The 72,089-nt window shown below is 43.9% G+C and overlaps 2 protein-coding genes across 3 annotated transcripts; both read right to left on the bottom strand.

Moving 5' to 3' along the window:
- Window positions 1-20,068: 20,068 nt before the first annotated feature.
- C3H5orf15 (chromosome 3 C5orf15 homolog) lies at window positions 20,069-32,018 on the bottom strand. The gene is made up of 3 exons (XM_036848406.1): window positions 31,856-32,018; window positions 22,427-22,953; window positions 20,069-20,571 (listed from the first exon to the last, which is right to left on the bottom strand). The coding sequence occupies exons 1-3, from the start codon at window positions 31,992-31,994 to the stop codon at window positions 20,440-20,442; spliced, it is 798 nt and encodes a 265-aa protein (XP_036704301.1). The 5' UTR covers window positions 31,995-32,018; the 3' UTR covers window positions 20,069-20,439.
- A 3,240-nt stretch (window positions 32,019-35,258) lies between these two features.
- VDAC1 (voltage dependent anion channel 1) lies at window positions 35,259-60,251 on the bottom strand. 2 transcript variants are annotated; one of them, XM_036847159.1, is made up of 9 exons: window positions 60,099-60,251; window positions 49,939-50,011; window positions 49,187-49,236; window positions 48,361-48,513; window positions 48,214-48,266; window positions 42,774-43,001; window positions 38,893-39,043; window positions 37,157-37,214; window positions 35,259-36,212 (listed from the first exon to the last, which is right to left on the bottom strand). In XM_036847159.1, the coding sequence occupies exons 2-9, from the start codon at window positions 50,003-50,005 to the stop codon at window positions 36,121-36,123; spliced, it is 852 nt and encodes a 283-aa protein (XP_036703054.1). In that variant the 5' UTR covers window positions 50,006-50,011; window positions 60,099-60,251; the 3' UTR covers window positions 35,259-36,120. The 2 variants fall into 2 exon arrangements, with proteins under 2 accessions (XP_036703054.1, XP_036703055.1); XM_036847160.1 differs by having other exon boundaries at window positions 49,939-50,008; window positions 60,099-60,193.
- Between the last annotated feature and the right edge of the window lie 11,838 nt (window positions 60,252-72,089).

The following is a 72,089-nucleotide window of genomic DNA, read 5'->3' on the forward strand; positions in this document are numbered from 1 at the left end:
AGCCTAGACATTTGCCCACTGAAACCACTGCCTCACGGGGCCAAGTGGTCTCCCAAAAGCGGTACCATCCATTAATGTGTATAACACATCTGGGGATCTGCGCTCCCCCAATCTCTAGTTCCTACCAAGTGGCTGTCTGATTTGGGAACCATCTGTGTATCCCTAAGGAAGCAAGGTGCCAAGTACCTGCCATGGAATCAGCGCTGTCGACTGAGGCCAAAGCCATTTCTCCAAGTTCGTGCCTGCCCTCTGTTCTCCATGAAGTCAGTAGAGCCAGGGATTGAACATAGAATGACTTGATGTTGGGACTGATGGACCCCAAGTGCCCAAGGCTGGGGGGAGCAAGGGGTGACCGTTGTGCAGCCTTTTACCCTCACTGTCTGTTGGAGCCTTTGGACCCACTGTGAAAGCCAGAAGCACTCTTCCAGGATCCACAGAAACTCTGAAGCTTCACTCTTCCTGAGAACGCAGGCAAAGGAGGGTCCCCTTTATGGTGTAGTCACACTACCCCCTGCTGGACAGAAGGCAGCATGACAATGAGGCCTGCCATGGCCAGCATTTGGAGACATTTGCCAAGAGTCCACTGCGGGCAAGGCACCAGGTATACAGTATGCACTCAGTACATGTTAGTCATTGTTACTGTGGCTGTTTAGTTGCTGTCATTGTTGCCAGTGTTGTCATACAGGGAGCACCTTGGGAGGTCAGTGTGGGCTGAGAGGGGTAGGGAAGAAGGGGTCCAGAAAGGGCTTCAGATGAGTGGAACTTAGAAAAGCAGAAGGGGGACCATGAGCCAGAGCAGAGCTGGGACACATCAGGAGAGGCAGTGGGATGTGCTCCACTTCCCGACCTTGCCTTGGCTGTCTCAGTCACCGGACTGAGAGCTTCTGCAAGTGTGAGCCTGCATGCAGACCTTTCCTCAAGGTTAGAGAAGAAGCCGCACGCGCCTGCGGACACCATCACTTGCAACAGCACATCCCACTTCCAGGGACAGCCCAGCCCTAACCGCCAGAATAAGCACCTGTGGGTGCAGAGCCCCCTCAGCACCATTCCACTAGCAGACCCTCTGCAAACTCGGTTCACCGCACTGCAAACATTTGCTGAGCTGATCCAGCTCAATTTTAGCTGTAGCAGACCAAAACCTCAAGTGAGCTAACATGACCTTGCTATTTTCATTTCCATCAAGATAAGAAAATGCTAAGATAAGTAATTGTCAGAGTTAATAATTTAACAATGCAATAGAGCTTGTAATTAAAAATAAGCTGAAGGAGGCCACAAAGTGATTGTAGTAATGTTTCAAGGGCCAATTATAGAAAAGCCGCCTCTCGCTGTGCGGGGAGAGCGAGAAGGGAGGAATCAAACCCATTAAGGCTCAGAGCAGTTCATGCACCATGAAAACCCGGTCCTTGAAGTCTGGTCTATCGGAAAGCTTTGGATCCATTTGGCCAATACCACTCTCAGCTCCATATATTTTCCCTATTCATTTATTTATCTATTTGTTGTTTTTGTTTTTGTTTTGCTTGAGTCAAAATTGTGAACTCCCCCTTGTCTCCCTGCCCCCAACCCTCCTCCCCTTCAGGTACATTCCTGGAGAGTCCAAAGCACCGTTTCTAAGCCTTGGTCCCATTACACCCTGGTGACCTTGGTTAGTGTTACCAAACAGCTTACTTGCTTTGTACAATAGAGCAGGTTGTAGAACAGTGTCCCCTTTCTTGTCTAGCATTCATACCTACTCTCCAGAGAGAGGAGAACAAGCCGGTGTTAGATCCATCACCCAGGAATGTGGCAGCTGTGGCTTCTGTCGCCCCCTAGTGGTGGTGCTGACTAGCTTCCCTCTGCGCAGAAGGGCAGGCTCCAGCCTCCTAAGTCAACCCCATTCCAACCACAAACAGAGCATACCACATAGTCCACATATTTCCACCTAGAGAACCTCATCTAAGCTATCTTTTCCAGACCTAATTGTTTTATTTTTAAATCAATAAATTTCCACCACAATTAATTCTTATCACAATATCATAGACTTTTTCTCCCTCACACACAAAAAAATCTGTGTTTCCTCAAAAATCTAAGCCTTTCCATGGAGGGGCACGGTGTATGTGAGCAGCACCATCGTGCCCATGACAGTGGGCAAAAGGGAAAAAGGGCTGTGCAACCTGGTGGGAGGGGAAGAGAGAGAAGATGGGAAACCAGGACAAGGAATGGTAAGGGCAATTGTCCAGGCATACGGCCCTGGGCAAGCATCTGACCCCAAACTGGAAGCTTCATCCACCAGTGTTGGCCAAGAGAACCTCAAAAACTACACCCAGCAGGCAAGAAACCCCTGCCTGCCTTCCCTTATTCTATGGCTCCAGGCCCCTTAAGCCAGAGGGCCCACAAGAACGTGACTGAGAAAGAAGGCAGGAGATGTATTTGTAAAACTAACAAAAGGAAGGCCCAGAAATCATCTTTGGAAACCTAGGAAGTCTCTGGAGTCTTAGTACCATTAGATCCCGCAGAAACCTCCCTTCAACAGAAACTGAATTTACAGAGAAAATGCCAAGACTTTTTTTGAGGGTGGTAGATTCACTTATTCAAAGAACACACAGACCCACAAATGTTCACCCTGGCCAGCAGCCTCCTTGCTCCAGAGTGAGGCTCATGGCACCTAAAATAGAAATTCCCCTTTTCTACCTACCAGAAACCCACCTACAGACTGAGGGTGCCAGGAGGTCAAGAAGAGAGGGTCCAGTCCCAGGAGTAACCCAGGGATGGAGTCCAAAGTTCCACAGCTAATCCTACCTGTGGAGTGGGCCACCTAAAGCTCAGACAGTTATTTCTTGGAGAAGAGAGGAAGAGGAGTGAGATCAGAAAGAGTCCTCAACGCCTCCAGAAGAGGCCAGAGCTCATTCATGCCTTCACAGCTCTGGAAACACAACTAGGTATTGGCTCTAGAGAGGGCCTATTCTAAGAGTGTGTGGGTGAGTTAGAGAAGGCCAGAGGTCCCCCTCAAAGCAGTGTCCCCAGCCTCCAAAAATGAAATCTCGGATCCCTTTCTAGAAAATAAATTCAGTTTGTATGTTCTTCTATTCAAATAGCAATATGGAAAGACGAGTTGATTGCAATTTTTCCCTCATTTTCTTTGGAACCAAGATTGACCCCAGGAGCCAATTCAGCATCAGATCCTTGATGAATCTTCCCTTACTCTGTATCCCTGGAACCAACCCAGGGCCTGGCTCATACAGGCAGTCATCAAATGTCTATTGAATGAATGAGCTGCCTGTGGGCTCCTGGAGCAGGGTGAGACGCCAAACTTTACATTCCTTTATAGGTGTAGCATGTCTCAGAGTAACTCCTCTGTTTTGGTGTTTGACTTGGCAGTGTCTCCTTCCTAATGCTCTGAAAGACATCCCTTGTGTGTCCTCCTCTGCTGGAACATGGTTTACCACATGGCTTTCAGCCTGCAGGCCCAAGGCCTAGAGTCTGGTCCACATGCTAATGACTTACAGCAGCAAAGAAGCCAAATAGACTTTGAAGGTGTTGTGCTCCCATCCACCCTCCACCAGGCAACAGAGCAACATTAACCTCCTTGCTGCAAAAGAGCAGGCTAATGCAGGCAGAACTGAGTTTTTAATGGAAAATGAACACACTCTTTATTTGTTGGCAACAATAAAGTGAATGACTTCCAGGGTCCAAGAGAATCTTGCCATCGACGCTCATATAGTAGAAGTCCCTTCACTTGAAGTACACTAAGGACGGAGGGGGACACAAAACATCATATCTATTCACTTGCAGAGCCTAACAAGTGATGGTCCTATTGCTCAGAGAGACCTGACAAACACAGGGCATCAGAGAGAGTAGCTAGTTCTGCCTGACATCTTTGCCAACACATAATCCATTTCATCCAGAAAGAGGGAAACTGCTGCCTCTAACTATGATGGAGTAGCTATACAGTTTAGCGCTTCCATCATAAACAATAATAAAACTGGAATATTTATTTGTTTGTTTTTTGTTCGTTCATTTATTTCCCAATCATGTTTCAAAGAGCTGGAGTCCAAATAGAGCATGACAGTACTACCTACTGAGCTGAAGAGGCAGAGATCAGAGTTTAGAGCAGCTAAAGCAGCTATAATCTGAGAGGTAGGTCATTGAAAAAAAGCGAGATGTGCAGGTAAGGAGCCCAAGAGGTCAATGTAGGGGGTCCCTTGTAAATCTGTGGCTGATGGCTAGGCTATACATGTGTAGAAAGAGACCGCCTAAGGCTTGGCAGATAGTAGCTGCTATTGGGTTGAGAGAAAGCGTGCTGAGGGAAACTGATGTTACGACCCTGCCTGAGTGAAGAAAATCTCATTACACAGGATAACACCACGTTAACGACTCCTGACAACTCAGCTGAGATATCCAGAAATTATTGAGCTAAAAGGGACAATAACCGAAATTCACTAGAGGGGTTCAACAGCATATTTGGACAGGCAGAAATAAAATCAGCAAACTTGAAGATAGGACCACTGAAATTATCAAGTCTAAAGAGCGGAAAGAGAAAAGTGAAATGAACAGAGTCTAGAGACCTGTGGTACACCATCAAGCAGACCAACGTACGGACTGTGGGAATCCCAGAAGGAGGAGAGAGAAAAGGGCAGAAAGAATATTTGAAGAAAGTGATAGCCAAAAACTTCCCAAATGTGACAGGAACATGAATCTACAAATCCAAAATCCAAGAAGCTCAACTCCAAGCAGGAATAAACTCAAAGTGATCCACACTGATACACATTATAGTCAAACTGTCGAAAAACAGAGAGAATCTTGAAAGCGGTAAGAGAGAAGCAACTCATCTCGTACAAGAGACCCTCAATAAAAGAGTACAATCAATTTCCTCATCAGAGACCAAGGAAGCCAGATGACAGTGGGATGACATGTTTAAAGGGTTGAAAGAAAAAAACTGTCAACCATAATTCTAAGTCCAGCAAAACTGTCCCTCAAAAAAAATGAGAGATAATTAAGACATTCCCAGACCTGTTAAAGCTGAGGGAGGGGGCTTCCCTGGTGGCGCAGTGGTTGAGAATCTGCCTGCTAATGCAGGGGACATGGGTTCGAGCCCTGGTCTGGGAAGATCCCACATGCCGCGGAGCAACTAGGTCCGTGAGCCACAACTACTGAGCCTTCGCATCTGCAGCCTGTGCTCCGCAACAAGAGAGGCTGCGATAGTGAGAGCCCACGCACCGCGATGAAGAGTGGCCCCCGCTTGCCACAGCTAGAGAAAGCCCTCGCACAGAAACGAAGACCCAACACAGCCAAAAAATAAATAAACAAATGTGGGGTTTAAAAAAAAAAAAAACCATCAGTGGCCAAATTCTTTAAAAAAAAAAAAAAAAAAAGCTGAGGGAGTTCAGTACTATCCAACCTGCCCTACAGAAATGTCAAAGGGAGTTCCTCAGATTGAAATGAAAGGACTCTAGACAGTAACACAAAGCCACATGAAGAAATAAAGATCTCTGATAAGATAAAGACATGGGCAAATATAAAAACAAGTATTATATTTTTGGCTTATAACTCCACTTTTTATCTCCTACAGGATTTCAAAGATAAATACATAAAAAATAATTATAAATCTATGTTACTAGGCACACAGTGAAAAAAGATGTGTGTGACAACAACTTAAAGGGGGGAGGATGGAACTGTTTAAGAGCAGAGTTTTAAAATGGATTGTTATAAATGTAGAATGTTAAATGTAAAACCCATAGTAATCACAAAGAAAATATCTATAGAATATATACAAAAGGAAATGGGAACAGAATCAAAGTGGTTCACTATAAAAAATTAACTAAACACAAAATAAGGCAGTAACAGAGGAATGAGGGACCCAAAAAAAAAGTATAAGACATACAGAAAATGGGAGGAGATCAAGATGGCAAAGTAGGAGGATGTGGAGCTCAGCTTCCCACATGAACACATCAAAAATATATCCACAGTTCAGACATTTTGAGCATAGCTGCCCATAATTCTCGCTGGGCCCTGCAATCAACAAATGCTGTACTTCCCTTCACCAAAAAAAAAAAGTCTACATATGGAGCAATTCTCACTGAAAAACAAACTGGAGACTGGCAGAAAGACTCTTATACAACCAAGACTGTAAGAAAGATCTACACGGAATCAGATAGGAAGGGAAGAGAAGCAAGCAGTTCAGGATCTGCACCCCTGGGAGGGGACACAGAAGAGAAAGGAGGTTACATGGGCTCAGAGATCCTCCCTGGGGAGTAAGCAGTTCCAACTACATATTGGGCACCTCAGTTCTGGGGTTCAACACTGGGAGGATGAGTTCCCCCTAGCTGATTTGAAAACCAGTGGGAATGACAGTGGGGCTGTAAGAAATCTAGACTCCACTCATGAAAAGTGCACACACTTGCTTACCCTCAAAACAAGGCAGAAGAAACTGCCCTGGACTCTGGCTGATGTCCTGCAATCACCTAAGTGTGCACCCCAGCCCAAGCTAAGCACCTATTCCAGCCCACTTGCTCCAAGGCACAGCTCCACACTAAGGTGAAGGCTACCACAGCCAAAGGAAGTGAGCAGCTGTAGAGGACAGAGCCAGCTCAGACCCAACACAGCATCTGAACAGGGTGAGGGCAGCCATTGCTGGTGTTCATGGAGGCAGCCAATCAGGAGTGGCCTGGAACTCTGACTGACGATGGGACCACCCCAGCCTGCACCCCAACCCATACCAAATACCCACTCCAGCCCCTCTTGCTCCAGCACTGCTCCTCTCTGGGGCAAAGCTATCAATGCTGGGGGTGGGGGGGAAGCACACATTTAGAGGGGACCAAGACAGCATGGACCTGAGCCTCAGGGCTGCCACTCCAGAAACTTGGGACCAACCCCACCCCCAATAGGGTGGTGATGGTCAGTGGGCAGAGGAGAAGCCCTGCCTCACACCTGGCTGGCTCTAGCCCCTCCATCTCCAGCCCCACCTCAGTGATAGCTGCCAGCACACCCTAGGGGAAAACATGACTCATACTCATGTCAGACCCACTCTCCCAGCAAAGCCACTGGGCACATACAGACTGTATAGGGACATTCCCACACAAGGACACCCTTCAAGACCAGGATAGGTAACTGTTTCACCTAATTTAATAGATACAGAGAAAGTTAAGCAAAATGACAAGACAGAGGAATTTGTTTCAAATAAAAGAACATGAAAGAACATGAAAAAAGAACCCTGAAAAAAAAAATAATGAAACAAAGATAAATAATTTACTAGATAAATAGTTCAAAGAATTAGTAATAAGAGTGTTAACTGAATTAGGAAAGATAAGAGATAAACACAGTGAGAATTTTAACGAGGAACTAAAAAAAATTTTTTAAAAGACAATCAGAACCGAAAAATACAATAACAGAAATGAAAAACACACTAAAAGGAATTAACAGTAGACTAGGTGATACAAAAGAATGCATAAATGATCTGGAAGATAGAATAGTGGAAATCACCCTATCAGAACAGCAAAAGGAAACAAATTTTTAAAATGATAACAGTTTAAGGGACCTCTGTGGACAACATCAAGTGTACCAACATCTCATTATAAGGGGTCCAGAAGGAAAAAAGGGGTCAAAAATGTATTTGATGAAATATGGCTGAAAACCTTCCAAACCTGAAAAGGAAATAGATATCCAGGTTACAGGAAGAACAGAGGATCTCAAACACGATTAATCCAAATAGATCCACACCAAGACATATCATAACTAAAATTACATACAGAAAACAATAGTAAATGGCAGAATTAAGTCCTTCCTTATCAGTATTATTTTAAATGTAATGGATTAACATCTTCAAGTGAAAAGGCAGAGATTAGTAGAATGGATTTAACAGCATGATCCAACACATGTTATATACACAAGAGATTCACTTTTTTAAAATATTTATTATTTATTTGGCTGTGCTGGGTCTTAGTGCGGCATTGTGGGATCTTTCGTCACGGCATGGGGGAATCTTTAGTTGCAGCATGAGGGATTTTTATTAGTTGCGGCATGTGGGCTCTTAGTTGTGGCATGAGGATCTAGTTCCCTGACCAGGGATCGAACCCTGGCCACCTGCATTGGGAGCGTGGAGTCTTAACCACTGGACCACCAGGGAAGTCCCGAGATTCACGTTAGATCCAAGAGAGATACCAATGTGTTGAAAGTGAAAAGACAGAAAAGAAAGATTCCATACAAAGTGTAACCAAAAGAGAGTTGGGATGTCTATAGTAAATCAGACAAAATAGACTTTAAACCAAAAATTTTTGAAAGAGACCAAAAAAAAAGACATTATATATTGAGAAAAAGGCCATCAAGAAGATATAACAATTATAAACATATATAAACCAAACAACAGAGCCTCAAAATATATAAAGCAGACATAAACAGAATTGAAGGAAGAACTAGACAGTTCTATAATAATAGCTAGAGACTTCAATACACCACTTCTGATAATGGGTAGGCAATCAGACAGAAGATCAACAAGAAAACAGAACACTTGAACAGCATTGTAAATCAACTAGACATAACAGACATACATAAAACACTCTACCCAACAACAGCATATACTTTCTTCTCAAATCCACATTGAACATTCTCCAGCATAGACCAAATATTAGGCCACAAAACAAGTCTCAATAAATTTTTTAACACTGAAATCTTTAAAAGTATATTTTCCAACCACCATGGGATTAAGCTAAAAATAAATAATTCAGAAGAGAAACCAGAAAATTCAACATACTCTTAATCAATGATCAAATAAGAAAGCAAAGATGAATGGAAATGACAACATATCAAAACTTATGAGATGCAGAGAAAGCAGTGCTCAGAAAGTTATAAATGTAAATGTCTATAATAATAAAAAAAAAAGGAAAGAATCTAAAATCAATAACTTAACTTTATTCCTTGAGGAACCAGAAGAAAGAAGAGCAAAGTAGCCCAAAGCTAGCAGAATAAAGAAAATAAAGATTTGAAAAGAGATAAATAAAATAGAGAATAGAAAAATAATAGAATCAATGAAGCCAAAAGTTAGTTTTTAGAAAAGATCACAAAATTGACAAACTTTTAGCTAGACTGACAAGGGAAAAAGCCAGAAAATACACATAATTAAAATCAGAAATTAAAGTGGAGATATCACTACTGACCTTACAGAAATAAAAATGATTATAAAAGAATACCATGAGCAATTGTATGCCAACAAACTGGATAACCTAGATGAAATGGACAAATTTCTAGGAACACACAAATTACCTAAATGATTCGAGATAAAATAGAAAATTTCTACAGACCTATAACAAGTAATGAGACTGAATCAGTAAACAAAACCTTCTGACAGAAAAGGTCAGGGCCAGATGGCTTCACTGGTGAGTTCTACCACACATTTAAACAAGAATTAACACCAACCCTTCTCAAACTCTACCAAAAAATAGAAGAGGAGGGAACACTTCCTCTCCTTCTATGAGGCCAGCCTTACCATGATACCAAAGCCAGATAAAAACCTCAGAAGAAAAAAAAATATAGACCCAATATCCCTATGAATATAGATTAAAAAATACTAGCAAACCCAAATCCAACAGCATATTAAAAGGATTATAATCATGACTGAGTGGAACCAATGCAAGGGTGGTTCAACGTAAGGAAAACCAATCACTGTAACATACCACTTAATAGGAAAAGGGGGGAAAGATCATCTTAATTGATGCAGAAACGGTATTTGACAAAATGAAAGAACTTTTCATTTTAAAAAACACTCAGAAAACTAGGAATAGGGGGGAACTTACTTGAATGATAAAGAGCACTTACAAAAATACACAGCTAAAATCATACTCAGTGGTAAAGACTGATGAGGAATAAAACTAGAATCCCACTTTCACCATTGCTATTCAACATTTGTACTGGAAGTTTTAGCCAGAGCAATTAGACAAGAAAAAGAAATAAAAAACATCCAAATTGGAAAGGAAGAAGTAAACTATATTTGCAGATGACATTATCCTATATATTGAAAATCCTGAAGAATCCACAGAAAGCTGCTAAACTAATAAGCAAGTTCAGGAAAGTTGCAGGGTACAAGATCAAAACACAAAAATCTATTTGTTTCTATACACCACCAGTGAACAATCCAAAATGAAATGAAGAAAGCAAATTCACTTACAATTAGCATCTAACAGAATAAAATGCCTAGTAATGAATTTAACTAATGAGGGTAAAAGCCTTTATACACTGAAAACTTTAAACATTGCTGACAAAATTTTAAAAGACCTAAATTAAATGGAAAGACACTCTATGTTCATAGGTAGGAAGACTTAATATTTTTAAAATGTCTATACTACTCAAAGAGATCTACAGATTCAATTCAACCCCTATCAAAATTCCAACAGACTTTTTTGAAGAAATAGAAAAGCTGATGCTCAAATTCACATGGAACTGCAAGGGGCCCCAAACCACCAAAACAAACTTGAAAAAAAGAATAAATTCAGAGGACTTGTACTTTCTGATTTCAAAACTTATTACAAAGCTACAGAAATCAAAACAGTGTAATACTAGCATAAGGATAGAAATATAGACCAATGGAATAGAACAGAGAGTCCAGAAAAAAAACCCATATATCTATAGATACTATTTTTGACAAGGATGCTAAGCCTATTCAATGGAGAAAGAACAGTCTTTTCAACAAATGGTGCTGGAAAAAGAAAACAAATGGTCCTAAGACAACTGGATTTCCACATGCAGAAAAGAATGAAGTTGTAACCTTACCTCACAAGATGTTAAAACTAACTCTAAATGGGGAATTCCCTGGTGGTTCAGTGGTTAGGACTCTGCACTTCCACTGCCAGGGGCCCGGGTTCCATCCCTGGTCAGGGAACTAAGAACCACAGGCCATGTGGCCAAAAAAACAAAACAAAACAAAAACTAACTCCAAATGGATCAAGACTTAAATGTAAGAGCTAAAACCATTAACTCTTACAAGAAAACAATGTTTCATGACCTTGGATATGGCAGTGAATCCTTACAAACTCAAAAGCATAAGCAAGAAAAGAAAAAACAGATAAATAAATTGAACCTTATCAAAATTAAAATCTTTTATGCATCAAAGAACATAAAATGGGAGAAAGTATTTGCAAATCATATATCTGATAAGGGATTAAGATCCAAAATACAGGGCTTCCCTGGTGGCGCAGTGGTTGAGAATCTGCCTGCTAATGCAGGGGACACGGGTTCGAGCCCTGGTCTGGGAAGATCCCACATGCCGCGGAGCAACTAGGCCCGTGCGCCACAACTACTGAGCCTGCGCGTCTGGAGCCTGTGTTCCGCAACAAGAGAGGCCGCGATAGTGAGAGGCCCACGCACCACGATGAGGAGTGGCCCCCACTCGCTGCAACTAGAGAAAGCCCTCGCACAGAAATGAGGACCCAACACAGCCATAAATAAATAAATAAATAAATAAATAATCCAAAATACAAAAAGAACTCCTAAAACTTAACAACAAAAAGACAAACCCAATCAAAAAAAAGACAAAGAGATATACAAATAGCCAATAAACATATAAAAATATATTCAAAATATATTCAACATTCTTAGTCATTGGGGAAATGCAAATTAGGATACATATAAATAAATGAATGAATGAAAATAACAAGTGTTAGCAAAGATGTGGATTTAAAACCCTCCTACATTGTTAGCGGGAATGTAAAAACGGTGCAGCTTCCGTGGTAGTGTGGTAGTTCCTCAAAAAGCTAACCATAGTGTTACGATATGACACAGCAATTTCACTCCTAGGTATAAACCCACAAGAATTGAAAACAAGGACTCGGATATTTGTATGCCAGTGTTAATTGCAGCAATACACAATAGTCAAAAGGTAGAAACAACCTAAGTGACCATTAACAAATGAACAGATAAACAAAATGTAGTACATACATATAATGGAATACTAGTCATCCATTAAAAGGAATGAAGTTCTAATACAAGCTACAACATGAAAACATTATGCTAAGTGAAAAAAGCCAGATACTAAAGAATAAACAGTATATGATTCCATTTATGTAAAATATCTAGAATAGGCAAATTCATGGAGACAGAAAGTAGATTAGAGGTTACCAAGGTTTAGGGGGGTTTCTATTGCTTAATGATTGCAGAGTTTCTGTTGGGGTGATGAAAAAGTTTTGGAAACAGTTAGTGGTGATGGTTGCACAACAGTATGAATGTAATTAATGCCACTGAATTATATACTTAAAATAGGTAAATGATAAATTTTAAGTTATATTTTACCACAATAAAAAAAAATTTTTTTTTTAAAACTAACAGCAAAAAAGCAAACATTCCAGTTACATAAAGAGACATTTCACCAAAGAGAATATACAGATGACAAGCACATGAAAAGATATTCTATATCATTATCTATTAAGGAAATACAAATTAAAACCATAATACGACATCACTACACACCTATCAGAATACCTAAGTAAAAAAATAGTGACAACACCAAATGTTGGTTGGAATGCAGAGAAACTGGATCATTCATTTGTTGCTGGTAGGAGTGCAAAATGAGACAATCACTCTGGAAGACTATTTAGCACTTTCTTAAAAAACTAAATATGCAACTACCATATAACCCAGCAATTGCAGTCCTGGGCATTTATCCCAGAGAAATGAAAACTTATACTTACACAAAAATCTGTATATAAATGTTTATAAGCAGCTTTATTCATAATAGTGAAAAACTGGAAACAACCCAGACGTCCTTGAACAGGTGAATGGTTAAAAAATACGGGGTACACCCACACCATGGAATACTACTGGGCAATAAAAAGGAAGGAACTATTGTTACTCGCAATGACCTAGATGAATTTCCAGATGATTATGCTGAATGCAACAGCCAATCCCAAAACGTTATATACTATATGATTCTATTTATACAACATTCTTGAAATGACAAAATAACAGAAATGGAGACGAGCTTAGTGGTTGCCAGGGATGAAAGAGGGTTCGAGGGTGGGAGGGAAGTGGGAGTGGCCATAAAAGGGCAACAAGTGAGACCCTTGTGGTGATGGAAATGCTCTGTATCTTGACTGTATCAAGATAACACCTTGGCTGTGATAGTGTATTATTCTTGTACTAGTTTTATAAAATGTTATCAAGGGAAACTGGGTAAAAGATACACAGGACCTTTACATTATTTCTTATAATTGCATATTAATCTATAATTATCTCTAAATTAAAAGTTTAATATTATATATTAATTATTAAACATTATTAAATTACTAAAATATATTTAATATGTATAATATATATTAAATCCAGATATATGTGTATGACTATATCTAGAAAAAATACAAATGTCCATCAATAGAAGAATGAATAAATTATGGCCTATTAGTCCAATGACCACTACTCAGCAATAAAAAGTAATAAACTGTTGACAATGCAAAAATATGGGTGAATTTAAAAACAAAAACCAAAAGTAAAACCATTGTGCTAATCACAAGAAGTCAGACACAAGAGAATACATGCTTTTTACTCCACCTATATGAAGTTGTAGAACAGGCAGAGCTAATCTACGGTGAAAGAAATCAGAAAATGGTTACCTCTGAAAGGTGAATAAAGAAACACCTGGAAAGATGCACTAGGGAAATTTCTGGGGTGATGGATCTGTTGTCTGGGGTGGCAGTCACACAGATATATATAATTGTAAAAACTGATTGAACAACTTAAAATCTGTGAATTTAAGTATGCAAAGTAGACCTCAGTAAAACAGAGCTATAATTTCCTCAAAAAACCTTAAGAACTTCTGTTCATCAAAAAGACACCATTAAGACAGTGCTAAGGCAAGCCAGACACAAAGTAAGAGAAATGATGTCGCATATATAACCAACTAAGGGCTCATATCCAGAACAGAGAACTCCCACAAAACAGTAAGAAAAAGACACTCCAATAGAAACATAGGTGAGAGACTTGAAAAAGAACTTCACAAAAGAGATATTCAAATGCCTGTTAAACATATGAAAAAATGATCAATATGATTAATCATTAAGAAACTGCAAAGTCAAACCACAATAATAGCACAATGAGATATCCACCAGACTAGCTAAAATTAAGAACACTAACCAATGCTAAGTGTTAGCAAGAATGTAGAGCAACAGGAACTCTCACACCCTGCTAGAAGAAGGAGTGTACATTGGTTCAATCAACTTGAGAAAATTGTTTGACATTAGCTATTCAAGTTGAATGTATGCATCCAGCAATTCAACTCCTAGGTATATACCCAGCAGAAATGCAAACACTCCTGCAAGCAAAAAAAATGTGTATATAAACGTGTATATGTATAAAAATGTTCCTAATAGTATCATCCATAATAGTTTGAAACTGGAAATAACTCAAATGTCCATCAACAGTAGGCTAGATAAATATATTGCAGTATATTTTTACAATAGAATACTATTCAGCAATGAAAGTGAATAAACTACGGCTACATGCTGAACTAAGATGAATCTCACCATCATAATGTAGAATGAAAGAAGCTAGTCACGAAAGAATATACACAATGCATACTGTATGATTCAATTTATATGAAAGTCCAAAACTTACTAAACTGTAGTGTTTAGGAATATATATTTACATGGCAAATCTAAAAAGAAAAGCAAGGTAGTGATTGCCATGAAGGTCAAAACAATAACTCCCTACGGAGGGAGGGGGAGGGTGATGATTGGGAAAAGGAGCGAGGGATGTTGGCAAAATTCTATTTCTCTGCTTGGACAATAGCTACATAAGCATTTGCTCTTTTAATAATTTGTTAAGCTGTATATTTGTTTGATGCATTTTCTTATAGTGTGTTATATTATATTCATAATGAAAGCAATTTTTAAAGGAAGAAAACGAGAATATACCTAAATGTTTAGGGCCTAAGGGGACAGGAGCTTTGGATAGTTTTTCTTCTTTTGTGTAGCTGTCTCATTTTCTATAATAACAGACAATTTGTGATTAAAAAAGAAAAAAAACAGGGAGTCTGGAGTCAGACCTTACCTTAATTCAAACTCCAGCTCTCTCTTATCAGCTCTATGACATCAGGCAAGTCGCTTGTGTGCTTGTTTCCTTATCTGTGAAATGGGGTTAATAATAGTAACTACCTTATTTGGCCAGTGTACACACACGGAAGAGTGAGTAGCTGATCCATGGGAAGCCCTCACTGTTAGTTGCTATTGTAATAAGTCTAAATTACCTTGACCATGAAGAAACAAAGGTGAGGGAATTCCCTGGCAGTCCAGTAGTTGGGACTCTGTGCTTTCACTGCCATGGGCCAGGGTTCAATCCCTGGTCAGGGAACTAATATCCCACAAGCCAAGCAGCGTGGTCAAAAATTTTTTTTAAAAAAAGGTGCAATCTGGTATTTGGCGTATAACGTTCATCACACTTCACTGTGACTGCTTAATTCCTTTTCTTCTCTGCCTGACAGAGGGCACCACGGGGACAGAGACAGTGTCTGCCTTAACCTACTGGCACCCCCAGCTCACAGCACAGAGCCGGAGTGAAAGGAGCCCAGGTGTTTGGCTTTCAGTGCGATGCTGTGGTAATGGCAGAAGGTAGACACCTGAGGGTGAACCTTGGCTCCCAAGCCCTGCCTCCGTCCTTGCACACCTCCCAACCCTCACCCCCGGCAGAGCTGCAGGCTCCCTTAGCTCAGGCACACTGAGGAGCCTAAAAGCAACCCTCCCTGGGGTCTTGGGTCTCACTGCCTTTAGACAAAGTTCTTGGGAACAGCCCAGGGCATAATGGGAATGACCCTTTGGCCTTGCTTCAGGGAAAGGATGAGGATGGGAAGAGGGAATGGGGTTGGGAGGCTCCAAGGAAGCCCCATCTGTTCCCTAGCAGGCTGTACAAGCCTGGATGACAGGGTATAAGCCCAGCTCTGACAAGCTGCATGGTTCCAGGGAGCCCCGGGGGAGCTGGGCAGTCAGTCCCAGGACTGTGGGCAGCTTCTAGCAGCTCCTTCGGGCTCTCACTCCTTGGTGGGCCCAAGGCTCAAGCTGGCTCTTCTGTCGTCAGTGATATGTTGGAAACTCCTCCCCGTATACAAAGTCCTTTCACAAACATAAATCCATTTTTTCTTCCTGACAAACCCAGAAGCTAACCAGTTGCCCATTTTATAAGGTAGGAGGCTAATGCAAACACAGAGCTCAGACCAAAGTCATCCAGCCTTGACCTCATCCCACACTCCTCCTTCCCCTCCATTTCTCCCCAGGTCTGGCTTCCTAGAAGAGCAGGTAGGTGCAATGTGGGCCAGGACGTCCTTAGCCTCAGCAAAGCCCAGGGACGTTCAAGTTAGCCCTGGAGATCCCGGACCCTTCCTCACTCCCAGGGGATCAGGAAATGTGTTTGGCCTCTCCCTAGAGGCTGCAAAATGGCATGTGAGGGACTCTGAGTCTAGAGGTCAGGCCTAGGGTGGGAATCCAGCCCAGAACTGTCTGACACAGGGCCCACCAGAGCTCTAACCCACTGCAAGGCACTGCCTCCTTTGGAAGGGTCTCGGGAGTGCTGTCCAATCCACATTCTGAAGGGTAGCCTGGGAGAGAAGCACAAAGGGCCTTATTAGAAGGGCATGCAGGAAGTAAAGGATTCCCAGAACACGGCATCTCTAGGTTTCCCAGCAGAGAAATGAGGGAGTTTTGGGGTTTTGAGAGAAAGATCCATAGGGTTTCAGAGCAGAAATATTAGTGTGTTAGGTAGAGAAAGGCTTCCTAAGAAGCAAGGGCTTTTAAATCTGAAACCTCATCAATAGTGGCAGAGGGGTCTGGGACTCCTTAGGAGGGAGCTGGAAGAGAGGTGGATAAAAGCTGGGGTAAAAGCTGCTGCTTATGGGTCCAAATTCAGGCTCCCTGGAGTCACTTCAGCAGCCTAGACAGCAGGTCACCACCACACAGGGCTCTTGAGAGGGGAGTCGGAAATGGCCCCAGCTCCATTTCCACAATCTATCCTAGCAACTTCCCCTCCTCAAGTAAGTAAATGTCAAGTAAGTAAAACGACAGGTGAACAGAATCTAGCTACAGACTGACCTCAAACCTCAGGACAGCCCCATTTTCAGCTCCCTTGGAAGACGTCTGGCCCTCACAAGATATTTTTAACCTCTTGAATTTCTGCTGGGAAGTTCCCACACCGTTTTCAGCTTACTGCTGAAAAGAAGGCAAACTGTTGCACCACCAGATAGGACTGAGAGAGGGCAAAAGGCGAAATACAAAAGGCAAAGTCAGCCAGAGAGGTAAAGAGAGAGAACCAGAACACTTTAGCAGCTGTGCCTGCAGTAACCTTCTCCATGCCTTCACCTTCATAGGCAGCAGCTGCTTTGATCAGAACCTGGGATATCTCACACAATTAATGTGGGCTTTAGCCTCATGTAGGAATGTGGATATTCAGATAAAGCTCACACACTACATCTTGGTTCTCCCCCACTGCCTGCAGTGCTAGGTTCCAGATTTTAGTAGTATTAGACTGTATGCCAACTACATGAGCCAGTGCAGGGCCTGTTTTCTCCTCATCTAATTTCGCAAGTATGTCATTGAATGATTTCAAGGGGCCTAGCAGGTGTCAGGCAGTGCTGAGTAAGGGGCTAGAGATGAGTAAGGGCCAGTCTCAGTTCTCAAGCTCACACTCTGTGGAGCAAACCATAGCGAGGGCCGCCTCCTGCACACATTCTACTAAAGAGCTTGCACTCACCTTCTTGAGTTCACATCTAAAATCAAAACCCCAGTCAAGACATGCTTGCCTGCACAAATTCTAAATGTCTGTTTCTGTCTGCCTCACAATTTTCAACACATTCTTTTTCAGATAAGATACAGAAACAGAAACTAAAGTGTTTTCTATTTTGCCGTTAGTACCAACATTTGGTGCAGTGCTCCTGGCCTCTCCAGAAACCGACACTGAAAGAAGGCAACAGACAATACCACATGTAAGTAGGATATATTAGTGCTGTAAGACTCAAATGTGGGTCTTATCTGTGCCATTCAATCCTGTTTACGCCTTTGCCTCATTTAACCCAACAAACCAATTCCAGTACAGAAATGTTCACCACAATATTATTTCTGAACCAAAAATTGGAAACCATCTAAACATTCAAGAGGAAAATAGCTAAATAAATTATGTAGCTATTAAATGTTTTTAAAGAATATTAATGATAGGATCTGTTAGGTAAAAAGCAAGATACAAAACGCTATAGAGGTCAAATTCATTTAAAAATTGTTAACATACACATATGTGTGAATTATATACACATGTATAGACCAGTGGCTTGGGTGCCTCTGTAAGACACTGGCAGCATTTTAAATCAACGTACAGTCTGATGCTCCAAAAGTCAGAGGCTACTTGATTGCAGCACTGGGACATGGGTAGCAAAGACTGTGCCATCAGGAAGCACCCAAGAACACCAGATCCACTAAGGGGGACCATCCTCCAGGATCGGGGGGCTTCAACAGGGAGACAACAGGGAAGCTAGGATGCTAGAAGTGCACATTGATTTAGCCGCTTTACTTTTCTTTGCAATCCTACTTTGCTACAGTTCTCAATAAACTTCAGTACATAACAGTAAACTAGACCTAAAGTAAGATCTAGAAATGTACGTGGAATTCATAGAAGCACAGTCCTATTGCTAAAAGGAATAAAAGCAAGCTAATCAGCTTACCTTCCTCCCAGACACAGCACTACCCATCTGTCACCACCCAAATGAAGGACCCCATGCCATCATTAAAATGAAACACATTATAAAATCATGGATTTATATCTTTGCCATTTATTTTTTAAAATCTTATTCAAAATATTAAATAATACAATTTCAGATATGAAAAAAATTACTGCAATAAATCAGTTCAGGTGTATTTCCACTCTGCTTCCCTTCCTTATTATAACAGTAAATTGTCCACCCGAGAGCAACAATGGACTGCCCTGCCTCTTCCATCTCTACACAAACCGCATGCCCACTGGCTCATCCGGGCTTTGTGAGTGGTGTTTAACATATATTAGGGGTTATGTTTTCTAAAAAGTTGTCGTGACACTTGTAAGAAGTCAACCAGGTTTCAAATCACATATTTACATATTGATCAACTCCTTATGATAGAAAGACAGGCTAAAATTAAATACAGTAAATAATTTCCAGTTTCTATTAAAAAAGAACAAGAAAACAAAACAAATACGGGGGAGAAAGAGTCAGCGTACACATATATCCTTCATGTATACAAACAACTTCATTCAGGTATAATTTTAATTTGAAAGACTTAGATACAATATCATTTAAGTGACATGGCCCCTAAAATTTATTCAAACTTACTATAAAAAAATAAACAAGTGAACAAATATGGTATAATTTTAAACTCTGCCCCTAGCTTGAAAGCTTGGAGAAACCCATACTACAATCAGTTGCTAAGTAAAAGCAATTATTCACGTATTTAAAATTTTATGACAATTTCTACCTCTAAATTTAATTCAGTAATTCAAACCAAAAAATGCTCTCTATAACATTTTATTTATGTCCACTGCAAACTGCAGAGTCTCTACTGCCAGAATTTCTAGACAAATTTATTAATGTGTTACTTAAAATTGTGGTCAGAATGAGCAATAGTAAATTATGTATAAGTTATCCAAAAATATCCAAAGCAATTTTCCTGGAAGAAAAAAATGTTACTTATATATAAAGCATTATTACATACATCCTTACATACATAGATACAGTTTGACAGCACAAAGAAATGTGTGCTTAAGAAACAGTATTTGGGGGCTTCCCTGGTGGCGCAGTGGTTGAGAGTCTGCCTGCCGATGCAGGGGACACGGGTTCGAGCCCTGGTCTTGGAGGATCCCACATGCCACGGAGCGGCTGGGCCCGTGAGCCACAACTGCTGAGCCTGCGCGTCTGGAGTCTGTGCTCCGCAACAAGAGAGGCCGCGGTAGTGAGAGGCCCGCGCACCGCGATGAAGAGTGGCCCCAACTTGCCGCAGCTGGAGAGGGCCCTCGCGCGGAGGCGAAGACCCAACACAGCCATAAATTAATTAATTAATTAATTTAAAAAATGTATATATATATACGTCACATTTTAAAAAAAAAGAAACAGTATTTGGATGGCAGAAAGATAATCTGAGTCAGCAGTATCAGATGTGTTAGAATTTAATTGTAAGTTTGGGATCTTTTAAAAGTAGCATTACTAACACTTCCAGAAAAAGCACAATAAAGAAATCTAAAACAATAAAAACAGGTAATGCTTAGCTCCACATTTTGGACACCTGATTGAATTCAACTCTAAAAATGTAGATAAAAAAATTATATACTCCTTGTTCATGATACTTAACTTCCAAAGCACCAAGGCAAAATAAAGAGAGGCCCACCTCTCATTTAAGTACTAACTGCCAATGGTGAACATCTGCACAATATCATATAAAAAGTCAAGCAAATAAAATTACGTAATAAGCAAACGCAAATCACAGTGCTTTAAAATATATAATCATTGGTAATCTTCAGAGAAGGCATTGCCTCATTAACATTCTGGTCTAGACGATGATATTCCACTGTTTTGGAACAAAGACCATCACGCCATTTCCTGCTTTGAACCAGAAGGAAAATCTGGAATAAAGCAAAATAAATCAGATATGCAAAAAAGAAAATAGAGAACATGCTAAAAGTTTTTTATAACAAGTGAAATATCTCTCTCCTAGGTTCCCAAATACAAAAGTAAAATGTCAACAAAAGGGCTACTTTGTTTTCCATCTTGTAAACAAGGTGAGACAGTGCTTTTTTAATTTTAATGTACATAGGAATGCCTATTAAAGACTGATTCCTGGCCTCTCTCTTCAGAGATGAGTTAGCAGATTGCAGTGGAGTCCAGGAACCTACCTGTTTAACAAGTCCCTTAGGTATTTATAATAGAGATGGTCCAACACTAAACACTGGAATAAAATATCACTGGCATTCAAAATTTTGTCCATCTACAAATATTTACAGAGCTAGTGATAGACCACTAAACCACAAATAACCAAAGGGTTTGTTTGCTTGTTTTCTAAGTCAAAACAACAAGCAAGGGCTTCCCTGGTGGCGCAGTGGTTAAGAATCTGCCTGCCAATGCAGGGAACACGGGTTCGAGCCCTGGTCCGGGAAGATCCCACATGCCGCGGAGCAACTAAGCCCGTGCGCCACAACTACTGAGCCTGTGCTCTAGAGCCCACGAGCCACAAGTACTGAAGCCCATGCGCCTAGAGCCTGAGCTGCACAACGAAGAGTAGCCCCCGCTTGACACAACTAGAGAAAGCCGTGCGCAGCAACAAAGACCCAATGCAGCCCAAAATAAATAATAGATAAATTTATAAAAAAAAAAAAAAAAAAAAAAAAAAAAAAAAAACAACAACAAGCAAAATATTAGAATCACTGATTCTCAAAGCTGGAAGGCATTGTGAAATTCTCTGGTCCAGTTCTATCATTTCGCAAGTGAGAAAAAGGTCCCAAAGGGGAAGGTGGCTGCCAGGAATGACAAAGCAAGGTACAACAAAGTCAAGACTGAGATTTCCTGGCCAATAAGTATTAAAAAGGGCATTGTGCTTGATCTCCCTTTAAATGTTTAAAAAGCTTAACTATTTAGCTCTGGGACTACACAGTGCCCAGATGAACCCTCACACTAAATTATCCATCCAGTCCTATTTATGCCTCCTCTGCCTCATGTAGTCCAACACACCAATTCCAGTACAGCAGTGTTCATCACAATATTATTTCTGAACCAAAAATTGAAAACTATCTAAATACTCAGCAGGAAAATAGCCAAATAAATTATGTAGCTATTAAATCATGTTTTTAAAGATTATTAATGATATGAAAAATGCTCATGATTTGTTAGGTAAAAGGCAAGATACAAAACTCTATATGAAATAATCAAATTCATTTAAAAATTAACATACACATATATGTCTGAACTATACACACATTTACAGACCAGAAATATACCAAAATATTAATAATGCTCAGCTTTGGGTAGTAGCTTATATTTTCTTTTCTACACTTTTCTGTGTCCCTAAAAAAGACATGTAATACTTTAACAACCAGGGAAAAAAGTTATCAAAATATCATTAAGTTCAGTACTTAATAAATTAGAAGTCCTAAATTAACAATCTCTCTCCACAAGTACTCCCAATGAAGTAGCAATGCTAAGTTAAGATACAAAACCTTTTTTTAAAAAAATCACTGGGCTTTGGTTTTGCTCTATAAAAATATTTTGGCTTCTTTTTTTAGAAGCACATGTAGTAAAGCATCCTGTCTTTCATTTGTTAAAATACACCACAGATTTATAAACTGACATGAGACATCTTGATATTTTACCATCAATTGAAACCTGACCAAAAAAGAAAAAACTCTGAATCAGCAAAAGTATTAATAAGAAATATGACTGAGATGATAGAGGGCAACTAGAGGGGGTGAAAAATCCCAAACTTACCTTCCTTTTGTTGTGATATGTAATATAAACAACAGCAATACAAAAAGCAAAAATAATAAGATGGAAAAAGAAATGGCTATCTTCTTCTTCTATATTTGAGGGTGGGGTCTTAAAAGGTCTCACTGACTGTTCAATTTCCATATAGCTCCTGTTTTCTTCCAAGGCCTCATTGGACTCATCGTCCCGGGGGCTGGTGGTCCAGTCGTAGTCTGGTTCTCCATAATCTCCATTGTCCAGAGTGTCTTTGGCAGTGGACGGAGAACTATTCAGTGTGAGAAGATCCTCCTCCTCTATGCTAGGATCTTCATTGTTATCAGCTTCCTCTTGGGACAGAGAAGTAGTAGGCGAGGGATGAGGGGACAGAGATGCCACTCCACTTTTTTCTGTACTAGTTGTGGGAGGGAGAGTGGTGCTGATTTGGGAAATAGAAGGTTTGGTTTGGTTTTCATTTGTTAAAGCATTCGTATTTGGAGAAGAAACATGTGTCTTGAGTACAGTCTGGCTCAGCGAATCAGCCTGTGATAGAGCTAAAATAAGTAAATAGAGAACATTAAACTGAAATCTTCAAATTTATCTCCACCAAGCTAGAAGCACATATACCTAAATTTTTCACTAAGCTAGGATCAGCCACCCGTCTTTCTGTTCTGGGGTTGGGGTAGAGTCTGGGTACTGAAGTCAAACCTCTGTGAAATGAAAACAGAGGGTACAAGCTCTGTGTGAACTTTGCCACTGTGACCTAAAGTCAAACCCCTCTCTATTCTTTCTTTTCTTTTTCTTACAGTGGCAGGCTATGTAATGCAGTAGGTCTCTTATGCTGCTTAAGTTGTTACCATCTGGCAAGGCAATTGTTATCTGATGAATATTTCATTTTTTATTTCAATTTATTTCTTTTTAATTTTTTCATTTTTTCATTTTTTTATTTCATTTTAAATTCAATGCCCAAAACTGAGATATACATGTAATGCTGTCAGCAATTATACTGTATTTTCCTAGTCCATTCACCCTTCTACTCCCTTAGTAGACCATTCACATTTTCCTCTGTCCTCAAACTTCTAACACCTTCTCTGTTGTCCTCATTTTTAAAGGCTAACATCACTTCCTAACTTCTCTGAGAAAAATGAAGCCATCAGAAGAGAACTTCCATGTACTACCAGAACTCTAGGCTCATAAGTCCAACTGCCTCCCTGACATCTCCTCTTAGACGTCTGTCATTCAAATTAACATGTTCAAAATGAATTCTGACTTTGACTTCCAGGAAGATGGAGTAGATGTATTTTTCCCTATTCTGCCCACTAAAAACAAATTAAAACCCTGCATATTACATATAAAATAACATAAGACGACTCTGAAAGGTGGAAAGAATAAGGCAGAGTGAGTGTTTAGAGACCTCAGGACATGAGAAACAACCCAGTGGTGACTTTTCTGGATTTTCTTTTTACCTGACGTATTCCAGACTTGAGCTGACGAGCCCAGCAACCTGGAAACACCAGGGGTATGGACAAAAAGGGCCACCCAAAAAGCCTGCTCTCTCTTGCCAGGAGATCAGGAGAGAGGCAGCCTAGCAAGAAAGAAAACTTCTAGACAGTGACTGCTCTACTCCAAGCAAACAACACAGAAAAAACTGTGGCTCCACTCACACCTACACCAGCAAAGACCGAGTGGGGAGCCTAGATTTCCACCCTCACCAAGCTGTAATGAGGTGCCCTTTCCCCTCCACAATAGGATGATGTCAGAGGAGGCCTAGTGAACAGTCAAGACTTTAACCATGGTCTAGCAGTAATGAGGCCACCCCCAACAATATTTCAGTGCAGACCATGAGGGGAGCCAAAACTCCCACCCCTGCCCAGAACTAACAGGACCACCATCACCCTTCAGGTGTCAACACAGATCAAGTGGAGACCCTAGATTTCTAGCTCTACCTGCCAGTAATGTGCACCAATCCCCACCTCCCCTGCCAGAGCAATGTCATAAAAAGCCAACTAAAAGAGAAAGTTTAAGACCAGAGTCTTGACAACACGAAGTACCACAATTTACCCCATACAAAATACATAATTTGAATAGCCCTTTAACTATTAAGGAAACTGAATTTTTAATTTTAAAACTCCCCAAAATCAAATCTCCTGGCCTAGATGGTTTCACTGGAGAATTCTACCAAATGTTTAATGAAGAATTAACACCAATTCTACACAATCTCTTCCAGAGACTTGCAGAGGAGGGAACACTTCACAATTCATTTTATGAAGCTAATATTATTATCCTGATACCAAAACCAAAGCCACTACAGAATAAGAAAATTACAGACTGATATCTTTCATGAACAGAAATGCAAAAATCCTTAACAAAATATTAGCAAATAGAAATCAACTTTAGGACTTCCCTGGTGGCGCAGTGGTTAAGAATCCACCTACCAATGCAGGGGACATGGGTTGGAGCCCTGGCCCGGGAAGACCACACATGCCGCGGAGCAACTAAGCCCGTGCGCCACAACTACTGAGCCCGCGCACCTAGAGCCCGTGCTCCGCAACAAGAGAAGCCACCACAATGAGAAGCCCGCGCACCACAACAAACAGTAGCCCCGCTCACCGCAACTGGAGAAAGCCCGCGTGCAACAACAAAGACCCAACGCAGCCGAAAATAAATAAATGAATAAATTTTTTAAAAAAAGAAATCAACTTTAATATAAAGTTCCCTGGTGGCCTAGTGGTTAGGATCCCGGGTTTTCGCTGCCATGGCCCAAGTTCAATCCATGGACGGGTAACTGAGATCCCACAAGCCACGCAGTGCAGCCAAAAAAAAAAAACAACAACAACAACAAAGAAATCAGCAATATATGAAAAGAATGATACTCCATGATCACTAAGGTTTATTCCAGGGATGCAAGACTGGCTCAATACTCAAAAATCAATGTAATCCACCATATTAACAAGCTAAACTAACCTCAGCCTAAGTCTCACACCTTTTACAAAAATTAACTAAAAATGTATCACAAATTTAAATGTAAAACTACACAGATTTTTTTAAAAAGACTTAGGACAAAATCTTCAGAATCTAGGACTAGGCAACAAATTCTTTGACCTGATACCAAAAATACATAAAAGGAAAAATTCATAAATTGAATTCCATCAAAAATTTTTTTTAACTTATTTATTTATTTTTGGCTGCGTTGGGTCTTCGTTGCTGCGCATGGGCTTTCTCTAGTTGCGGCAAGTGGGGGCTACTCTTCGTTGCAGTATGCAGGCTTCTCATTGCGGTGGTCTCTCTTGTTGTGGAGCACGGGCTCTAGGCACACAGGCTTCAGCAGTTGTGGCACGCAGGCTCAGTAGTTGTGGCTCGCGGGCTCTAGAGCACAGGCTCAGTAGTTGTGGCGCACGGGCTTAGTTGCTCCGTGGCATGTGGGGTCTTCCCAGACCAGGGCTCGAACCCGTGTCCCCTGCATTTGCAAGCAGATTCTTAACCACTGCGCCACCAGGGAAGCCCAATTCCATCAAAATTTAAAAACTTTTTTCAGTGAAAGACCTTCCTGTGAGGATGAAAAGACAAGCTACAAAGTGGGAGAAATATTTGTAAGCCACATACCCAACAAAGGCCTAGTATCTAGAATACATAAAGTGAAAAAGCAAACAATCCAATTAGAACATGGGCAAAAGACATAAAGAGACATTTCACCAAAAAGAATATACAGATGGCAAATAAGCACATGAAAAGATGTTAACCATTAGGGAAATGCAAATTAAAACCTCAATGAGAGGGCTTCCCTGGTGGCACAGTGGTTAAGAATCCACCTGCCAATGCAGGGGACACGGGTTCGAGCCCTGGCCTGGGAAGATCCCACATGCCGCGGAGCAACTAAGCCCGTGTGCCACAACTACTGAGCCTGTGCTCTAGAGCCCGTGAGCCACAACTACTGAGCCCACGTCCCACAACTACTGAAGCCTGTGCACCTACAGCCTGTGCTCCGCAACAAGAGAAGCCACGACAATGAGAAGCCCATGCACCTCAACGAAGAGTAGCCCCTGCTCACCCCAACTAGAGAAAGCCTGCACACAGCAACGAAGACCCAACACAGCCAAAAATTAATTAATTAATTAATTATTTTTAAAAAACCTCAATGAGATATCACTGCACACCTATCAGAATGGCTAAAATAAAAAATAATGACAATGCCAAATGTTGGCAAGGATGCAGAGAAACAAGATCACTCATATGTTGCTGCTGGTAATGTAAAATAGGACGACCATTCCAGAAAACAGCTTGGCAGTTTCTTAAAAAACTAAATGTGCAACTACCATATGACCCAGCAGTTACAGTCCTGGGCATTTATCCCAGAGAAATGAAAACTTATGTTCACATAAAATTCTGTTCATAAATGTTTATAGCAGCCTTATTCATAATAGCCAAAAACTGGAAACAACCCAGATGTCCTTCAATGGATGAATGGTTAAACAAAGTGTAGTACATCCATACCATGGAATATTACTCAGCAATTAAAAGGAACAAACTATAGACAAATGAAACAACTTAGAAGAATCTCCCGAGAATTATGCTAGGTGAAAAAAGCCAATCCCAAAAAGTTACATACCATATGATCCCATATATCACATTCACAAAATGATAATATTATAGAAATAAAAAAGATTAGTGGTTGCCAGGATTTCAGGAGGGAGTAGGGATAGGAAGAAAGTGAGGGTGACTATAAAAGAGCAACAGGAAAGATCCTTATGGTGATGGAAATGCTCTGTATCTTGATTGTATCGATATCAGTATCCTGGTTGTGATTTTGTACTACAGTTCTGCAGGATGTTATCACTGGGAAAAACTGGGTGAAGGGTACACAGAATTTCTGTATTTTATTTCGTACAACTGCAAGTGAATCTACAATTATTTCAGAATGAAAAGGTTAAAGAAATGCATTTTTACTCCCCACTCCAAAAAGAAAAAACAAACAAACAAAAACAAAAACTTGTTCTATCTATAGTCTCCCTCTCAGTTAATGGCAACTCCATTTTTCTGTTACTCAAGCCAAAAGCCTTGGAGTCATTATTTTAACACCCCACATCCAATCTGTTTCTCTGCCTTCAAAATATATGCAGAATTTGAAGAGTTTTCACCCCTCCATTGCTACTGCCTAGCCGAAGCCACCACAATCTCACCTGGATTATTATGGTAGTCTTCTAAATGATCTGTCTGCTTCTACCTTAACCCCTAGTGTCCACTCTCAACATAACAGCCAGAGTCATCCTGTAAAAACTTAACTTAGATGACATTACTCCTCTGCTTAAAACCATCTAGTAGCTCTCCATTTCTCTCAAGAGTGAAATTCAAAGTCTTTATAATAGCCTGTAAGATCCTATATGATCTGGTCCCCATTATCTCAATGCTGTTATCTCCTACTAATCTTCCTAACTATTCTATCCCCACTGCCTACTTAACAGATAGCAAGCATTCAATAAATATTTATTGAAAATGCTCAACTCTCACCACAAATCCTACACTGCTTCCCAAGTAGCGTTTTTGCACCTACTACACCCTCTGAAAAGCCTTTCTCATAGTTCTCAGCCAGGTAAAACCCCACCACTCTTCTAAGGATATCTCCAACATCACCCTATTTGTTGTTGTAACTCCAATACCTAGCACCAAGTAGGAGCAGAGTTAATAAATACTGTTCAAGGAGTAAAAATGTGGAAGTTGGGACTTCCCTAGCGGTCAGTGGTTAAGACTCGGCGCTTCCACTGCAGAGGTCAAGGGTTCGATCCCTAGTTGGGGAACTAAGATACCACATGCCGTGAAACGCAGCAAAAAAAACACAAAAACACGTGGATGTTATATACAAGAAAACAAACTAGGACTTCATCTGAAACATTTGATGTAAATTAGATCAACCTCCTGGACTGCCACTCCTTCAAATGAAAGAGGTTGATCCAGTCAGCTATAAAGAGTATTCAGAACAAAGTGATAACTCTGACTTTATGGATTTAATTGTTTGAGTTTATATATATATATATATATATATATATATATAACTTTAGACTTCTAAATATTGATGTATGTTCCATTTCTACCCTTTCCTATTTGATATTACCTCTCTAGTTAAAACTTAACACTTTAAAAATTAAAATTTTTTAATTTAATTCTCTCCTACTGGTACCTTTTTAAAAACTGCCTTAAAATAAACTATATCAATATTTCTCAAACAAGAATGCAGAAGACCCTGAGAATTCATTCACACACTGAATTCTGTATTTAATTAAAAATTAAATACATTACACATTAAATAAATTTAGGCAACATCTAGGAGCAATATGATGGTCAATGTAGAAAGTAGGCACTTTTGAAATGGCATGGCAAGACTAGGTCATACGGTGAGCATCCAGTGATCCAAAATAACACTTACATTAATTTTTTTAAACTTTATCAAAACAAAAACATCTGTAAAAAGTCTTACAGATTGCCAAGAATACACCCAAGCACTGAAATTTTAAGAAACCTAATATGGAACAAGTTTAAATAAATCTGATATGGAAACTTTCTAACTTCCTATGCTTACTTGAAGTTTGGAATGCAATATAGTCTAGCTAGACTTTAATTTTCTTATTACAAGAGTAATTACTTTGAAATCACTTTACCATAAGGCACACTTACAAAGAACATTTATATTACCCAAAGCTTTACACATGCTACACTGTACTACAATGGAGCTGCTTCCCTATTAAAAGCATACACGTTAGTTTTCATTTAAGTTATTTTCAGTAGGGAATAATCTGATTTTAAAATTGATATATACAAAAACTTAATAAAAGAAAACCATTCCCTGAAATGTCCCAGTATAGTTGGAGCAATGTTTATGGGGCCCTAACAAATAAAAAAAGACAAGAGGACACCTTAATACTCCACACTCACCCTCGCTTACCCACACATCAGAAAATTTTCAACCATCTCTTAAGAGAAAAAGTTGTTTTTGAAACTACAGTTACCAGCTACATATTCCCCAAACTGTATATCTTAAGCACTCCAGCAAGAAATATAAATGCTTAAATGTCAGTTTTTTCTTAGACGATTAAATGACCAAAACAACCATGCTACTTAAGTACTTTAGGAACAGGAGTATCTGCATCAACCAGAGAAATCCTCATTATATTTTACTAACGATGAAAGGGCCTTGGGAAAATGGGCCACAGTCCCTTCCCACAGACTTACAAACACTTCTGGGAGGGTGGTCCAGGTGCCCTGCCCTCACTGCTGCTGGGGAAACCCAAGTAAGTAACCACAGCACTGTAGTACAGGAATGTATGGCTAGACAGCCCCTGTTGGCAAATAAATGAACACTATCCCATTCATACTGTTTTTCATCTGAACTCAAACAAGATTTAGGCAGAAAAAGCAGGATCGTGTCTTGGCCTGAAATAAAAAAGGGACTAGTAAACAAGATGCTGCTTAATCATTATAAATTCTTACTAGTGGATTTGTTCCCCCTAAGTCTCAGGCCCTGGTCTACAGGTTTCCTCTTTTCTCAATAAAGCCTTCAATACCTTGATTCACAATGTAACATTTCTAAGAAAAGGAATACTTAATCGTGCAGCACTATTTACAATAGCCAAGATATGGAAACAACCTAAGCGCCCATGGATCAATGAATGGATAAAGAAGTTGTGGTACACATACACAGTGGATTATCATTCAGCCACAAAAGAGAATGGAATCTTGCCATTTGCAACAACATGGATGGATCTTGAGGGCATTATGCTACGTGAAATACGTCAGTCAGAGAAAGACAGATATATGGTTTCATTTACATGTGGAATCTAAAAACCAAAACAAAACAAATAAAAACAAATAAAAAAGCTAAACTCATAAATACAGAGAACAGAATGGTGGTTGGAGGGAACAGGGGCAGGGTGGAGGTGAAGGCAATCAAAAGGTACAAACTTCCACTTATAAAATAAGTCATGGGGATGCAATGTACAGCACGGTGACTATAGTTAGTAATACTGTACTGCATATCTGAAAGTTGCTAAGAGAGTAAATCTGACAAGTTCTCATAAGAAAAAAATGTTAACTATGTGTGGTGATGGATGGTAACTAGACTTATGTGTGATCACAGTGTATGCAAACATCAAATCATTACGCTGTACACCTGAAACTAATATGTCAATTATACCTCAATAAAAAATAAATAAATACTTAAATCCTACAGATCCATTAAAATGAAGCAGGGGGGGACCATGTTTACAAAGAATCTCCCTTGTCCCAGAACTCCTCTTCTCCTCCCAAGCCCCTCAGGAGTCCAACGCCCCAGCATTCTGGCTCTTTACCAAGCCCCAGAACCTCCCAGTCCTCACAGATGCACCAATACTCAAAGACAGCTCTTTTCCTTTCACTTTCGCTCTCCAAATTATTCCATCGGCTCGGTCCGGTCAGTGCCCCTGCCCACCTTCGTCTTTACCGCTGATCTCACCCGGTCTGGAAAGGCCCCGCCTTCCCTTGGCCCAGCTAGACCCCTGGGCACCCGCACCTGACCTTGGGATTCTCTCTAGACACCACACCTCCTACTCTCGGCTGTCTCCTCAGCACCTGTCCCCTCTGTGCTCTCTTCTAGACCCTCCTAACTCCCATCTCTGTAAAGAAAAAAAAGAAAAAAAAACGTTGCATGCCATTCCAGTTCTACAAGAGTCAAGCTATTAGCCACTGCAGTTGCCCACCTACAGTGGATCTGAGGGGAACTCAGGATGGAGAAAAACAGGATGAAGTATTCTGTTTTGGATACACGGGTCCTAGACAAGTAAGATGCATACCTAAGGAAGAATTTCAATAACCCCAGAATCTTGCGTCTTCCCATACAAAGTACTAAAATTATGAACTTCAGATGTCTGTTCTTTATGATGAGCAGTAATCTTTTGATGTTTGACTAAATGTTTTTTTCCCAGCAAAAAATTCATGCATTAACCTGGCTCCTGCCTCACCTCTTCGAACAATTTCTCAGAACTGAGAAACTGGCTCCCCCCGCTACAGCCTTCAGTAAGACACTGAATAAACTCACAGTTCTTACAGTTGTGCGTTTTTGTTTTTGTTTGTAATCGACACCTCCAAGGAATCTTGGAGACCGCATCACCGCCATTCTCTGTGGCAACCCATTCTACAAGACTCTCTAGACACCACCACCACTCCTCCCTCCCCGCCCATCTACACGCTCGCTGCCTGGGTCCCTGCAGCTCTCAACCCCACTTCTCAGGCCTCTTGGAGACCCCACCTCCACAGACCCCTTCAGACAGCCTACTCTCCCTCGTCGGGGCTGTAGAGACCCTGCCCCTCTAGACATCGCCACCTGCTCCGGAAACTCGGAAGCGCCCGTTCCCTGGCCGGGCCCGTCTTGGCGTTCCGCGCCCGGGCTCTCCCGGTCTTCCCGCGACCTCCCTACCGCCGCGCCCCATTTACCACTGGACATGGTGGCGGACGCGAGCAGACGCGCCAGGACCAGCAGCAGCGCCAGCCCTCCGGGGACCTGGATGGCCGGCCTGGGCCGCAGTTTCGCTTGCTGGGCTCCCCTCATCCTCCTCAGGGCGGCGGCGGCCATAACGGTATCGGCTGCGAGCCTGCGCGGTTGCTAGGCTCTACGTCATGACGTCAGACGCTGCGTATGGCATCGCGGCCGTAGGCGTTTACGTCCCAACGTGATGACGTGGCAGCCTGGAGTGGGGTTCTGGGAGCGGGAATGAGCGAGAGGGATAGCGGGAGTTGGGGCAAAGGGAAGCACGAGAAACTCGGCTGCAAGCTAAGGATGTATTGTGTAAGGTGTGAAGAGAGTCACAACGAGCCCCTTCTTCCCACGTGATGGGCCACTATACAGCTAATAACTTTTAGAACATTTTTAGAAGGAATATCCAGCTGTGTAATAGACTGATCCCAAAAGAGAAGTAACTGCCCTCCCCCTCCCAAAGGCAAAGGAGGGCTTCCCTGGTGGCGTAGTGGTTAAGAATCCGCCTGCCAATGTAGGGTACACAGTTTCGAGCCCTGGTCCGGGAAAATCCCACATGCCGCGGAGCAACTAAACCCCTGTGCCACAGCTACTGAGCCTGCGTTCTAGAGCCCGCGTTCTAGAGCCCATGAGCCACAAATACTGAAGCCCACGCGCAGGGAGCCTGTGCTCCACAAGAGAAGCCACCGCAATGAGAAGCCTGAGCACCACAACAGAGTAGCCCCTGCTCGCCGCAATTAGAGAAAACCCGCGTGCAGCAACAAAGACCCAATGCAACCAAAAATAAATAAACAAAAAAAAGGCAAAGGAAATAAATGTTGAGTGGGTGGTGGAATTTTAGGTAAGTGTTCTATTTTTAACATTTCCCCGTAATCATTTATTACTTCAACAAATACTTAGTACCTCTCCATATTTCAATATACAGCACTGAACAAAACAAACTCCCCACCTTTGTGGAATTTATTTTTCTGTGAGGGAGACTATAGTGTAAAATACATACTATATACAATGGTAAAGGTATTATGAAGGAAAAGCAGGGAAGTGGGCTAGGAAGGAGGTGTGCAAACAGCTTCCACATTTCCTACAATAAGCTTCTTTTAAATTTTGTTAACTTAAACCCCCCAGAATATGAAAATGCAAATTTAGAAACTTCCAGGAAGTTCCCTTAGGGCCCTAGCCACAATGCTTTGGTCTGTGTGTTCCGTGAATGTTTTCTTTTTTTTTTTTAAAGAGGGCGGCTTAAATGAGCTCCAGAGACGGGCGCGAGCCCGTGAATGTTTACTTAATGTCTATAGGCTTCAGCTCGTAAAATTACATTTGATTGATTTGCAGGAAAATCAGCATGGCATGAAGCAAGACATTTATTTTACCCCACAGCTTCACCACTCTGGTCTCCATGATTTCCTCAGAGGATCGCTGCTATCCCCCAGAGACAGTTGAGCTGCCTCTGAAGAGAGAAAAGCCTGTGTTCTCCTGAATCTGGTTTCCCTTAACATTTTATCTGGCGCTAGTGACCGCTCAAAAACACACAAACTCTGTGTTGTTAAGAAAACTAAGAGGTCATTCATCTATTCATTTCCTTAAGCCCACCACAAGCCCAGATAGACTGAATGGTGCACTTATTGCAAAACTTCCAGGGTAGCCAGGGTACAAAGTCCTCCCAAGTTCCCCTGGAGCTTTCCCTCCGTGAGTACAGAAACCATCACTCAGTTTAACGAATAAGCCTCTCAGTTCTAGCTTCTGCATGTTGGGAGATTCAGACTTAGTCAGGCCTTTTTCCTGTAATAAACACACCTTCAATCCTCTCTTCTTTGTCCACTTTGTTCCTTTGGCCCCATACCAGATTATTTCAAGTCTCTTACTAGTGAGATATCATGAACTCAAGGCATTTTGCACAATACTCTGACATGCTACATGCAACAACCAGAAAATATGTAAATGGGAGGAAAATATTCCCTCAGAGGGCCCTTTGTACATTTCAAAATACCAATACTGCACCTGGCTTCTGACTGGATGTACCCAACAACCATTATGCACCAAAATCTCTGGACACATTTAATAAAGTGAACTTTGAAATAGCTGTGGGTCCTTATGAACCTGATGAAGACAGTATAACAAATACTGAGGCCAGCAGGTTTGGGGTGACCAGTTACACAAAATGCTATAAGTAAATCTGATACCTGTTGGGAATTGTCACTTCCAAACATCCATAAAAAGGAATTCTGCCTAAAAATATTTATCATTGAATAGAAAAAAATGTCTACATTTGATGAAGCTGGATAATGTATATGCAGAGTTGTTACTATTCTATTGATACTTCGTAAACGTTTGAAATCCGTTATTTTTTTATATATGGCAGAATTCTGAAACCATATCCAATGACCCATGCCTTTATATGATCCCCTGCCCTTGAGTGTGGGAGGAATCTGTGAATATGATGGGATATTACTCCTTTGATTAGGTTACGATGTGTGGACAGTTGACTTTAATGGGAGATTATCCTCAGTGGACCTGACCTAATCAGGTGAGCCCTTAAAAGGACTGGAATGCTTATAAAATAAATAAGTTATGGGGATGTAATGTACAGCATGGTGACCATAATTAGTTGTACTGTGTTATATATTTGAAAGTTGCAAAGAGAGTAGATCTTAAAAGTTCTTATCCCAAGAAAAAAACAATTCTGTACAGTGATGGATGTTAACTGGGCTTATTGTGGTGATCATTTCACAATATATACAAACATCAAATCATTATGTTGTACACCTGAAACTAATATAATGCTATAGGCCAATTATAGCTTAATTTTAAAAACAAATTTTTTTAAAATTATAAAGGTGTTCGGGCTCTTCTGGAGGACTTGAAGTAGGGAAGGATTTGACAGTGAAATTTTTCTGTTCCAGCTCTGAAGATGGAGGACACCACATGGCAAGGAATGCAGGTGGCCTCTATTTGCTGAAAGTGGCCCCTAGCTGATGGCCAGCAAGGAAACAGAAACCACTATCTTACAACTACAAGTAAGTGAATTCTGCCACAACCATATGAGCCTGGAAGAGGACCCCAAACTTCAGATGAGAACACAGTCCAGCTGACATCCTAATTTCAGCACCGTGAGAAACTTAAGAGAGCCCAGGCACCCGGTGCTTGGACTTCAGACCGACAGACCTGTGAAATAATTAAGTGTTGTTTTAAGTCACTAAATCTGTGGTAATTTGTTATGCAGCAATAGAAAACTAAAAATATCACACACACACACACACACACACACACACACACACACACAGCCACACCAAGGGGCCAAAGAACAAGACCAAACATATGCCCTGTTTGTTTACACTTCTATTAATAAAGACAACAAAAGAAGGATAAGGTTTCAATATTTTATTCAAGTTTTATTTTAAGTGATGTTAATTACAGCATTTGAAGGGGAGGAACTAATTCCACACAAAATGGAAGACTCTAAAATGTACCCATTAAACTGCTAAAAAATAAACTGAGTGGCGAGAATACAACAGAAGTTCAATTTAGATTCTGAGTGTTGTCACCATGTGATTACAGTCACAGAGACTCTTCCCAGCTTGCAGCTGGAGCTCTTAGAAGCTATTTCATACTCTGGTGCAAGGGCAAAAAAAACACAACATGAGAAAAAACACAGTTAAGTCCTGAATTATTGGCTTCATCACATCCACCTTCTCCACCCCAAAATGGCACAAAAGAAACAGCTACCACGCCCTGCAGACTACTTTTGGTGTAAAAGAGGTGATGGATTGGGGTGGAAAAAGTCCCTGCCTAAAAAAGTCCCTTTCAGATGAGTTTGTATACACCATCAAACAGCCTCTCCTCAATCAGGGTAGGAAACCAAGGTTCAATTCTCAGGAAGTCACAATTTCATTCATTTACTCAATACGAATTTACAAATTACAAAGTGCCTGCAGATTATCAACTTCCACTTGCAGCCATTTCTAGGTAAAAAAGAACCCTGACATCTCTAGAGGGGCCAGCAAGCTCCCCCTCAAGTCTACAGCTGAAAGGACCTTTTTTGAAATTGGGTTTCTTCTGTACCTCTGAAAGGGTAACACCCTAAAGCTGAATCATCTTTAACCTGGAAGTCTAACATGATATTTAGCGATACTTGCATCCCAGACATACAACATTAAAAGGTACACTAAATTCTGAAGGTAGCTATGCTGCAAAATAGTTTAAAATTAAACGATTGTACAGTATTCATTTATGCTTGAAACTCCAGTCCTAGACCAAGCTTGTGGCCACCAGCGTTGACATTCTTGCCATCCAGCAGAGCTGACAGTGTCAGTTTGATACCTGCAGGGGGAGAAGTCAGGGAGAGGAAAGGAGGAGAGAGGGAGGAAAGAAAAGAGAAGAAAGGTTAGCAAATGGAGGATCGCTGAAGCACACTGGTGACACCACACCCGATTCAGAACCTGTTGCAGCTGAGTGTGATCAGCAGCAGCAAAACCACACGGCCCTTCAATCCCTGCTACTCAGCACCACCCGACTCATGACTAGTAGCCTAGGATGAGCGTGTACAACAATAATGATTATTCCACGGCTCACCCAAATCCACTTTCCTTCATCTTCTCATCATCCCCGCTACAAAATCTATAATCAGCGCCATGCAGAAAACTTCTTTAGCAAAAGCCCCTTGAAACGAAACCCCAACCATGAATCAGACTCCACGGTCTTACACTCCCAATCACAGCATGCACACAAATGCAAACACACATGCACACGACTAAATGCTATTTTCTCTAGAAATTTCTGCCATCATGTAATCTTAGATTTCCAGCGTTCAAAGCCCCAGTTTGACCAAACTAACCCCAAGGTGGTATTATTTCCTGTAGCTGTAACATACTATGGACTGGCCTGGCTAACTGTGCAGAGGAAACCTACAAACCAGTTTTACAATGGGGATGACTTATAGGCTGGTTTTAAGAACCTGCTGGAAATAAGTATCAAGCATTAGGCACACACTGGGAAAAAGAATGGAAGAAAATAACCAAAAATGTAATACATGTTAGCCTTGGCCTTTTTTCTCCTACTTACTACTTCTCCTATTCACCAACCGTTTTATAATGACTCTGCACTCCTTTACAAACAATCAACTATAAAACTTTATATACACTCATTTACAATGTACTACACAGTCATTTTATAAGCAATAACATAAAGCAGCAAACCAGCACCACATCTTTTTTAATGGCACAAAATGTGCCATTGTGAACTAATTTCACACAACCAACACATACCTGGCTTTAGGGTCTGAGTATATCCTAACCCTATCAGGCTGGAATTGTTCACTTTAGCCTAGTCAAGGGAAAGATAAGAGAGTGAAAATGTTAAATACTTCACGCTTCTGTCTCCAAACTGAATAAGAGCTTTTTAATCAACCAACTCTGGACTTCAGTATCAAATTCTCTTTTTTCATGACCACTTTGTTTATAGGATTCATTAAATTCAATATGAAATATATCAAATTTAGGAACTAGGTCTCAGAAGGGTAACGCAAAGAAACAACACAATTTTCAAGTAAAAGGAAGTTATTATTTACATTTGATTCCTTACAGTATGTGTGCCCAATTCCATTTATACATAGTAGGTCTGTATTTTTAAGTTATAACAGGTGAGGACACCTTTATTTATGGCCAGAGACGTAAAAGACTTTCTTGTATTTGTTGGGATAAAGAAAAACAGACCAAATGTCAGATGGGGTTTTGAAGCGTTTTTTTTAAATGGCAGAACATTGTTCGAATTTTTTATTCATGAAAAAGAGAAGCAAAAATCAAAAAAATTTGGCACTGACAAGCCTGAATTTTTGGAGCAAAACAATAACCTAGCCAATCACTTAAATCTCAGCACTTAGTGAATGCTGATTAATAATTAGTAACGCAGTTGAGTCGATAATAATTTTGCCCTTATTCTTCTGCCTGAGTTGTAGGGAAATCTGGGCCTCTCCCTGACCCCTTTCTGGGGAAATAAGGAGAGGTCAGGAGCAGAGCAAGCTCAAGCTGTGAGAACACCGAGTCCTGGCGAAAGCTAGAGCTACCAGGGTGTGTGTTTTCCTGCTCACATGCTGTTTTTAGACCCAGCATCTCCCACAGGAGAAAACAGGAAGGTAGGCCTCCAGGCAGTCAGTGCCCCATCTAGATGTTCAATTTTGCCCATGCCCTCCAAATAATAAGGTCCCTTTTCCTTTGTTTTAAAGTGCCTAACATTAAGGAAGCCAAATTCAGTTCCTATTTCAGGAAACTTAAAATAGGCTGTCTGTAAATTACACAAGTCAGCCCAGAAACCATCCTGCAACATGAGATTTCCTCATTCCACCCCAAAAAGGATACAACCGGCAGTGCCCTGTGACAACAGAGATGAGCTCAACAAGACTTAATGCAAAAACTGTGCAGCAACGCAAGGGTCCATTAGCTATGCTACAGGGTCTGCAAAATAAGATGCCAACCACCCAATGCCGGGCCTGATTTCTTAATATGCAGTACAGGAGCTGGGCAAGAGAATGAAAACTGAGGGGGAAAGGAACATTTAAAACCTTCAGGCTCAAGGTAACCCCCTTTACAGTCTGCAGCATGGACCAGGGACTGGTTAGAGAAGGAGGCTCCACAGCAAGGCAGCCTGGGTCAAACACAAACCCCAGCACTTACCACCTGCCTACACTTGGGCAAGTTACTCAACCACTCTAAGTTTTCAGTTCCTCATTTGTGAAAACATGGATGGGATAATTAGAAAAAAAAAAAAAAGGCACCTATCTCAAATGGGTTGTATAAGAATTAAATACAGTAATCCACATATAATGGTCTCAATACAGTGCCTGGCAGCCATAGTACATACTATTACTATGATCATTTTACTCATTGTGAACCCTTTCACAGTGAGAAAATCTCTAGCCAAAGCATGGAACTCCATCAATCCAAAAGGATTCCAACCTAAGGGTCAGGGTAAGGTCTCAGAGATACATGATTCCACAGGTACCCACCGAGAAGCAGGCGTCAGGGTCGATCTGGTACTTGGCTGCTATTCCGAAGCGAGTGTTACTGTTTCCTGCTGTCCAGGCCAGATTAACAGCAGTCTCCAACTTCTTATTCACCTTCTGATAAATGGAGCCACCAAACTCTGTCCCATCATTTCTGCAAATAAGCACAGCACCGATGCCAAGCAGCCCAGGAAGGCGACCTGAGTTGGGCAGAGCTGACCAAGTCTAACAGAGGACAAGCATGTTGTAAATGGACTCAACTGATCACAAAACAGGCACCAAATTACGGCAAGCCTGATAGGAATGGCACAGACACCAGGGTCAGGAAGGTTCAGAGGAAGGGAAAGGCTATCTCAACCATCACTGGGAACACCCAGAGGCAGCTCAGTCAACTACTCAGGCTGCATGGAACTTGAAGTTTGCTTCCACATTAATCTTTAAAATAAAAGCAGTAACTAGGGCACTGGGATTCTGGATTCTGAGTGATTTCTTTCTTCTGCTGCTAAGGTTATTACTTTTATAAATGCTCTATTATAAAAACGGAAAGAGAGAACAAAGCCAGAAATGGCAAGAAAGTCTGGGCCACTCATGTTCCTCAGAAGGCAGCTTATAACCCTTAGCACCAGCAGCTGCATCCACTGCTGAGGGTGCACAGCCAGAACTGACCCAGGCCCTAGGAGGAACAGCAATTACAAGAGAGCTTAACCTATTATTCAGGCTCATTGGCCTATGCATACTATTGACCCATGCTGCAACATCTATGGTCCTGGTGAGATTTGAAAAGGAGCAACTTGCTACATTACAAAATGTTTCTGTCTTTCAAAAATGGAATGAAACCCAGCAAGCCAAACTCCTTCCTGTCTTCCAAACACACCGTATTGACCGCAGCCTCTGGGGATATCCCCTTCCCCACCCTAACATTTTTAACATAAAAATACAACGTCAGGGGGCTTCCCTGGTGGCGCAGTGGTTAAGAATCCACCTGCCAATGCAGGGGACACGGGTTCGAGCCCTGGTCCAGGAAGATCCCACATGCCGCGGAGCAACTAAGCCCATGCGCCACAACTACTGAGCCTGCGCTCTAGAGCCCGCGAGCCACAACTACTGAGCCCGTGTGCCACAACTACTGAAGCCCACGCGCCTAGAGCCCGTGCTCTGCAACAAGAGAAGCCACCGCAATGAGAAGCACGCGCACCGCAACAAAGAGTAGCCCCCCCTCACCGCAACTAGAGAAAGACAGCGTGCAGCAACGAAGATCCAATGCAGCCAAAAATAAATAAATAAAATAAAGAAATTTAAAAAAAAAAAAACAATGTCAAAGTTCTGCCTCATCATTTTGGGTGTCTCCAGTGGAAATAGCACTGGAAACTATTAAGGCAGGTCCCATATGCTTTGGAATCCAGCAAAGAGCTTAGAACTCACTAACCCATGAATAAATTGTTGCTGTTTCATTGCAAACTCTGCTCTTCACTAATACACTCTCTCTAAAGTAGATGCTCATTAAATACATTCTAAATTATTAAGTTTTCCCCTGAAATTCAGCCAGACAGACACTGTGCTTCCAGAAAGTACAGGAAGAGCATAGATACCACCTGATTCACAGAGAATCCTGACTTCTTCAGAAAGTCTGAGCATGCTACAAAACAGCAGCTTGTCAAAAATAATAGATTTTTGAGTGACTGTGGTATAACTCAAATGGGGAAATTTCCTTGGGCTTAAATGTGTTTAAACATTAGATTTTTCAATACATTCTAAAACCAGCAACACTGCCTTCCTGTACTGAACTCTTAAAACCATAAAGGAACTCGTAAAAAAAATCATCTAGGGCTTCCTGGTGGCGCAGTGGTCAAGAATCCACCTGCCAATGCAGGGGAGACGGGTTTGAGCCCTGGTCCAGGAAGATCCCACATGCCGCGGAGAAACTAAGCCCGTGCACCACAACTACTGAGCCTGCGCTCTAGAGCCCGTGAGCCACAACTACCGGAGCCCACGTGCCACAACTACTGAAGCCCACGCACCTAGAGCCCGTGCTCCGCCACAAGAGAAGCCGCTGCAATGAGAAGCCCGCGCACCGCAACGAAGAGTAGCTCCCGCTTGCCCCAACTAGAGAAAGCCCACGCACAGCAACGAAGACCCAACGCAGCCAAAAATTAATAAATAAATACATTAATTAATTTTTTTTAAAAAGTCATCTACATGAAGCACAGAGAACATCTGTTCCACACCTGGGCCTCTGCAAGACCAGGGCAACCCAGATTAGCTGTGTCAGCTGTTTCCATGCCAGTTCCAAAAATAAACCATGTCCACTTATTAAAAATCTTGAAACTCAGGTAAGTAAAACAGCTAAAAGTCACTGCTCTTCCTGGAACTGGTGCAAGTTCCCAATTCCAAACCAAGGAAGCACTTTCCATGTCAGCCAAAATTCTCAATTAAAAAACACTTCTGGGCTTCCCTGGTGGCGCAGTGGTTGAGAATCTGCCTGCCAATGCAGGGGACACGGGTTCGAGCCCTGGTCTGGGAAGATCCCACATGCCACGGAGCAACTGGGCCCGTGAGCCACAATTACTGAGCCTGCGCGTCTGGAGCCTGTGCTCCACAACAAGAGAGGCCGCGATGGTGAGAGGCCCGTGCACCGCGATGAAGAGTGGTCCCCACTTGCCGCAACTAGAGAAAGCCCTCGCACAGAAACGAAGACTCAACACAGTCATAAATAAATAAATAAATAAATAAATAAAAGAACGTGAATTTCTAAAAAAAAAAATAGCTTTCTTAAAAAAAAAAAAAAAAAAAAAAAAAAACACTTCTATGCATGTGATATTTTTCCTATGGCTTTTTTGCATGTTACCTTTTTTAAATTTACATATCTTTTTTGACCTTTTTCAGTATACATTTCTATGAATTTTAATACAAAGACTCGTGTGGCCAGGATACAGAACAGTCCCACTACCAAACTCCCCTGTGCCACCCCTTCAAAGTGACACCCTCCCTGTTCCCCTCCCCCGACCACTGGGCTGTCCATCTCCATAGTTTTCTTGTGATTTTTTTAGTTTTAAAAGACTCAAATTTTATTAATTTATTATATTAATGTCTTATATTAATTTATTAATTATAAAAATTCCTCAAAAATTTTTATTATAGAAACGTTACTAGTTTAGACCCAAATGCCATTTACTTGTCTCTAGATTTTAAAAGTCACTTCTTTAGTGACCTCTAGTGGAAAGAGAGAAATTTGGTAAATTTGTACCCAGCTTGCACCATGCATTAGTTCTTCATGTCTACAGAGATTTCATGGATGAAATTTGTCTCCCTTAAATCTAAATCAGCACTCTGCTTCAACCCTCAAGTTTGATTACAAAGGGCTCTCTCTTACCTACCCTGTAATTTCCTCTTCCCTTCATGATACTGTCCAGTTAATAAACTTTTAAATGTTCTGCCATGCAGAGAACACACTCAGTATTTAACTGAGATAATCAACTCCTAATTTGGCTCCCATGCCTACATTTCATTAAAGCACAGCAAGCTGGTCCTCAGGCAGTATACAGAGAAAGAGAGCTACACCTCCCCACCCCCATTTTGTTAACTAAAACGAAAGGCCCTCCAATGTCCATAAAGCTGCAGGGAAGGGACACTCCTGTGGACTGACATCATGCCCTTGTCCTAAGTGATCAGCCATTCTGTGTGTACCAGGGACAACATTTACTGTTCACAGAATAGGAAGAACCTACATCACTTCAGGAAACGGGTAGGTGGGAAACAAGAACAATACTAGCAGGCCATTTGGCTCATCTGGTTCCAACAAACTCACTTCCCAGTGATTAAAAATTGAGCTTAGAAAAAAATCATGGTAGACAATCCCCCGACCGCACACACTCACATACACTTACACATTAGTGTGAAGCTGGAACTCATCAGTCTTGTAGCCAACTGCAAAGTTGCTCTGGGTCACTCGAGACTTCGCGGTCTCAAAATTCATCTGGTAGCCAGCCAGCCAGCCCTCGTAACCCAGCACCAGAGCACCCCGGATGGAAGGCCCGGCAATGTCAAAATCCACGTCACAGCCCAGGTTGATATGTTCCCGCTTGTACCCTGTCTTGATTTTAGCATTTTTTTTCCTGGAGGAAAAGAAATTGTATTAAAATCAGAAGCTAACTCATCTTGCGACAAGCATGCCAAGAGACACAAATTTAAAAAAATAATAATCCCCGTTTGAATAGGGGGGTAGGAAGGCAAAGTCAGGGCCCCAGATCTCCCTTAAGCAACTTCTGTGCCACAATGGGCAGAACACAACCTCTCTTCAACTGGAATCCAGAATAATGAAGAAACACCACCATAATGAAGTGAGAACACAGGCAAGAAAAGCTGGAAAAAGAAGCGCTAAGTAATTTTTACTGTCCTCTCCCTGTGCTTAATGTAGTGGCCTACACAGGCATTCATTACGCAGAGCACCACCATGTAATTATGAAACAGATGCATCTTTGCTATTTTCCAAGTCTGTGGAAAAGATACATCTGTCATGAAGGCAGCTATCTAAACAGCAGCTTTTAATGAGATGGTCACCTTCTTACTTTGTGGCTCACTTAGTAAAGAAACATATACTAAATCCCTTCTAAGTAAATACAACAGTTAGACAGCTTTTAATTCAGTATCCATGAGATCCCAATGAGTATATATTTCAGAGAACTGGATAGTGAGGTAGAACCTGGGGCCCTGCAGTCATAGGGAGCCCGGAAGCCCTGGTGGACTGGACAAGATCCCAGGTCTAGTCTGCTGATCCCAGATTTGCGTACACGGCCAGATAGCGCCTCCCTTGACTATTACTCAAGACCCAACATTTCTCAGGAAAGGCAAGTGAGTCATGTCACCTGCAAATATATTATCACAATGCCTTTTACCAAAAGTCAGCATTAGAGACAAGATCACATCTATCAAATATAATTTAGACTATTTTCACCTGATTGTTTCTGTCATTCAACTGCAAAATGGACATCTTCCACAGCAAGAAACATTCTCAGCAGAGACCACAGGAGAAACCAGATATGCTTCAAGGTTGAAGGACCACATAGCCCTGTCCAGCCCAGCTTCATTCACACTGAGATTAAAGCTTCATCCCCAGCACCCAAACTGGGGGCCCTAAATACCATTCCCTCCTAAAAGGAACCAGCACTCCTCAGAAAATTGCAGATTACAGGTTGGGGCAGGAAAGGTGCAAGACGAGCTTGAAGCATCTATCAAAGCTATCAAAGACTTTGAGGTTGAAGCAAAAGGACTTGAAAGCTAAGATGAAGAGGCTCCCACAGGGACTTCCCTGGTGGTCCAGCAGTTAAGACTCCATGCTCCCAATGCAGGGGGCCCAGGTTCGATTCCTGTTCAGGGAACTAGATCCCACATGTCACAACTAAGAGCCTGCATGCTGCAACTAAAAGATCCCGCATGCCGCAACTAAGACCCAGCACAGCCAAATAAATAAATATGTAAATATATTTTTTAAAAAAACAGGCTCCCAAGGGCTTCAAATATGAGACAATATAAGCATCAAGAATAATATCAGCAGCGACTGAAGCACATCAAATGTTTAAATCTATGAACTCATAATGACACTCAAGACACACACACATTGGTCATCTTTAGGGACTAGAGAATCAATTTGTTATTTTGAAAAGAGTAAATAAAAAAGGAATCAAACATGTATCCCACCTTTCCTATACTAACTATATCTCAAGATAAACAAAGATTTGATAAGTTTCTCTTTATAGAAATATTCCAGCTAAAAATGAAGAAAGAAAGATAAAGGTGGAATTATCACCAATTTGTAACCCCTTATGAGTAGATCATGAATGGCACTAACATACAAAGAGAAAACCAGGCCTTCTGTGCGCATCCCTATGGAAGCAGATTTCAGCACCCCCCAAAATGGAATCTAAATGTGATGAAGCCTCTAGACTTAGCAATTAACAGGAAATGTGGGGGACAGGGGAACAAGTTAAACAACACCACAGAATGCAAACAGCAAAATTTACTCTATATATAATTCTAGAAGACAAATGATCTAGTTTTAACAAATAAATTGCAAGGGGAAAAAAAACAGAAGAACCACCTAAAAACTAAGATTTAGGAGCCATATGAACCAATTTTTACAATTTTGCATGGACAATTTTTGATTCTCTAAAAAATTTTCATGAAATCATGTAAATTTGAAGAGACTAGGCTTGACAATATTAAGAAATTATGATTAGTTTTCACAATGTAATGATACTGTGGTTATGCTTTTTTTTAAAAGGAAACTTATTTAAAGATACATATGAAAATATATACAGATGAAAGTATGTGATATCTGTTATTTACTTCAAAATAATCTGAGGGTGGGAAGGGTTGATTATGGATGTATAAATAAAACATGATTGGCCATGGGTTAATAATTATTAAAGCTGGGTGATGAGAACATGATGAAGGTATAATATACTTTTCTGCATTCGTTCAAAATTCGTTTGAAATTTTCCATAATAAAAAATTTAAAGATTAAACACTCCAAGTTCCAATGAGTCGGAATTTCAGAGGTCATAGGTGAAAATAAAGTTAACACCCTTCCCTAGTGACAATGAAACTCACAACTTCTGTTCAAGTTGCTTCTGTGCATTTTTGCAAGCTTTGAAGGAAAGGAGTGACAAACTAACTATAAGAAAAACTTAAAATAAACCTATTTTGGTCTGCCAGCTCTTTAGAAGAAGAAACCTGGGTTATGACCAAGTATCCAGTTGGCACCAAGCAGGGTAGGATGATTGATGAAAAAAACAGCTGCTCAGAAGCTGACATTTAGAAAGGGCGGAAATCAAGACATGTAAAAATCAGGCATCTTTTAACCACTGGGTAAAATGCTGCTGCTGACACAAAATGTGACACCTGTACCAGGGCCTCTGACCAGTGATGTGCACAAGCCACACTGGACAGTTACACAGTGCCTCCACACGCCACCCCACTGGATTCTGGCCAGAGGCACCAGGTCCCCAGGGAACGGGCACTGGTGGGGCAGTGACTAGGTTTCTCTCCAGGCTTGGCTCTAAGGCAGCATTCTATGCCTTTGGAGCTTTTCCTCTTTCAAATATTATTGGGATTTTTTAAAGCTATTTAAATAATGGTGCTAATTTGACAGCACCTGAGAGAGGTATACTCTTAATCTGTGGTTAACAAGCTGGCTTTATCTGTAGCAGGTACTCAGTGTGGGTGCCAGTCCCCTGATGAGGTCTGTCTGCAGCTTCATCCAAATGTGGTATATGCTTAGCTCCTTAAAGGAAGCCAGGATACCTTCCCAGGCTGTACTCCTCAGACACTTTGGAAAGCCAGCTTTCATTTCCAATCTCCATCGAGTCATCAAAACTTTCCTCAAATACCCAGTAGCAATGAGTACATCTTGTGCCCACAGTCTTAGCTTCTAAACTCCATTCTTCAATAAAAGGAACAAAGCCTCCTCAGAGAAATAGCTGATAGCAGGACTAGGGAAGAACAAGTACACTTTCTGAAGAAGTGCTCCAAAAAAATGACAGGGGCTTGTCAAAAGCACACAGGATGTCAACTTGAAGGCTCCCAATGGCCATGTCTGGGACATATGAGTAACAAAATATAGTAATGGATTACAATCCATAGAATAAAATAAATGTCCAAGAATCCATACTGATACAGATAACTGATCAAATAAATAAAAGGTGGAGAAGGAAGAGCTCTTCCTTTCAGTAAAATCCCAATTAATAAATGTAGAAGGAATGATGGGAATAGAAATTCACCATTTGGGGGACTTCCCTGGTGGCGCAGAGGTTAACAATCCGCCTGCCAAGGCAGCAGACACGGGTTCGAGCTCTGGTCCAGGAAGATCCCACATGCCACAGAGCAACTAAGCCCGTGCACCACAACTACTGAGCCTGCGCTCTAGAGCCTGTGAGCCACAACTACGGAGCCCGCATGCCACAACTACTGAAGCCCACGTGCTGCAACTACTGAAGCCTGCGCACCTAGAGCCCGTGCTCCGCAACGAGAAGCCACCTCAATAAGCCCCCCGACTCGTCGCAACTAGAAAAAGCCTGCGTGCAGCAACGAAGACCCAACATGGCCAAAAATAAATAACATATAAAAAAATAAATTAAAAAGAAAAAAAAGAAAGAAATTCACCATTTGCCAAACATAATTGTTGCAAGCAAGAATCACCAATGGATGCTAATATTTGTGAGTCAAAGTATAAAAATTAGAATATTTGCATGGTCTCAAAGCATCTCCCCACAAGATACTTGTTAATTATAAAGAGAAAAAAAGTACCTTTACAGAGAAATCCGGCAAACGCCACTTTAATCAAGTGACCGAAGTAACGTCACCAGTAATGAGACACATTGATATATACCCCCTGATGTCATGTTCCAAGATGGACAGAACACAACATCCTATCTACAGCTATCAAAAATAAATAACCTGAGTTTAACCATGAGAAAACATCAGACAAATCCAAATCAAAGGATTCTACAAAAAAATTGGCCAATCATCTTTGAAAGTGTCAGAGTCATGAAAAATAAAGACTCAAAGATGGTTGAGATGGTAAATTTTATGTGTATTCTACTGCAAATTTTATTTTTGGCCACACCACACAGCATGCAGGATCTTCCCCCACCAGGGGTTGAACCTGTGCCCCCTGCACTGGGAGTGTAGAGTTTTAACCACTGGACTGACTGCCAGGGAAGTCCCCACAATTTTTAAAAACTAAAAAAACTAAGAAATGAAATTCAATACATGCCCTTGGCGTTGTCATCAGTGTGCAAAACAACCTTCCCAGGCCTAGGAGACCCACTGCTCTGAGTGGAAAAAAACAACAGTGTGTTCTAGAAGAGACTGACTCCCTCTAGCCACTTTGAAAAGCACCAGGAGCTGAGGCAGATCAACATGCCCTCTTGCCTCCTGATGTGCCCAATAACCAGCAAGCCTAATCTGTCTGTGGCTGGAGGGCCTAAAGCAGGAAAGTGCAGTCTCAGGAACCACCTTGCAATTAAGCCCACACACTCTCAGTGTCCAAGTAGGAAGCTGGGGAAAAGGCCCTCCAGCATGAAAAATGGGGCTGGCAACAGTGACAAACAGCCCTTGCTTCCAAACACTGCCTGCTGCCCTAGAGCCTTGGCCACTTACATTACCAGCAGCCTCACTCACATGGAATGGAGCATTACTGGACCAGAAATCCTGCAGCCTCCACAGCTGAGGCCAGGAGAACAACAACAAACAGCACAGAATGAATCTTAAATCTTACTATAAAACACCACTAAAGGTCCTTATGGAGAAAACAGATGATATTCTTACCCAGTGTTTGGTGAGAAGGATGAATCGAAGGTCAGCTTCAGGCCATGTGCAAGCTGAACAGAAAAGAAATTCACCAACAGGTTTAGTCACAAGACAGGTGGCCAATGTCACTTAATAAAACTGTGTCTTTTCACAGGTGACCATTACCTGATCTTCCACAGTAATCTCCGTGCCTAGTGTGTTGTCAGTGTTCCATTTCTCTGTAAACGTCAGACCATATTCGGTCCATCTGTACTTGGTTTCCAGACTGCCCGTCACTTTGGTGGTCTCGGTGTTGGCTGAACCTGAGCTTGTAAATTCCTTTAAAGAAGACAGTCACAGCCTGCATGCCAGCACTTCATTCTGCATTGCTCCACCCCTAAATGGACTGTACTTTCCTTTATGCAAGAGGTGAGACCCTGAATGCGTGGGTGCAAAAGCTCATTCTATAGTTCAGTTAGATATCTGAAGTACAGATGGAGTCTGCTAATTAAAGGACTCTTTCAGGGAATTCTTTATCAGGAGAAAGTTTCCTTCCTCCCCTGTAACTCTTTAGTCTAGACAGGAAGGCAATTCTCCTTCTGTCCTACCTCCAGGCTCATACAGAGAAAAAGCTTTGAGCTAAAGCTGACATTGCAGTAATTCTACCCAAAACTTCTTCCAACAATTCACAATCTAAAAGGGCTTACTAAGATTTGGGGGTTTTTTTCAATAATTATGTGGTATGGAACACAGGTCAATTTTGAAATAAGAAACATGAGGAAAAATAAAACTGAGGCCTGCCCCATATTCCTATGAGTATTAACAGCTGCTGAATTGGGGACCTAGTCACATGGTTCCCCTGGACCACCCATGCCACAGAGGATGCAATGAATGTGACAACCACAAGCTGCCACAATCAGAAAAGTCCCTTTGTTTGCCACCCAGACGGAAGTTATTTGTTATTTATTGATCTACAATAAATACCCATGCTCCATACAGGCAGACAACTTACCAGTCCATTCTCAGATTTTGTTTTCAAATCAAGTTTTATTAAGCCAAACCCTAAAGAAAGAACATGGTAACTGTTAATACGTTAAATAACTAACTCAAGAGCAGCATCTCTGCCTCCCTTAGGTTGTTTAAAAATGAGATGAGGGACTTCCCTGGTGGTCCAGTGGTAAAGAATCCACCTTCCAATTCAAGGGATGAGAGTTCGATCCCTGGCGGGGGAACTAAGATCCCACATGCTGCGGGGCAACTAAGCCCCTCGCACCACAACTAAGACACAATGCAGCGAAAAATAAATCAATAAAAATGAGATGAGTGCAGAGGGCACCGGTCTCCACTGCTGCCTGCCTCTCTGTGTGTGGAGCCCGGCTGCCATGGAACAGTGGTAGGCAGAACAGACACAGGCCCCACCTGCACTCCCAGTGGAGTCTGAGAAAAGGGTGCATGACAGCATGAGCACATGCCTAAGGACGAGCTCTAAATTTAGAAGCCGCACTCCACTGCAGCAGCATCCACAGACCTGCTCCCGCCTAGGAGAGGAAACAAGAATGTCCACTTGTCTGCAGCAATTCACAAGCCTACCCGTACTGGGTGCACAACCAAAACTGCTTCACTAGCCATAGAAGGCTTATCTTTTTTCCCTGACATGAAGTTTCTGAGAGCTGACTGACCCAAGTCTCTCAAACTGTAAGGGGTGAAATACCAAACATGCCAACCCAGTTTCTGAGCTGAAAGGCCACTCCATGCAACACTCACCATAGCCCTTGGTAAAGACATCCCTGGCAGATTTGCCAAGATCAGCATACGTGGGAGGCACAGCCATCTTCTGCTATAATAAAAGAACCACCAGAATAAACGCATTGGTAATTATGGATATTAGTTTTCCACCAATAAAAATCATCAGCACTGAGTTCCAGGTACCTTATTCCCCCAGGTGTGGACAAAGGAGCCTGTGCTATCTCCTGCTTCTTTCTGTGGCCAGAGCTTGAAACACCCAGTAAGTTTTTATTGACAGCAGACCAGCCTGACTTTGGACCTCTTCTCCTAGGTATCCCCAGGACTGAGCACAGGCCCAGAATACGGTAGGAGTCAGTCAATATTTGCTAAATGAATTCATTGGCAAAGACACAGTCCCATAAGCCAGCTACTTTACTGAACTGCAGGACTCTTGCCAATAAAACACATCTTCTTACAAAATATCGACTGCTAGGACATTAAATACACTGAAGAGAAATCAGAGCTTTTCATGGCAATGTATTTTCTATACAGTTCTGATTTCATTCATTCAACAAATATTTATGGAGTACCTACTATGTGTCAGAATGGACCCAACTTTTCACAAAACTTTTGCATTCTACAGGAACCCACTTTTAGAGTATCATATTCCTCATAGAGAAAACAGTAAAACCTACCTACCTAACTAGGCAATTCTTCACATGGAAGGAAATGCAACCACATCCCCCCCAAATTTAATTCAAATAAACATCTATTGAGCTTCAATGTGACTTTACTTTTAAAACCAACTATCAAAGTACTACTTGGGATTGATGCACATCACTAAGTCAGTCAACAAGCATTTATTAAACACCTCGCTGTTCAAGGAAGGCAAGAACTTCAAATAGTCCTTGCCCTAAGGACCACACTGCGCTGCTGGGAGGCTCTGCACTGACACATTGTGTACACAGAATTAAAACCCTAATCCGGACGGCACACACTCTGTGCTGCACCCAGGAGGAGAGGGGAATGCGAGAAAGCACCATCTTCTGCATCTTCTCCATCTAAAATTGTTAGCCTCAATTAGCCAGAAATTCAATTAACCCGAGGATGGTTCCATCCATTTTAAATACAGTATACTTAAATTACCAAACTGCATACACCTCACCTAAAGTCACATATAAATGTAGTCACACAAATTAACACCCACAGGGCATATTCCTGGTTAAATGGGAACCCAGTGAAAAGTGGTGCAAGTGATCTCAGGGGAACAATATCACAACTGGAAGTTGCATCCTGACCAAAGCCTCAACTTCAAAGACATTGCGGGGAGCCCAAAAAACCAATGAGTATAATGTTAAAAAACTATAAACTTCCACAATTTTAAATTATAAAACTGTGGTCCTGGTCCTATTTTACTTTTTTCAGAGGTTTTGCTAATTCTGTCCCAGCTCCCTTTTGTGTCAGAGCAGAGAGGAGCAGCCCAGTAAGCTGTTTACGCGATCCTATTTTTGTTGCTGTTATTATTGTATTTCTCACACATGATCAGGCTGGAACCATGGGCAACTCAGTCCCCATTAGGATCAGGGCATAAAGAACACGGTGGAAGAACCATTTCAGGGTGCTCCCACTGGCTCTTTCAAGGCTCCCTCCCCTCTCCCCTTCCACCCCAAATGAACCCCATAGGCACACCCACCCCAGGGACAAACCAGGAAACCATCCACCAGGTCCTCCAGAAATACCCCCTGCCTTAGGCACACGCCCCAGCCACAGATGGGCCCGGGCCCCTCCCAGGAGAAGCAATGAAACAACCCTGGACTGAAGGCTGAGGTAACAGAGCCCCAAGGAAATGTGCAAAACATCTCAGCAAAGGGCCCAGGACATTCTCCACACACACACACCAATTGCTAACAGTTATCAGTGGACAGAACACCCCTCTTCAGTGCTGTCCCCTTCCCAGCTGGGCCACAAACTCAGCCCCAGCCGGGTGACAGGGAGAGCAGTCCAGTGGCAATATCTCCGGGTCAGCTAAGACCTCCTGTACCTCAGAGGTCAGGGCCTTCCCGAGTACCCTCCCCTGGCTCCAGGACCCGCCTCACCAGGCACACGTGGCTTTCACGTCTGGACTGGTCCATTCCTCAGGAAAAAGTCAGAACGCTCATCATTTAATGCTCCCCAAATGCCCCTGCTTATCCCTAATCCCCAAAACTGAAAAGCAAAGCCACCTGTCAAAACACACTCCACCCACAGCAAAAATCACGCTAAAGTGGCCACTGAGGAGATTACCATGCAAGGACAAGGGAGGTGGGATGGCAGAGGGAGCTCACATAAGGCCAGGCTCTGCTTGCATCCCCAGCGCAGCGGCTGTCAGGGAAGATGCACAGGAGCCACGAGCTGAGTGGAGCCAAACCCGCTCCTGGCCCTGAGGGAACACCCACCAAGGGGGGCAAGACGCTGACTCCCCTTCACCAAAGGCTGTGTGGCTGTAGCTTCCCCTTTTGCTTTTCATGGAGTCTTCCTCTTTCCCCACCTCTCGTCTCCTGCTGCACTTATCTGACAGGACTGTAGCAGCTCTGCCTCTCTGAGAAGCTCAGCTTTCCTACAACTGCAAACAGCACCCAGCACAGTTCTCAGTACCTGCTTCAAAAACAATTTTAATGTAAACACAATGATTGCCATCCATGCTTTCTCAGGCCAGGACTAGATGGGGAGAGAATCAGCATTCTGCTTTCTCACTTAACACCCTGCCTGCACTGACCTGGAGACTGAACCCTGGTCCTGGCCCCTTCCGCCACCTCGATCAGCTCCAACACACTCCCCATCTGTCTCTGCAGCATCCACCCCACGTGTCTTCAGAAAAGGGAAGCCTCATACGCTGTTGGTGAGAATGTAAACTGGTAGAGCCACTACGGAAAACAGTATTCTTCAAAAAATTAAGACTAGAACTATCATATGAGCCAGCAATTCCACTTCTGGGTATTTATCTAAAGAATATGAAAACACTAATTCACAAAGACATGTGAACTCCTATGCTCGTCACAGCATTACTTACAATAGCCAAAAAATGGAAACAACCTAAGAGACCACCAACGAATGAATGGATAATGAATGGATAATGGATAATACTGGATAATGCGCACACACACACACACACACACACACACACACACACACTGGAATACTACTCAGCCATTAAAAAAAAAAGATGAAATCTGACCATTTGAGACAACATGGATGGACCTTGAGGGTATTATGCTAAATGAAATAAATCAGACGGAGAAGACAAATTCCCTGTGATTTCACTCATATATGGAATATAAAAAAACAAAAAACAAAATAAATGAACAAACCAAAACAAACACATAGATACAGAGAACAGAGTAGTGGTTACCAGAAAGGAAAAGGAGGGGAGGGGGTGGGAATGGGTAAAGGGATTGATATAGTGATGGATGGAAACTAAATTTTTGGTGGTGAGCACACTGTAGTGCACACAGAAGTAAAAATATAAGGTTGTATACATGAAACACAATGTTATAAACCAATTTACCTCAATAAAAAAGGAAAAAAAAAGAAGAAACTCAGCTTCTAGAGGCTGAGCATGAAGCAGGGTATTCTGACAGCACTGTCTGTTTAATAAGTAAATGTGCAGTGAGCATCAAAGTATTTTTACAGTAGAAAAAAAAAGGAAACTTAGTATCCGACAATAGGGACTAAGCAAATGACAATGTAACCAGTAGGCAGGAGCTCCCTCTACAGGGAAACTGCGGCACCACCAGGGATGGGGGGGAGACGCACAACTAGCATGCCCCACCGCCACAATGGCCTAAGGAGAGCTGAACTCAAGCTGAGGAGACCAACCAAGCGCCTTCAGAAGAGAGTACTGCCACTTCTGACATCAGAATCAAGCATGGACTTTATTAAAAGGGCCTCAGGGAGGCCCTTATAGAAAGACTGACACATCTGTGTTTGGGCAGCTCACTCAACCAATGGATTCACAAAAATGTAAATGACAATATCTACTGTTGGCGTGGAAAATGATCACTCCCATTCTCCCCAAGTAGGAATACTACGTACAGTACAGTACAGCCCCTGAGGAGCCCACTGGTGGGCAGTGCCTAAGTGGACACACAGTAACTCTAGTGGCAATTCTACTGCTAGGAACACACTCACAGTGGCACCCAAGGCACCCAAAGATGTATACAGGAGGATGCTCACTGCAGGGTTATTTTTAACACAAAACCCAGAAGCAACCTAAATGTCCACCAATAGGGAAACAAATGAATAAAAATTAAGGTGCTTGCAAACTAAGGAATACCATGTGGTAATCAAAAAGAATGAGGTGGATTTCTACGTGGTGGCATAGAAAGCTACCTATGATAATAGTTCAATGAAAAAGAGCAAGCCACAGAAAATGAATAATTCCATGTGATTGGAGGAAAACCTTTTTACATATGCATCTTTATACGTTCCACATTTGTGAATGGATGGAAAAGCACGTGAAAGGGAAGGACATGAGCTAACCTGTAAACTGTGGCTGCCTTGGAGCTGCTTCTAGAAAGTAAAGGGGGTTTAGGAAAGCAGTGAAGTTAAAATAGGATTTTCATTTTTGATTTTACTTAATCACTTAAGTTGTTTGTGTACTTGATAATTTTTTTTTAAACTAAGGACAGAAAATTTAAAAACCTAACGAATGTGTTCAAAATTAAGCCACGCTGCATTCATGATGCCACAAGTCACATTCCAAAAGGCTACTGCAGCAGAGGTGCCAAAAGGGAAAACCATCAACGTGTCTACACTGGTTCCAAGAACAGATTCAAATCACACCGAGGTGGCAGGGTTAACAGGTAAGGCCTGTGGGGGGCACATTCTACCCTCAGGTGACCATTGATGGCTTTGGCCACCCTGCCCAGAAGGTAGGAGTAGGGCAGAGCTCCCTAACTTCACTGTGCATGAGAGTCGCCTGAGGCACTTTTTCAAAAGTCTCCTTCCTCCCTCTGTCTTTCACTGCTTATCGCACAGGCAGGGCAGCCCTCAGATGCCACTGAGAAGAGTGGGCTGGCTCCCCGCACCAAGCACCCCCAGAACCCCCACTTTGAAGCATGTTCTTTTCTCTGCAGAAGCTCCCTCAGAAGGATCCAGGCAGGGGAGCCTCGGTGCTCTCAGAAAGCCAACAACCATTGCAATGGCTGATACAGACAGCAGGGTGGCCATGGGTCCAAACGGCTCAGTCAGGAACAGTTGAGAGGAAAAGTTTTCTGAACACAGGGAACACCCAGTGGGTCAACAGACAACATTCTTAATGGCAAGGGTATAACTGGGCTAGGACCTAAACACCAAGAGCCACCCTGCCATGGCATTTCTCCACCCATCCGAGTACCCAGGTAGCAGGGCACAATGACGAATGGAAGGGGCTATGAGCCTGGCAGAGGTTCTAGCTGTGTGACTTTGGACAAGCCACTTATACTCCTAGGGTCTCATTTTGCTCATCTATAAAATGGGGCTAACAATAGTGCCTTTCTACCACTGTGGCTGCAAGGATTAAGTAAGGAAAATAGATAGAGCATGCAGAAATGTCTGACACACAGTGAGTACTCAATAAGTGGTAGTGTAACCACAATCCATTAATCTGGATATTCTTTGTTTGCCCCTCCAGATCCACCTTCCTCCTCCATCCTGCTCTATGCCCCAAGAGCTGATCATTATGGACTGTTTTCAGTGGGCTATGGGTTGGGCTCAGCAAATAGGGGGCACCAGCAGAAGATGGGAGAATGCAATTGGGGTATTCATCCCCCAGGCTCCCTCCCTGTTGGTCCTCAGGTGGGCAGTGACTTTCCTCTACCCAACGCCACAGCTCCTGTCAAAGGACCACCTCCTTGTTCTAAAGGACCCAGGGGCCCACACCCCTTGTCAGGTCCCCCATACTCTGCCCATACCTTTGCAAATGATCCCTTCATCACGCTTTCTTTAATTAACCCATGGGAGTGTACATCTGACTCCTGCAAGGACCCCAACCAACACAGCAGTCATCGCCTTCACCATCACCATCTCGGGTTCCCCTTAGGAAGGGAGAATTGTAGGAAAGCCTTTGGCTCTGCTATTTCTAACACCATTCTAGGCAGTCTGTCAGGGCAGAACTGGGCCAGCCTATAAGAGGGGCATCAGACCAGCCAGGGATTAGAGCAAAAGCAACTACTCCTAACTCTGGAGAACAGGAAAAGCAACTTCCCCAGCAGGAGGCCAGAGCTGCTCCGAAAGCCAATATGTGAGGCCAACACCATCAGGAGCCTCCCTACACCCCTACCCCACACTTGCTCACCAGAAGTGGCAGCCCAGGAGAATGGCCCTGGTTGGATCTCCAGGATGCTGGCAAAGCCAATGCCCGGGCTCAGTAAGTGGTAGTGTAACCACAATCCATTATTCTGGATATTCTTTGTTTGCCCCTCCAGATCCACTCCAGACTCTGGTAGGTCTGTCCTCTCAGTGCATCTGTCCTCCCACCCCCTTCCATGAATGTCTCACGCAGGGCAGCTGGGCTTTCCAGGTATTACTTCTATTTTAAAACACCCTGGGAGGTGGGCCACCACCGGCACAGCCTTCCACAAGCCTCAAGAGAACGCACTGACTTGGGGACACCCTGCCTGCCCACCCACCCATCAAGAGGAGAAGACCTGGGCTGGCAGGCAGCATGCCAAGGTCTGGATCCCAGGTGCACCTAGGGCTCCTGCTCGCTGCCTGGCTTGACCCAGTGGAGATAAAATAGACAGTGCTTGGGCAGGTAGACTCGGGAGTCCAGCAGACCTGAGTTCCAATCCTACTCCACCACTCTCTTGTTATGAGATCTTGGGCAAGTCACAACCTATCTGCCCCTCATTTTTCTTCAGTTCCAGCACAGGAAAAGAGTCCCTGACTCAGCATCATTCTGAGGACTGAATGAGATTGCTAGTACAAAGCACTTAGTACAGTGGCTGGTACCCAGTAAATATGTAACAAACACAGATAGAACTTATTACAGATTTTCATTTTATATATTTCTTATCATAATTATAGCTGCTGTGCAGGTTGCTGAAAGGTCACCCTGAACCACAGGGTCCAGAGTTCTCCCCAACCATAATGAGGTATTGTTTAGCTGAATATTGTCCAGCCAGGTCCTGGAAGAATGCCTCCTACCTCATCCCACGGAAAACTGACCCTTCTCCCGATAAACACCCTGTGCCACTGTCCTCGCAACAAACAGGGTAACTCCACTGACTGCTGTCCACTGACAGCTAGACCACACCCAGCCATGCACATGCTCCCTCTGGTCAGTGTAAAAGAGTAACAGTTCCACTCTGAATAGCAAATTCTACCTTTCAAAAGGCACTCAAATCTATTAGCTCCTCACAGTGGCCCCTTGGAGTGGCAACTGCAGTGTGAAAGCATCAGCACTGGAGCTAGCCAGTCCAGGCCCTGAATCCCAACCCCATTCCTGCTGAGCTGTGTGACCTTGGGATCGTTACCTCACCACTCTGTGCTCAAGTCTCCTGACCCGTGAAATGGAAACAACAGTACCTCTCTCCCAGGGCTTGGAGGACAGTGGATTCAACGTTATAATACATATGTCAACCAGCCAGGAGAGTGCTGGGCAGGCCCTCAATAAAGAATGACTGTAATAATGACGATCACACTTATAGTGGAGAAACTGAGGAACAAGGAGGTAACTTGGCCTGTAACTAGACCCTATGGCTCATGTCAGAGCTGTGTTATATGAGCTCAATCTGCTCTCCAGGACTCTTTCCAGCGGAGTTCTGGGTAAAGGGCTAAGATTCTCACTTACCCTCACCCCTCTGAGAGCAGGCAGTGAAATGGAGGATTGTGCCCAGGCCCAGCTGATCACCTGATCACCTTTCCTCAGTGGCAACCAGAGGGGAGCCCCTGAGCACCCTGAGGGGCTGCCTGCAGGCTTGGGCTGGCTCTCAGCCATACATGCCTCTCTCTTACCAAAGACGTCACACCTTGAGAAATCCCATCAAGGGCAAAATGGACTTTGGGAGCACCTTACTGGTAAAGGTGGCGGTGAATGTTCCCCATGACCACCAGCTTGGAGGTGGTTGTCCACGTGTGCCTACTGTCCAGTGGGGCCAGAGGCCCAAAGGCAAATCCTCACTATATTGTCCCCCTGAGCCCCTCTGTTTGTCTACAAACAGCCCCTGCCTATAGAATAGCAGAAATAAACTAATTGACTGAGAGCATCCCCCCATACCCAGAGTCAAGCACTTTATTCAGCACAACTCTAGTAGAAGCCATTGACCCCCTCACCATCAGAGAGGGAAGAGGCACCAGGCCCAAGGGCTTTAGGAGAATCCCCTTCACCAGTGTCACCCCCAGCCCCGCAAGCCCAGAAACACCAGTTCAACAAGTTTCCCAAAGGACTTGGAAAGTCACAGAATGAGGATAACATGTTCAAAGCAATTATTTCAAATTAGGAAAGAGTTCTGCCTCTCACTGCTCTAGGGCTGTACACACCGCGGTAGTCCTTTAGTTATTTGTGACTCTCTGCTAGGCAAGGCGATTTTCTGAAAGTGAATGAGATGTGTGTCCCTCAAAAAGGATGTCCAAGATCAAGGGACTATGGTCTGGGCCTGCAGCCACTACATATACCCATTCAATAATCCCACAAATACTTAATGAGCACCTACTATAAGCCACATGCTGGAATGGTGAAAACTATCTTTCTGTCAGCAAGAGTACATTCACCCCCACAGACCCTTCTCAAGTACCTAGTATTGCCAGGTGGCACCACCCCACGCACTGAAAACAAAGTTGTATAAGGCTTAAGCCTGACCCTGTAGAAACTCAGTCCAGAGCTGGGGTGGAAAGAAGGCACACCCTGGGCAGTCTGCCCTGCCCTTGCCTACAGCACATTAGGCAAAGGAGGTGTTCATTTCCCTATCTCCTCTGGAGAAGGGAGGCTGGTCCAGGGGCTGGGGGCCTCAGGTGGAACAGGCCTAGGCTTAGCCCAGGTCTGAACCCACATTCAACTTTCTGCTCCAGCCTGACCCTGTCTGTCTGTAATCTTAAAGGTTTTTTGAATTACCCTGAAAGTTAATGCCTGGCACACAAATGCTTAATAATAATGTTTAAAATAACAGAGGCCACCTTTATTGAACCCTTTCCAGAGCACCACGTGGAGCAAAATAGTCTGCAGGGGATGGGCTAGATCCTCCCCTAAAAGCCTCAAAGGTAATTGTCAAGGTTTCTGCCCAGACCTTCTCCCTACCAGGCACTGTTCTGAATGTTTGACGTTAATCAACTCATTTTCTTCCCAAAAACCCAATGAAGGAGAGGTATGATTGCTCCCATTCTACAGATGAAAAAACAGAGGCTTAGTATCTTCCCGGCTGTGTGACCTTGGACAAATCACTAATGCTGCGTGCCTCAAATCCAAAGGGCTCGTAAGCAGTTTTGTGAAGGCACCGCTGCATTTGGTGAATGAATGAGCGACCGAATCAGGCAGGAATCCCTCCTAAGGCCAAGAAGGCCACATCACTACCCGCGGGACCTCTTTTTCCAAGGCCTAACCTTCTGCCCAGCCCCCAGCTCCGGCCCTGGTCCCTGCGGCCTAAGTCGACTGTCAGCCTCCCATTCCGCCCGGAAGGTGCTGGCAGGCGCAGACAGTGCCGGGAGCCAGCTTCTTCGGGCGTGGACCCGACAGGGCGTGCAGGGCCGGGGGCGCGGGACCACGGTCGTCACATGAGCTCATCCCCTAGGCGACAGCGTGGCCCGCACAGGTCCGTGAGCCCAGCCCCGCGAGCTTAGGTGGCGGGCGGGTCCCTGCCCGACCCGCACTGGCGCGATCGAGGGCCAGAGATCGCCTCCAAGGAAGGTCACCTAGACCTGCAGCGGGCCGGGCCTCCACGCGGCGGCCCGTGCCCTTCCGCCCGAAGGTCCCCGCGGGCTTTGGTTCCCAGCCGCAGGCGCCTCCGGATGTCCGGCCACCCGCTCCCTCGCCCGGGCCTGCTCGCCGCCCGCCCGCCCCGCGCGGCCTGCTCTGCCAGCCGCTGACCCGCCAGGCCCTGGCGGGCCGCTCCCGCTCCCTGCCCCGGTCCGGCTCTGGGCCCCTCGCCCTCACCCGCTCCCCATCCCATCGCCTCCCCCAACTCCCCAGGGGCCGGCCCGCGACTCGGGGCGCAGTCAGGGGCCTGACCCCTCTCCGCTGCGCCTACCTCAGAAGCGGTGGCAGTGGGCTCCGCGGCGGCTACGGCGGGGGCTGCAGCGTGAGGAACAGAGCAAGCAGCGGGGCCGAGGGCGGGGCGGCACTGACGGCGGCGGCGCAGACCCGCCCCGACCCAGCGAGCCCGGCCCCGCGAGCTCCGCCCCCTGGGCCCTCCCGGGACACCGCCCGGGCCCGGACCGGGTTCGCTTGCAGCGCCTGAGGTGCGCGCGGACCTTTCGGGGCCCTTCGGTACCCGCGGCAGACGCGTGTGCCCACGGGCGAGTGCGGACACGCGTGATTGCCTGAGTGCGCCCGGGTACTGGGCGGCGTGGAGCTGACGTGTGCAGAGCTGTGTGCGTGCGTAGGGACAGGCGTGCCGCCGCCCGCGCCGGCCGACCTTGCTGGAGGTCCCTCCAGGTTGAAGCATTCGGGGCGGGAGGGGTCTTCCGGTTAGCTGAGCAGTGGCCGAGGTCCCCTGCGCTAACAGAAGACACGGGGGGACCTGGGCCTCCTGCTTGGCCTCGGAGCTGGGAGACAACACCCCTCCGCCTGGAGTTGATGTGGCGGGTGGCTGGACCAAGGCCTGGCCTGGGTGGACGAGGTGACCCCCGGGTCCTCCCCAGCAAAAGCTGCTCAGGGTGTTAAATCGGACTCCGAGCCCCTGAGGGCAGTCACAGACCCGGCGAGGGGAATGGGCGCCCGAGGTGGCGCGGATACAGAGTAGTGCCCACGAATGCTGCTCCTTGGCCCTCGGCCCTGGGCTCCCGGCTCCAGACACAATGTTTCCGGCGCCTCCGACCCTCCCTCTTGCAACTCCAGGCTCGCAAATCCCTGCAGGGGCCTGGAACGGAAGGCGCCGAGAAAACCCCTGTCTGCCGAGTATGCACTCAAGATGAGTAGGCAGTTTACCCCTATAGGGAAGCTGCTAGCAGCCATTTTCTGAGCATTTGAGACGTAAGAAAAGTAAATTGCCTCTCGCAAGAACGTCCTCTGCTGGGTCCTATGGCGCGCGGACCAGCCTAGGGCCCCTCGGGAACCCGCGTTCAGACAGGGCCTGCCTGCCCGCGGGGCTCGGTTAAAGCGTGCGCAGTCTCCCCGCTAGGCCTACGCGACCCACCCCTAGCGAACTTAGAGAATTAACGAATGCCTGGCTGGATGAAGATTCTGCGCATCCTTCGCCTTTGGCCAAAAAACGTTCTCCAAGGCTTGAGGCGTCTAGGGCCCCCTGGAGGAGGCGCCAGTCTACAGAATCAAGACATCCGCTCACAAGCAGTTGTGGCACAAATTAGAGGAGTAGTCAACTGGGGCGTTCAAAGAGGCAATCAGGCCAGGCTGCTGGAAAGAGGCAGCAGCTTCAATGAGGAAAGTGGCAAGTAGTGTTCCAGTGCCCTAGGGGTGTTGAGAAAGAAAGGAGCTTATGGTGGGGGAGCGGGTGTGAACAGAGTGCCCTGCCCCTGTAGGGGCTCCGGTCTGACTGAAAATGTGAGGAGGAGCTCCTGGACCCCTTGAGGTCCTGAAGAGTAGAAGACTAACTCCAGAACTCTCTCCAGGCCCATGACCTGCTCCATGACTGACTGGAGACTCGGAGCTCCCCAACCTGGCCATCCCCACCCCCATACAAAGGCCCCAGCCCACTCCTGGAAAGCCACTGAGTAACCCACCAGGGCAGTGAGGAAGAACTTGGGAGGACAGGACCTCAGAGAGGTAGGTAGTACCAGGTGGCTCTTCTAGAAGATGCAGCTTCAGAAACCTCATGAGCTAGGAGCAGATGCCTGCCCAAGGTCAGTAAAGCCCAGGTGTGACACTTGGACCAAATGTCCAAGGTGCTCCCTCCCCTCCAGCACCTCCCTGTCAACCCCCCTTTCACTGACCTTCAGCCTGGGGAGAGTTCCCCATGCCCCACCTTCTCTGGGTCCCTTCTGGGGCTCCCCTAGGTGCTACTCTTGAAACAGGAGGGAAGGGGTCAGGGCACATCCTCTGAAAGAATGACATAGCTCGAGGACATGACATAAACTGATTAGAACCAAATGGGTCCAAGATGGCGGACAAGTCGACTTCCACTAGACCTTGAGCCTCAGTATACGCTCACTGTAACACATCAGCAAGCTAAATGACACACCCACAGGCGCTGTGACAGTTCCAAAGCAGACCATAAGCATCAAAAAGTGGGCGGTGGCCCAATTCCTGGAAATCCCCACCCCTTCCTGAAATAGCTGGAATACTCCTCCCACTCATTAGCCTATGAAATTACCCACCCCTATAAAAACTGACAACCCCATACCCTGGTGCCTTTTCTCACCTTTTGAGATGGCCCACACTCTGTCTGTGGAGTGTGTGTCTCTCTAAATAAATCCACGTCTTACCCGTCACTTTGTCTCTCACTGAATTCTTTCTGCCATGAGGCATCAAGAACCTGAGCTCCATTAAGTCCTGAAACCTGGTGTGTGATCTCAGTTGAAAGACTGTGGGTTTTGGCCGGGTTCGAGTCCCAGCTGCATGGGTTCGAGTCCCAATCTGAGTTTTGGCTGGGCTTGAGTCCCATCCGCATGGGTTCAAGTCCCAATCTGAGGTGCACGGTTTCACTTTCAGATTAATCACCTGAGTGCCCTTTGAGTCACTTACTGGCTGTGTGACCCTGAGCAAGAGGCACAACCTCTCAGCTTCAACTTCGGAGGGTTGTTGTGATTTTAAAATGAGACACATACAAGTAAGCACTCAGAAAACAGTGAAGGAATCAGGTAGGACACGGAAGCCTCAGGACCTAGTGCTGACCCCTCCCTGAGGGAAGAGCTGAGCAAAGGCAGCCTGTCCTACCAGGCTTACCACACCACCAAGAGCCACACTGCCAGCCCTGCCTCCACTCCTTCTGCTACAGCTGATTGGGCTGGGGAGAGAAACCTGACCCAAGAGTGGCCAATCAGGTCCTCTCTTGCAAACTAAGAAATCCAGGTCAAGTCTAAATGTTTTCATTTGGGGGAATGACCCTTCTCTTTCTCCTCTCAGTACGCAAGGTTTAATGGAGCTGACTCCACCCCTGACTCCACCCCTAACTCCAGGGCTGTCCTTGCAGTAACCCTGGCTCAGCCTGACCAATCAGAGTACTGCACTCCCCTGGCTATAGGGATGGACCAGTGAGACCCGCCCAGACTTTCTGGGTCTATTGAAATAAAGATTTTCCCTAAAAATGAAGCCAGCCCACAAAATAGACAGAAACCAGGTCCTGGGGACCTCTTGCTCCAGGATCTAGCCCTGCCTCTGACTACCCCCTGTGCTTTCCAGCTCTCTGAAATGAAAGATTCCCTTTTTGCTTAGTCCAGTTTGGATTAGGTTTTCTTCCAGGTCCTAACTCTGTTCCTCTCCTCTGTGCAAGCAGAGCAATGTACAACATCCAGGAAAGAGGAGATTTTACTTTCATTTTTAATATTGGAATGGGTGATCTGTGTAAGTATATGTTGTCTTCAGTTTCTTTAATCATTGTCTTATTGTTTTCCAAGTATAGATCTTTTACCTCTTAGATTTATTCCTAGGTATTGTATTCTTTTTGATGTTTCTCTGATAGTTCATTGTTAGTATATGGAAATGCAAGAGATTTCTGTATATTAATTTTGTATCCTGCAACTTTACTGAATTCATTAATGAGTTGCAGTAGTTTTTTGGTGGCGTCTTGAGGATTTCTATGTACAGTATCATGTCATCTGCACACAGTGACAGTTTTACTTCTTCCTTTCCCATTTGGATTCCTTTTATTTCTTTTTCTTATCTGACTGCTGTGGCCAGGACTTCCTCAATATGATTTCTTAATACTGTCTTTGTCAAGTAACCAGAGCTTGAAGATGAGGTCCATGAAAATAGAAATGGAAGATGGAAGATGGAAGATATATATATAAATTATTCTTTAAAAATATTCTACTTGTAGGGCTTCCCTGGTGGCTCAGTGGTTGGGAATCCGCCTGCCAATGCAGAGGACACGGGTTCGAGCCCTGGTCCGGGAGGATCCCACATGCCACGGAGCAACTAAGCCCGTGTGCCACAACTACTGAGCCTGCGCTCTCCAGCCCGCAAGCCACAACTACCGAGCCCACGTGCCACAACTACTGAAGCCCGCGTGCCTAGAGCCCATGCTCCGCAACAAGAGAAGCCACCGCACAGCAACGAAGAGCAGCCCCCGCTCGCTGCAACTAGAGAAAGCCCACGCAGCAACGAAGACCCAATGCAGCCAAAAATAAATAAAATAAATTTAAAAAAAAAATTCTACTTGTAACCAGCATCAATGAATTGGATTATAAAACTGAATTGTTATAAAACTTAAACTTTCCAACCATTTTTCAGGCTAGAGACTGGGTAGGAGGAGTCAAGACTGAGGATTTGTGGTCAAGAATCCCAGTCCATACTCCCTACAATGTGCCCTGTCACTCATTATCCAGGAAAGGAGTTGACCAGGCCTCCAGGTTCTGAGTGACATGGAGAGCAGAAATCAATTGGAAAAACAAGATGGTAACCATCCCAAGATAAGAACAATAAAAGTTTTTCTCCCCCATATCCAAAACCATGAGGTGTCCTACAACTAAAATCGTTCCAAGAAGTTCCAATATCATAACCATGGTGGTGGTGGTGGTGGTGTTTATATATACACTCAAAGACAGAAATATTAGAAAGAACAGCATTAAATACTAATGAAAGCTGTGTTTCAGTTTATGGGACTATGAGGTATTTTTATTCCTTTGGCTCTTTCTATATTTCCCAGATATTCTTTAATGAGGATATAATACCTTTCCTATAAAAAGAACTTTCTTTCATTTTTAAAAAAGCCAAATGAGGCTGATTAGGAGAGATCACGTAAAGTGATACAATCCGGGATAGCAATTAGGCAATATGTAATACAAATCATAAACCTGCTCCCTTTGACCTGTTCCTGAGAACCTATGCTAAGGCAACAACCCCAAGTATGGGGAATGCTAGCTTCAGAAAGATGTATAGCAGCCCAGAATGCAATACAGACTGGTTTCCAGCATGAGCAAACAGAAGCACATCCCCTCAATGGAGCACTCATGGCCTTGAGGAAAGAAGGTTACAAAGACTTCCTCTGGGGAAATATTTCTGTTACAGTGCTCATTGAACACAATTATATTTCAGTATTACTGCAACCACAACTTAAAAACCTTAAAAATAGTAGAATAATGACCTCCACAAGAGCTCCTTACCCTCATCACACAAGACTTCCATGTCAAAAGGAACGTAACAGGTGTGATTATGTTAAGGATCTTGAGATGGAAAAATTAACCTGGATTGTCCAGTTGGGCCCAATGTAATCACAAGGGTCTTTATAAGAGCCTCAGAGTGAGAGAAGGTGATGTAACAACAGAAGAAGAGATCAGAGAGAAAGAGAGAAGCCAAAAGATGCTACATGGCTGGCTTTGAAGATGTAAGAAGGGGCCGTGAGCTACATGATGCAGGCAGCCTATAGAAGCTGGAAAAGGCAAGGAAATGGATACTCCTTTAGAACCTTTAGAAAGGACCAGCCCTGCTGATACCTTAACGTTAGGCCACTGAGACTGATTTTGGACTTCTGACCTCTAGAAATGTAAAATAATAAATCTAAATTGTTTTAAGTCACTCAATCTGTGGTAGTTTGTTATGACAGCAATAGGAAACTAATACATGAACCTTTGGAAGACAATATTAAAAATGATTTGTTAGAATGATGTCAGCTCAGGCTGCTATGTGTAACAGAAGACCAGGTGGCTTAAAGCCATTTATTCCTCACAGTTCTGGAGGCCGGAAGTCTGAGATCAGGGTGCCAGCATGATCAGGTTCTTAGTGAGAGCCCTCTTCCTGGTTACATCCCCACACGGTCTTCCTTGATGTGTGCAGGCAGAGAGATCCCTTGTCTCCTCTCCTTTTTATAAGGGCATCCATCCCATCATGAGGGCCCTACCCTCATGACCTAATCTAGCTCTAATTCCCTCCCAAAGGCCCCATATCCTAAGACCTTCCCATTGGTGGTTCAACAGTGGAATTGGGGGTGAGGAAACACAAACATGTGGTCCCTAATAAATGGCAAGGTTCCAAGTGGCTTTTTTCTTTTATATTCTCTACTTTCCAACTTTTAAATAATGTGGTAAACATATTAAAATCAAACAATCATGAAAAGAGGCAGGGATTTCTGCTATATAAAACCAACTGCAGTTTGGAACACAGACCTTCCTATCATTGTGCAGCCAACCCAGGCCTCAGTCCAGGCCTGGCTCTGGTACTTGTCCGGTCCCCTAAAAGGGACATCAGTGTGTGTGCCTGTGCACATGGGTGTGGGTTGTGAGGGTGGTGAGTAGAATTGACCCGGGCTGGAATCCTACCAGAGACTTCTGAGCTAAGAGAAGCAAGAGTTTCTCCTTTGCGCAGCATGTGCTGGCTCCTGAGAGAGATGAAGAAAACTGGGGAAAAATTCAGCTGGGATCCCCTTTTATTGCAAGGGACAGGGAACCCCTTTTCCAGACCTTACCAGTAAGTGGACACATGTGCTTTTCCCTAAAGGCAGAAATGGAGCTGCCTCTTCCCCATGACTTGCCTTCACTGCGCAAGGGTCTGGGGTTTGATGAAGAATTTCCCAATTTCTACATCATGGACTCTGCTAAGAGGCACAACTTGTTTTGTTTTTTAAATGGTGGGTGAAGTCAAATGGAGTTAAAATGGGTTTATATCTGGTACCAACCTTGTAGGGCTGCCCAGGGATGCTGACTTCCAGGCACTGTCTGTCCAAGCCTGCCATGTAGGGTGGAGTGGTTTACACACTGCACAAGCACAGGCCATGGGGATGCGTGGGGCTGAAATTCTGCCACAGCTCACGGAGCCTTGGGTCCCAACAAGACTGTGTCAGCCACAAGGAAAGGACTGTGTTTCTGCTTCTGGGCACCTTTTCACAATCTGTTTGGAGGCGTCAGCTGGCAGCTGAGGCCCATGTGTCTCTCTGCCAGGCATTGACTTCTGTCGTTTTCTCCCACAGCTGGTGCCTTCTCATTCTCTGGGCCTCAGCTTCAGTTGGACCGCCTCAAAGCTGCCTTTCCCCGCCCACAATCTAAGGCAGTTTCCTTCCTCCCCTCCGTCCTTACTCGGAGCTCAGCTCTGTTTTCTCCATAGCACGCAGCACACTTTAAAATGACTTAACAGCTGGTTTGCTCTTTGTTATCTGTCTCCCCAGCTAGAATGAGTGCTGATCACATTGCAGGTATTCAGTAAATGGGGAGTAAATAAATGACTGAATAAATGATGAGGGACATGCAGCGTAAAGAAAGGGGACTGGGGCTTCCCTGGTGGCGCAGTGGTTAGAAATCTGGCTGCCAATGCAGGGGACACGGTTTCGAGCCCTGGTCCGGGAAGAACCCACATGCCGAGGAGCGAGTAAGCCCGTGCGCCACGACTTCTGAGCCTGCGTTCTGGGGCCCGTGAGCCACAGCTACTGAGCCCATGCACCACAACTAATGAAGCCCGCACACCTGGAGCCCGTGCTCTGCAACAAGAGGAGCCACCGCAATGAGTAGCCCACTCACCGCAACAAAGAGTAGTCCCTGCTCGCCGCAACTAGAGAAAGCCCGTGCACAACAAAGAAGACCCAATGTAGCCAAAAATAAATAAATAAAATAAATAAATTTATTTTTTTTAAAAAGATATTGTTTAAAAAAAAAAAGAAAGAAAGGGGACTGACTTGGAGTCACTTACCACCCCTCTTTGCAGGTTGCGCACCTTGGCAAACGCTGTTTTCTGTCCTAATGGCCAGACATCTAGGAATCGTGTTCCATGCGTTGTGAATCCTCCAGGAAGAATGGACTCACAGCCGTGGTGTGGGCTGGTACTGTTTAATCTGTAAAGAATTTAACCTCACCCAAAGGAAGGTCTGGCCTTTGCCCTAGGCTTCTGGAAAGAAACCTCTAAGCCCTTGCAATGTCATGCCAGATAGGAGTATCTTTACTTAGGGCAAGGGCTGGCCACACAGGATAAACTAACAGTGTGATTTAGGGTGGGGACTGGCCACACAGGATAAACTAACAGTATGATTTAGGGTGGGCGCTTTGACTCACACGGTATCAGCTGAACCTCCAGGGGGACTGGAGGCTGATGTCAGCTTTGTAGATAGTCGACAGCAGAGCCCCAGTGAATCTCTGGACACCAAGGCTTGGGTGAACTTCCCTGGTTGGCAATAGTTCATGTGTATTGTTACACATCATTGCTGGAGGAATTAACAGTGTCTGTGAGTCCACGAGGAGAGGACAGCTGGAAGCTCCACGTTTGGAACCCTCCTGGACTCTGCCCCACGCTTCTCATCTTTTGGCTGATCTTTTTTTTTTTTTAATTTTTAAAAAAATTTTTTTATTTTTGGCTGCATTGGGTCTTTGTTGCTGTGCACAGGCTTTCTCTGGTTGCGGCAAGCAGGGGCTACTCTTCGTTGCGGTGTGGTGGCTTCTCTTGTTGTGGAGCATGGGCTCTAGGTGCGCGGGCTTCAGTAGATGTGGCACGCAGGCTCAGTAGTTGTGGCACGTGAGCTCTAGAGCGCAGGCTCAGTAGTTGTGGCACACGGGCTTAGTTGCTCTGCGGCATGTGGGATCTTCCCGGGCCAGGGCTCAAACCCATGTCCCCTGCATTGGCAGGCGGATTCTTAACCACTGCGCCACCAGGGAAGCCCTTTTGGCTGATCTTAATCTGTACTCTTTCCCGTAACAAACCATCAGTGTGAGTATAACGGCCCTCAGTGAGTTCTGCAAGTCCTTCTACTGAATTATCAAATGTAAGGATGGTCTTGGAGACCCCAAACTTGCAACTGGTGTCAGCAGTGGGGATCGTCCTGCTGACTGTGCTCCCTCTAATGTTGCACTGCTCTGACCCCCCCCCACACACACACACACGTGTACACACACACACACACACACACACACAAACACACACATACACTCTGCCCGAGGACTGGCTTTTCCTGGTTTCTCCTGGCTGACTGAGGTCTGCTGTCAGACCACCAGGCATCTGTCCCAGCTGGGAGCACACTGCCTACTGGTTTTTATTCCCCAAGGCCTCCTCCAGGAGCTGGAGAGTAGTTGCTTCCTCTGCTCCTCTTTCCCGGCTGCTGGGAAGAACTTTCTTTCCAGTGTGGGCAGTGACAGGTAGACAGACAACAAATCAGCAGCCAAGTTGGCTAGGAGCTCAAGTGTCCCTGCTATTGTCCCCACCCCAGTCTCTCATAGCCCCCTCCTCTGTGACCTACTCTAGTCTGTGCTGGAGAAGAGATTTTAGAGGGCCGGCTGACCAACAGGGTTTTCTCTGGAAATGCTGGAGCTTTCCTAAAACTTATTAGGAACCTCCTTTCTCTACTGCCCACCAGCTCCCCCAGCTGCCCAGGAGGAGACTGCAGAGCCACAGACAAAGTCCTTCTGGAACCGTGCACCTCAGATTGGGACTTAAACCCACATGCCAGGACTCAAACCTAGCCTAAACTCAGATTGGGACTTGAACCCACATGGTCAGGCTTGAACCCAGCCAAAACTCTAATTGGGACTTGAACCCACGCAGATGGGACTCAAGCCCAGCCAAAACTCAGATTGGGACTCGAACCCATGCATCTGGGACTCGAACCCGGCCAAAACCCACAGTCTTCCAACTGAGATCACACACCTGGTTTCAGGACTTAATGGAGCTCAGGTTCTTGATGCCTCATGGCAGAAGGAATTCAGTGAGAGACAAAGTGACGGGTAAGACGTGGATTTATTTAGAGAGACACACACTCCACAGACAGAGTGTGGGCCATCTCAAAAGGTGAGAAAAGGCACCAGGGTATGGGGCTGTCAGTTTTTATAGGGGTGGGTAATTTCATAGGCTAATGAGTGGGAGGAGCATTCCAGCTATTTCAGGAAGGGGTGGGGATTTCCAGGAATTGGGCCACCGCCCACTTTTTGATGCTTATGGTCTGCTTTGGAACTGTCATGGCGGCTGTGGGTGTGTCATTTAGCTTGCTGATGTGTTACAGTGAGTGTATACTGAGGCTCAAGGTCTAGTGGAAGTCAACTTGTCCGTCATCTTGGACCCATTTGGTTCTAATCAGTTTATGTCATGTCCTTGGGCTATGTCATTCTTTCAGATGTTGTGCCCTGCCTCCTTCCCTCCTGTTTCACTTCCAGCCACAGTCAGCACAGCCCAAGACAGCAGCAGCTTTGGATGCCTCTCAGAAGTTTAGAAGTTTCAGGTTCAAATCTAAACTTAGCACCCCTGGGCTTCCCTGGTGGCACAGTGGTTAAGAATCTGCCTGCCAATGCAGGGGACATGGGTTTGTGCCCTGGTCTGGGAAGATCCCACATGCTGTGGAGCAACTAAGCCCATGTGCCACAACTACTGAGCCTGTGTGCCACAACTACTGAAGACTGCGTGTCACAACTACTGAAGCCTGCGCACCTAGAGCCCATACTCCCAACAAGAGTAGCCACCGCAGTGAAGCCCGCGCACTGCAAGGAAGAGTAGCCCCCACTCACCGCAACTAGAGAAAGCCTGCGCACAGCAATGAAGACCCAACGCAGCCATAAATAAATAAATAAATTTTAATAGTAAAATAAACTTAGCAGCCCTGCTGCCCTGGTATTACAAAACAAGTTCATCCATGACTCTTACATAAGATTAGGCCCTTTATTCCCTCCCTCACTCCTCCCCAGCTCCTCCTAACGCCTGGGGAAATCCTTGCTTCCCCTTAAGTGTGCTAAACCACCCCTCCCCCCAAGGACCTCACCCCTCCTCTCCCTAAGCCACAAACACAAACCTCATTATTCCATACACAGTAAATCTGAAGTAGGAGAGAACCAAGTTTAGCTTCCTCCCTGTCTGGTGTGGTTTAAGCATCATCCTGCCCAACCACAGAGGATTGGACCACATGACCTCTTCATGACCCTGAGCATCAGGCTCAGCAAAAGTAAGGAAACACTCTTTATTTTCCAGGGATTATGGAATGAACTGCTTATTTACAAAGCCTTCCTGGGGAAATAAGTAAATAAAGCTACCAAGGTCTTAAGAGACGCAAGATAGCCTAAAGGAAAAAGCAGTCCAAGAAAATCCAAACTTAGAACACAGAAATGGAAAGGTGATGCTTCTGAACATGTGGTGTACATGAGAGTCACCTGCAGGGCTGGTGGACCGTGAAGGGGGCGGGGCCTCACCTCTCAAGCTTCTCCATTAATATTTCCGGGGTGGGGCCAGCACCTGCATTTTTCACAAGCACCCCAATTGATCCTGGAACAGCAGGCTCAGGGAATGGCTGTGACCTTACATAACCTCACAGGAAGAAATTCGGGGTGTGGCTGCTCTGAACATTAGTCCCCTGGGGTGTAAAAGGAAATCAATTCAGAAGTTTTTTTTTTAACACTGCTCTTCTTCAAGATCCAATATCTGTGTGCTGTAGAGAGGGATGACTCTCTAGGAAGATGCTTCACTTTTTGCCATTGTCCTGTCCCTCCTACTCATTCACTCAGCCAATATTCATTGCAGGTTGCTATTTTCCAGACACTGCCCTAAGAACAGGGGATCTAATATAATGGTTGGTAGAAACAGACACTGTCCCTTCCCTTGTGGAAAAGACAGACTTTGCTCAGATCATCATACAAATAAACATGTAAAGATGAACTTTGATACGTTCTATGGAAGAAAGATTCTTAGAAACATTCATTCATTCATTCATTCATTCAACAAATATGTATTGAGTTCCTACAATGGGCCAAGCACTGTTCTACGTGTTGGGGACTTAGCATTAAAATAAACAGATATGGTCCTTCCTCTCTTGGTACTTACTGTCTAGTGGGCAAGACTGACAGCAAATAAATATGAATTACAATGTCAAGTGCTGGTAAGTGTTCTTTAGAAAATTAAGTCAGGGTTGGGGTAGAGAGCAGTGGCGGGGGGGTGATCTACTCAGGACAGTCAGGGAAAGCCTCTCTGGGAAGGTGACTTCTGAATAGAAATGAAGGATGTGAATGAAGTGAGC

This window comes from Balaenoptera musculus, chromosome 3, assembly GCF_009873245.2.
Source record: "Balaenoptera musculus isolate JJ_BM4_2016_0621 chromosome 3, mBalMus1.pri.v3, whole genome shotgun sequence".
Classification (NCBI taxonomy): Eukaryota; Metazoa; Chordata; class Mammalia; order Artiodactyla; family Balaenopteridae; genus Balaenoptera; species Balaenoptera musculus.

Bases quoted from the DNA above. Each gene is read 5' to 3' on its own strand.
- VDAC1 (XM_036847159.1), bottom strand. From the start codon at position 50,005: ATGGCTGTGCCTCCCACGTATGCTGATCTTGGCAAATCTGCCAGGGAT. The intron at 43,002-48,213 runs GTAAGAATATCA...CTTTTCCTCCAG, and splicing joins TCCTTCTCACCAAACACTGG to GAAAAAAAATGCTAAAATCA. The intron at 37,215-38,892 runs GTGGGTACCTGT...TCCCTTGACTAG, and splicing joins ACCCTGACGCCTGCTTCTCG to GCTAAAGTGAACAATTCCAG.
- C3H5orf15 (XM_036848406.1), bottom strand. From the start codon at position 31,994: ATGGCCGCCGCCGCCCTGAGGAGGATGAGGGGAGCCCAGCAAGCGAAA. The intron at 22,954-31,855 runs GTAAATGGGGCG...TACTTATTTTAG, and splicing joins GTCCGCCACCATGTCCAGTG to CTCTATCACAGGCTGATTCG. The intron at 20,572-22,426 runs GTAAGTTTGGGA...GCTTTATTCCAG, and splicing joins CATATCACAACAAAAGGAAG to ATTTTCCTTCTGGTTCAAAG.